The sequence below is a fragment of the Mytilus californianus genome, unplaced genomic scaffold, assembly GCF_021869535.1.
Source record: "Mytilus californianus isolate M0D057914Y unplaced genomic scaffold, xbMytCali1.0.p SCAF_6, whole genome shotgun sequence".
Lineage (NCBI taxonomy): Eukaryota > Metazoa > Mollusca > Bivalvia > Mytilida > Mytilidae > Mytilus > Mytilus californianus.
This window is the reverse complement of record NW_026262712.1, coordinates 109,356,256-109,420,733: the sequence shown is the minus strand read 5'-3', so window position 1 is coordinate 109,420,733 and position 64,478 is coordinate 109,356,256. Positions and strand designations below refer to the sequence as shown.

General features: G+C 33.0%; 2 protein-coding genes and 1 long non-coding RNA gene across 3 annotated transcripts; 2 read left to right on the top strand and 1 right to left on the bottom strand.

The window, feature by feature from the left end:
- The first annotated feature begins 9,498 nt into the window (after window positions 1-9,498).
- Window positions 9,499-28,854, top strand: LOC127706720 (reticulocyte-binding protein homolog 2a-like). The gene is made up of 12 exons (XM_052211378.1): window positions 9,499-9,711; window positions 11,568-11,819; window positions 17,028-17,146; window positions 19,280-19,421; window positions 20,335-20,445; window positions 21,087-21,234; window positions 22,398-22,520; window positions 23,232-23,318; window positions 23,672-23,760; window positions 25,392-25,478; window positions 27,813-27,870; window positions 28,841-28,854. Exons 1-12 carry the CDS (start codon window positions 9,541-9,543, stop codon window positions 28,852-28,854), a joined length of 1,401 nt encoding a protein of 466 aa, XP_052067338.1. The 5' UTR covers window positions 9,499-9,540.
- Window positions 28,855-42,303: 13,449 nt separating this feature from the next.
- LOC127704319 (uncharacterized) lies at window positions 42,304-45,641 on the top strand. Its single transcript, XR_007983223.1, has 3 exons — window positions 42,304-42,444; window positions 43,738-44,349; window positions 45,148-45,641. It is a non-coding gene; the product is annotated as an uncharacterized LOC127704319 (long non-coding RNA).
- Window positions 45,642-46,965: 1,324 nt separating this feature from the next.
- Window positions 46,966-61,097, bottom strand: LOC127704298 (uncharacterized). The gene is made up of 8 exons (XM_052208307.1): window positions 60,565-61,097; window positions 60,067-60,136; window positions 55,040-55,211; window positions 52,208-52,308; window positions 50,967-51,089; window positions 50,041-50,206; window positions 48,151-48,251; window positions 46,966-47,832 (listed from the first exon to the last, which is right to left on the bottom strand). The coding sequence occupies exons 1-8, from the start codon at window positions 60,565-60,567 to the stop codon at window positions 47,705-47,707; spliced, it is 864 nt and encodes a 287-aa protein (XP_052064267.1). The 5' UTR covers window positions 60,568-61,097; the 3' UTR covers window positions 46,966-47,704.
- Between the last annotated feature and the right edge of the window lie 3,381 nt (window positions 61,098-64,478).

Here is a 64,478-nt window from a genome sequence, read left to right as displayed (position 1 = left end):
CACTACTATAATAGGCAGACATATATATATATATATATATATACAAGTCTAAATTGAAAACAACGTCCAAACCTATGTCAGATTGCGTTGGATAGCTAAAAACCGCAATTTTTATACGTGTGCATGCAAAACAAATACCGACTGCTATTGGCGATTACCAAATAAACGGATCCGTTTATTTGGTAATCGCCAATGGCAGTCAGCAGTGTTTAAGAACATCAGTTGTTCGACCTGCTAGTCAAATGCGTTTTGTTAAAATATACTTTTCACCCATTTGGTCATGTTGTTTATATATATATATATATATAATTCTTATATGATTTGCATATAAGGGAATACGTTTATATGATTGGTCGAGAGGATTTCTGGTAGTGGGTCTTGAAGTTATTCATTTTTTGATAGACGACGTTGACGGAACTAATTTTTGTTACAAATGTAAACAAGATAGCGGCGATGATAACACAAACCAGTTCGTCGTTATAAATATTTGTTTTCACTTCGCGTTCGTTAAATTAAGTAATAAACACAAAACATTCGTTTGAATGATAATAAGATATTTCTGTAGTTTATTTTTTTTTTTTATCAGAAAGCAAATTTAATTAAGTAAATGTTTTTGCGTTAACCAAAAAATATATTCATGCGCCAGTCCAATTCAATTACACACATATACAATTTACGTGTAATAGCACTGTGCTTAAACGGCTGTAGGTAACTTAAGTTACCCACAGCCCAAGATGGAGCCGCCTGGCTTCGGTAAGAAACTTCTCTCCTATATAATAACAATACAATGAAAACAACACAAATGTTCAGTAATTAAAAAGTTGTATCAATCTTTTAGGGAAACACCTACACATAAAAGATGATTAAATACTGCAAAATAAACGATCACATTACGATTTTCGAAAACACTTAGGATGTCCGTAACTTGAAAACAACTTGTCCGTAACTTTTTCATTATACCAATAGGGATGTCCGTAACTTTAACGGGATGTCCGTAACTTTAACATGATGTCCTTAGCCTGGGACATAATATATTATAGTATAATAGTCCCAGCTGTAACTTTCAAAGAATCGATATTCTTGCATGGATGTAATAATTAAACATATTATAGAAATTACATCGAATATATAATCAGAAATAAAGAAGATTTCTAGTATGATATAATTCTTTTGTGAATACCATGATTTCTGGTATTGTACCCAGCTAATAAACTCGATTTTTTTTTAAATTACATGTGTTAGTTTATCTAGTGACATAGATACCATGTTTATCACTCAATCAGCCAACACAATGGAACTTCAAAATTTAGCATAAGGAAACTAGTTTTGGACGAAAAATCAGGACATGCAGCTTATAAATCCCACCACTTCCCACTGCAGATATCACAAATTTCTGATCAAATTACTCAATAGATATAAGAAGATGTGGAATAAGTGCCAATGTGACAACCCTCCATCCAAGTCAAAATTTATAAAAGTAAACCATTATAGGTCAAAGTACGGTCTTCAACACGGAGCCTTGGCTCACACCGAACAGCAAGCTATAAAGGGTCCCAAAAATTACTAGTGTAAAACCATTCAAACGGGAAAACCAACGGTCTAATCTATATAAAAAACGAGAAACACTTATGAACCACATCAACAAACGACAACTACTGAACATCAGATTCCTGACTTAGGACAGGTGCAAACAATTGCAGCGGGTTTAAACGTTTTAATGGTACCAAACCTTCACCCTTATCCGAAACAATAGTGTAACATCACAACATAGAAAAACACACTATAAAATATCAATTGAAATGACTTAACTCAATCAAAAGACATATTAACACCGGTGAACATACACTGAACAAATAAATTTGATTTATGATACAATGCAAATACAAAATAAATAAACTAAGGGAAGAATAATTAAAGTAACATGTTATACCGCTGTGAAATGTTTAACAATTTAAGAAAAACAATATACTTGAACAAAAATATCAGCCATTTGCAATTATACTTTAAACACAGATAAAGAAAAATAATTTTGTTGTTAGGTATACTTGTACAGTTCAGATAGAGAAATGAAATATTTTTACAAAATAAATAATTTTGATATTCATAGTACGAAGAAGTGAAAATTTATAGTAATACCAAACACTTATCAAAGCTGGTATATAAAACAGAAAAACCCTGAATAACATTAAATTACAAAAAAGCATTACAATTAGTATCAACAGGTCATAAACAAGAAAGTACGATTTGAGAGTACTCGCAGTTACTGGCAGCTAGTTAAAAGCCAAAAACAATTAATAATAAAAAATCATGCATCAGAGACCAAAATCAACTAAAACACATCCCAGGGATTTAGTATTTTAACGTCATGGACAGTCAAAGAAGACAGGACTTGTGCAATGCCAAAAATAAATGTATCGACAGGCAGTAGGCTAGTTAGGAGTTAACCTCTTTATAGATCAAAATGAACGTGGGTGTGTCTTTATACATCCCGTTTGAAAAGAACACAAATTTAGTTATGTTTTAATTTGCTGATGACAAAATCGATATTAGTGCCAATGTAAACTATATTCAAAGATCTAATTACAACATTGGTAAGAAAACCTTTACTAATAAGTTTGTTTAAAGGTTCGATGAGTTTACACGGAGCACATAGTGATTTCCGCGCTTTAAGTACAATATTACCGTAAAATTTAGGATGTGAAATACCATTTTTAATCAGTTTTCTACAGGTACAGCCAAATTTACTAATCAAATCTTTGTATCTATGAAAGAATTTAGTAAAAGTTTTACGTAATTTATGGTAACGAAATCCCTGACTTAATAATTTACCAGTGATGCATTGATTACGTTCGTTAAAATCTATGGCATCACTACACACACGGGCACAACGAACGAGTTGGGATATATAAACACCGTATGATGGAGCCAAAGGAACATCGCCGTCTAAAAAAGGAAAATTAACAATAGGGAATGAAAAGTCGTCTCTTTTGTCGTAAATTTTAGTATGGAGTTTTCCTTTAGAGATAGAAATGTCTAAATCTAGAAAAGGACAACTACTGCTGTTTATGTTAAATTTAGTTAAAGTAAGTTCTTTTGGGTAAATTTCGGTAGTATATTTAGAGAACTCTGGATTATTTAACGAAAATATATCATTTAGATAACGGAAGGTATTGTTGAATGTATCAACCAAATGTAACAATGTCTTACTGAGTTTGGTCATAAACTGAGATTCATAGCAATACAGAAATAGATCTGCTATTAAAGGGGCGCAGTTAGTGCCCATAGGAATGCCTACTACTTGTCGATACACTTTATCGCCGAAAAGTACATATATGTTGTCCAGGAGAAAATTTAAAGCTTCAATCATATCTTCACATTTCCAGTAAGTGTATCTAGCATACTTTCCTTTTTCGTTACAGAAAAAGGCATTAAACGAGTAACAGCAAATAAATTTGTAATGAGATTTTTCAAAAGACCATTTGATTAAATATGAAAACTTTTTCTTGATAAGATTGTGTCAAGGCTTTAAACCATACATTAAAAGTGAACATACGAAAATCACCTTTAAGAGAACAAGTTCAGATGTCAGTCCTGAGCGGAAATACATAGACGGAGCTGTCCAGACCCCTGAAAAAGATATTTACGCTTTGATACCAAGTGTTATTGAATCCCTGAGGTCAATGAAACGTTTAGAAGATTTTAAATCTACCTTAATTGCTGTTATAAACGGACACCTGTTCAACAATATAGCTTTCCATTTACTTAAAGGTGTTGGCATTTTTTTTCATAACACTAGGTATAGTGGAGACCATACTTTTTTGGCTAACAATTCGGAAATTATTTAAAGGAAAAGGTATCAATTTTGCCCGCGGCTAAAGGGCCAAGGACTCAACAGTGAACAATCTATAAAGCCAGAAGAATGTAAGATAAATTTCGCCGTACCATCAGATCTTGTTTTATGTAAACACTCTGCAAAGTATACTTTGGATGCTGCTAACCAGGTTTACTGGATTAATCTATCAACATATTATCCGAAAATCGGGAATAAATTGAAAAAAACAACGGTAAATCCGTAAAACTCGGGTCTGATTTTTTACAGCTATGTTCTCTTTTCTCTTGGTTATTTTGACGCATATCGTAATAGTATAAAACTAGGTAATAAATACGGAATTTGATAGTGTTTATTGTCCTTTAATTGTTGAAATTATCAATCTTACAATTTTGAAAACAAAAGTTACCCACATTCGAAAATAAAGTTACGGACAGTCTGATTAGTTTTGACCATAAAGTTACGGACATCTTATGCATTTTTTAAAGTTGGCCTTGCGCTAAAATTAACTCAAAATTAACAAATTTATGGTAATGGTAAGTGATTTATTTATTCAAGAATCCTATAAATATTTACATAGTGCATGAAAAACGTCGCAAAAAGTAGATTTTGTATCAATCATATATCAACGAGTTTAGAGACCGCCATCTTGGGCTGTGGGTAACTTAAGTTACCCACAGCCGTTTAAGCACAGTGAATAGAGGTTATGGGTTGGGAAATTAAATTACTTATCTCCAATTTGAAAGAATAATAAGGATTAAACGCCTTTTTAGAGGAATTTATTGGTGTATAAACTTGACCAAGTCACTCACAAACATACCATAAAGGTCCTTCTGACTTTTATTTGTTTGTGAGTGACTTGGTCCTGTTTATACACCAATAAATTCCTTTAGAAAGGCGTTTAATCCTTTTATATACTGCAGTTAGAGATGAATTTATTGTGATGCTGTCGGAGTAGGTGGTTGGGCTCCATTATCGTTAATTTCGATAAATATTTCTTAAATCATCGGGGATTTATTTTTCTCATCCACATTTGGTTATTTTGAAAATATATGATTGTTTAAGGGAGTGTGTTTCTTTTTTTTTATGTTGTCGCTACATTTCATAAATATTAAAATATGTTACTTTTCCATAAAAACTAGAATTGCAATATCTTCAGTTTTTCATGTGGTCTACACTTTATAGTTGTTTTAGTTCTATTTCTTAACCATAATTATGTTTGCATGTAATATTTCGTAGTCTGTTTCTAGAAATGATGCAAGAAATATCTGCCACTGAAAGTAATACAACCATAAAACGAACCAATATGATATAATACTTTATAAAACGATAAAAAAAAAACAACAGTGTGGAAATTGGAGGGAGATTGTGATCCATAACAAGATTTTACTTTAATTTTCACCATGCGTAGGGGGAATACAAAGGGGGATCAGACTAATGATTGTTATATTTTACGGTTTTTGTTGAAAAAAAACGTATGGATGGATGGATTGATTAGTGTTTGACGTCCAGTGGAAAATATCATATAAGTGCATTGACGAAAATATGTAAGTTTAATATGAATATGAACCCCGCTTTGTACTAGAACGACACCCCGGTCCGACAAGTCATTTCTCTTTCTCCTCAATGGAGCCAGCTTAGTGGAGGAGCAGCAAATATCAATTTTTAAGTTATAAGATTATTTCATTTCATCCCGGCTGGGAATCGAGCACACTATCGTTAGACCACATACTGGTTTATGCTGTACAATGTATAAACAAATAGAGTTTTAAATTAAACCCATTACAATCATCCAAAGGAAACTTGTCATTCGTAATAACGAATCAATTTGTTTATTTGGTAGATATATAGTTTCATGAGGATATATTACTCTGTTTCATTTCCCGTTCTACAAAAGCATTCAAGATATTATATTATAACTATTTGAATTGTGCATCCGCTATTTGTAGTCAAGATTGTCATTGGCTGGTGGCCCGGAATATAATCACAAATTAAAATCTTTTTGTTTTGTTTTCAAAATGACAGGAGAAGCGCTTAACACTCCTATAAGGAATCAATTAATGATTTCAGTCATTTTTATAGATCTTGTTTTGAAGATTGGAATTAAAGGGCAATAAATCCCAAAAGCTTGATGGTTTCAGTCATATTGGGATTTTTGTAGATCCTACAGTATTGATCTTTTTCGCTGCTTACAGTTTCTGTCTATCTTTTTTCAAAATAAAAGGCAAAACTTTCAATTTTGAAAAAAAACCAATCCTCATTTAACGGCACATACTCTCATCAGAAGTTGTTTGACAAATTTAAAAGACAAACACATTATTAATGGATTTTTACATTTGAGCTATGGTATGATCATGATGCTTTTAATTTTTCTCTTTGACAGACATTTCATCTATAGAATATTATTATGATACATTAAATTTTTTTTAGCTTTTATGTTAAGTTACCGAACATACATAATTAATTAAGTTTCTACAAACGACACCACAACTTAATTTTAAACTCACCTGAGACTGCTGTGATCTGCGCTAGTATTAATCAAAGTACTGAAGTACTGAACATCGGATGACCGCAGGTTCTTGTGGATGGTCAAAAGCACATGTCACAGAAACAGATCACATCTCTATACCTGAAACTGAGGTTAATTTACAGAGATTTTTTATCTTTTACAAGTTCGTGCTTGGATGATGAATAAATGACAGGAAATTCAACCTCACCGTAATAACTATTATATTGTAGTGATACAAATCAGTATACCTTAGACTATTATACTAATATAATAATAGTTCCAGAGAATACATTGGTTTGTTGTTATATATTATATTAATATTACGGTTGCATGTATATATAATTTTCATCTATTTGTATATCATACTATTCTACTATTATTATAGTGTAATGCAAGTGCATGGTGGACACTCTTCTGTAAAAAAAAATCAAAGTCTTAAAGGCTGTAAAAGCAATTGCTGCCATGTTAATGTTTTGTGGACTTTTATTTTTCATCCATATATATAAGAATTAAACCTGACAGGACAGGAGTGTTGACTAGTGAGAAGCAAGACGGTTTTAACTTTATATCAATATAAGACTTTAGCAGGAAATCATTTTAAATATGTTTTATATTTTACAAGGAGACAACAAGTTTACCAGGCTAAAGTTGGGGTTAATTATACATGTGCTGAAACATATAACTGAAAAAAAAATCATTATGGATTATCCCCTGGTAGTGTTTGTAACTGGGCAATAATTTCCTTTATTGATTTAATTTTAACCATTTTCATAATTAATTTAAATTAACCATTCAGTTAAAACATTTCAACTTTCCAGACGCAAATGTTGAAAAACGGGACAGAAATAAAATATCTTACAAGACATAAACATGTAAAAAATAAATATATATTTCAGATTACTAAAAATATTTTCATAATGTTACTTTGACATCATTTCTTAAAACTAAGTCCCAAACATAATTGCTCAGTTGACATGTGTCATCCTCATGCGATACGAGATAACTATAATTCTGATGCAATCCCGAAAAGGGGGGTCATCACAAACAAACATGACATTAAATTGTCATTATACGAACTAGAACAAACAGCTCTATGTTGCTTTGATATTTATCAATTTTCAGGAAACATGTGAAATAAATTTCAGGTCCATTTCATTATAGTGCCTAACAAGATTGTGTGAGGTAGACGAAATTGACCTTAAAACGATCGTATTGTCTTTTGATGTCCAAAAATAGGCAGATCGGACATATAAGGACTTTATCTAATGACTACATAAATTTGGGATTTATTATTATTATAATGTTCTAATGAAACTGAAAATTGTATTTTTTTTTAGGATAAACAACAATTTTACCTGGCGTAGCCGTTCATAAATGTTTTTCTGCATTTATCTTCGAAAAATGGCGTATTTAATGGAATAGAACGTTAATACAGTAAACTTTCTCTTTTTTCTCCGCAATAGGCTATCAAAAATAATTTATCTAATGTGTATGTGGAAAATTATGTGAAAAGATAAAAAGTGGCAATTGTTACCTTTCATACCTTAAGTTTCGTTCATCTGATTCTGACCAATGCTTATATACTAAATATCTATTTATATGCCGCTATTATTGTTGTTGTTACCAATTATGTAAATCAATTGTATCTGATGTTATGCCCTTTATGGGCCCTGTAATTTGGGAAATAAAAAAAAAATCTATTCATCAGTGATAAAACGTAATATGGACTGGTCCTGTGTCCAGTTTGCAGGTCATTTAATTTTCTGTACACATTCATGCACGCTCTGATTTAATCAATATACTCGTACGAAAAAGCATGAACAGTTTGAAGGTAATCTAATAATAACTTAATCCAATCAAATTGCATAAGATTCAATAACAATGTCAAGTCCACATCATAATGAGTAATAGAGGTAAACTGGTAGGGAGAAAATGACAGATATTTCAAGTTAATATTTATGCAATAACGAATTAAAATTTGTCAACCAAAAGTTTTGCTACAATTTCAAAAACATGTCGTTCTGTATGGGTATAGTTTTCGGATCTTTCATTAGCGTATTTAAGGCTAGAAAAAGTTTGGGCTTCAAAAGTTCACACAATTATTGACTTTATACAGAAAATTCGTCCTTGTAAAACATTTAATAGTTCACAAATGATACGCCATTTTAAAGTAAAATTATTTCTTAAAACACTGCAAAAAATTTCATTCATATTGATAAAGTGGTATAGTCATAAAGTGCGTTGAAATGAACAGTGGTATAGCAAACATCGAATTCCCTCACAAAATGTTATCACACACTACAGCAGAGACATATAATACTTTTATATGTCTCTGACTACAGTAAGGGGAGTCAGTTAAGTTTGTCTATTTTTAGATACTATACAGGTAATCTTTTGACACGTATACAACCTGTGTGACCTGTGTAGTGATTTTGATTTTACGATAAATTCATGAATGAACGATAATTTTATGAATGAACATGAGCACCTGACCTCTTTCTTAAACACCTATTAAACATATAAAACCGTATTTAATAAGGAGATAATTCAGTCAAATTTTCAGTACTAAATCAACAACTGAAATGATTCCATTTTTTGATGAAACATCGTACGAACGGAGAACGGAATCGCAGGTATAAAAATGCACTTTTTTCCCTTGTAATGACCGCGGATCTATAATTTTTATAGATCGGTTGAAATCCCAAAACTAATTTGCATAATGTCAATTTAGGCGATAGCAATACATCGGAGTGACCTCAAGGTCATCCTCTGTAAAAATGAAAAAGCGGTGTATCCAGAACTACTCAACAGAACACTGTAAGATAAGTAACACTTACTTTGCCTATTTTTTCACAAGTCAATTATTTCCTAGTTGACCACCTTCTTCCGTCTTTTAGATTCAATACTTTTGAAACTAGCTAGAGCTAATGGAGTTAAAAATATTAATCTAGGTATAGGGGGAACTGCTTCATGCATTTCTTAATTGTTTTATTACCTCTTCCGTGAAAATAGTTTAAAATAGAATAGATATGTAAATCATTTTATTGAGAAGATTATTAAATTGAAATATGCGTTAGGAAGACGTTTTGTTTATCACGTCATAGATACAATTGAAACGTCAAACGTTCATGCGTAGCGACAGATCAGCCAAAACAAATAAATATGGCTGGCGGCTGCTTTTCTGCGAACTCAAGGTAACAAAATGGAACGTTTAACATTGCAACCGCGCCCAAAAACAGCAGAGAAGGAAACATGCTTGCCGGCAGGTGATGGATTGCCTTTTTGGTCAGAGGTGCCACTGTTTGCAAAATTACCGGTATATCCAAATCCAAAAGGGTCTTACAAATTGTGTACGACTGGCTTATGTGAACCGGTTAGTATATTCTTTTTACTTTTGACATTACTTTCATTTAAACCGTTGTACAACATTCAGGTACCAAATATAAATTCACACAAAATATATTTTGATATATGTTTAGTCGAGTTTTCTTTTACTATATATATATATCATACAGGTATCATGATGTTAACGCTTATTCAATAACCATGTTAAATTTCAGTCATGGAATGGAACCGTTGGCGTAAAGATTGACCATTTGTGCGAATAGGAATGCGAGTTTTTTTTTATTCAAATGGTACATTGTCCGTTGGATACCCCAGCTTGCAAACAGGCGTTTTCGGTATTTTACAACATTATGTTGTAATAAAAAATCTGCAACCATAGTTACGGGAGGATTTTATCAGATCAGATTTTTGTGGACAACACTCAATTTTGAACAAGAAAAAAATCACCAATCCTCCTTTTCTTGTCAAAGTGTCCTTTTCTAACTGATGTCTTTTTGAAATATTTAAGAATTGTAAGGAGATATTATACATTTATTTCCCGTATCGGAGGGAGATATGAAGATTTGTTCACCCAAGAATATTCATATTTCACGAGGGCTCTGCCCAAGGGAAATATGATTTTTCGAGGGTGAGCAAATCTTCATATCTTCCGAGGCAAAGGGAAATGAATGTTTTATTCCACTGCCTATGCTTTGTTTACTATAAATACATTAAATATTATTTTGCATACATTTTTTTTTCTTATCCGCTTGTTTTTGTAAGTCAAACTAAACACGACATTCCCATTGATAAACAGTAAGGATCAAAATTTAATTATAAGTCTTTTTGTTTTATCGTCTGAAATAAATTTGAACATGAGAATGATTTTTGCTATCGCTATTTTAAGAAGAATAAGAAGTTCAAAACGTTATGTACATTAACCGCGCGTAACGTCGCACGAAGTAATCCCGACATTTCAGAGGGGAATATGATCCTCAGAATGGAATATGAAGATTTGTTCAATGACACGTGGGATAGTCTCAACCAATCAAATATTGATTAAACTATCAATATGTTTAAACAGTGGAATAAAATAGTTTATGTCATTTGTTGTGTGTAATCTTGGAGGACAAGATAAATATTTCCATTTTAATGTCTGCAAATTACATGTATATCGAACCCTTTTGAGGTTTAGAACATTCGTTTTCTACATATAGCTGGTAGTTAACATTTAGCTTTGTTTCTATTCGCACTGATTAGGGAGCAACCATTTAACTTCAAGGGGGGGGGGGGGTATGGTTTTTTGTCTGAGTCAGTTTCAATCAAGTTATTTGTTTCAAAATTTAACACTATAAGGTATGGGGAAAACCTGGATTCAGAATATTTTTTTTTGTCATCTGCTTGACCACAAAATTTTTTCTCTCAAATTGAGGATCAGAATATTTAGGAAAAAATCATACCCCCCCCCCCCCCTTTTGAAGTTAAATGGTCGTTCCCTTACAATGAGAAAATTATTTCAAATTTCAGTCAGTCAGAAGACGTATAGGATTTTAGAATTATGCAAAAAGCAAGGTTCTTTTAGAGACCACATGAGGATATCTTTTTTCACAAATAGAGAATTTTTCAAGATCTATGAAATTTCAGCCAGTCAGTATACATTTAACTTCTAAAATTTTTGATTACAAATCAAGTGGGCTGGTGTTCTATTTGAGAATTCTGGTTAAGTTATGACAAAACTGGCGAGACAATAAGACACAACAGTGAAAGTCAAGTATAATTAATTGATTCGCTGAAAACTTAAGGTTCCATGCACCGCCTATGATAGTACATACAAATGTGATGGTTTGCGCGGAGCATTGTTCCATATGGACACATATTCTAGTTTTATCACCTTTTTTTCTACAGAAGCATACAACGGCACAAATAGACTTCGACCTCACTGACCCTTACGGTTATGTTGCATTCAGTCAATATGAACCTTTACACGATCCACATCTACGCAACCATTTCAATATTCCGCAGACGAGGCGACATTTGGTGAGGAATGGATATATACACGACGGAAAAGTGGTGTGTGACCTTAAAGAATTTAACAAATATAGACAATACCTTCGAAAAATTTGTCTTCTTGAATTGGAATACGAGAAACAGAAAAAGGTAATATTACAATTTTTATAAACTACATGTAATATTTGATGAAATTTTATGAAAAGAGATGAATTTTCTTTGACGAATGAATAGATGTTTTATATAACTATATTCTTACAAGATGTGATAACATAGTAGTAGAAATTTGCATTGTTCTTTTAAAGAACATGAAGATGTAAATTGTAGATTTTACCTTCGTAAATTCTGGTTTTTTCAGATACACGTTTAAACAAAACACAGAAAAGGATATATATATAGGCGATAGCAACATTCGCTAAATTGAGTTATGAAACTACGAAATCAAATGCAATACGATCATTTCTAATCTTTACAACAACAAAAAATAATTAAATAATCTATAACTTTTGGGCTAGCAATTTTTAATTTTATGGGTACAATTTTTTAAAAACTCAACGCACAACTATTAAATGCATGAATACAACTGACATTAAATCAGTATTTTTTTTTCAAAATTACGCACAGATGATTTAAAGTTCTCTGCACAAGTTGAAGTTGTTGATAAAACTTCATCATGTTATAAATAATACACAAAAACAAAATGACAACAGAAAGATAATAATTAGATTTATTATACTTCACGTTAAAATGCCATATTTTGATTGACTAATACGAGGGTGTAAATTTACTCTATCACATGGTTGAGCGGGTGACCATTTTTTTGAATGTCACCCTCTCGTCCAGGGATAATTTAAAGGACAATGAATTGAATTTACATCAAGTTATTTAAGACAATGCTTAAGTTCTACGTTTTGGCTCAGATTCTATTATTTGAAATAAAACACCTTGCTTCACTTCTGTTGATTTTTCTAATACCCGTAACGTTGTTATGTACGTGACGCCATAGAAAATACTTTTAAATAAAATTCTGTAAAAGACAATAATGATAGGACATTCAGTATAATAAATTAAAATTCACATTGCTGAGAGGGTGATAGAGCAGATTGGTACACCTCGAAAAAGCATTGTCAACCTTGGCTTCGCCGCGGTTGACAATGTTTTCTCGGGGTAACAATCTGCTCTATCACCCTCTCAGCTATGTCTTATTTATGTAATAATAAATCAGAGACAAACAAAAATTAAAGACTAGGTTTGGGCAGGACGTAGGGTTGTGATCGACTACATTTATGATATTAGTTGAAGAACGCTTTTTTGACTCGCCTACAACGACGTATCGGACGTGAGACTGGGGCGTTCTTTTTCCGTCGTCTGTGGCGATTACAGCCGCGTCAAGAGTTGTTTAAGATTGTTGTCAGGTCATTTAAGGTAACAATTAAGTAAATGGACAAACTCATTGTATATTTAATCATATTTTATATCAATAAAACGGAAATTTCAGTAGCAATAACATCATTTTTAAAGAAAATTCGTAGGACAAATATTTAAAGATTGATTTAGTCGAAGTCAAAAATGCTGAACTTTTTTACGATATCTACGTGTATTCTATACATTTGTGCTTCTATTTTCCTGGCGGATGCTTAATTTGCCTTATCTAAGAAAGTTTCAAAGGGGCATTAACTACGAGATATAAAAAAATAAAATATAATATTTTTTTTTGTTCAATTAATAATGAAATTGGAATAGTGAAATAATAATTCGGGTTGAGCAGTTAGGTTCAATTTTGTCAAATTAAGCTAAGAAACATTGCTGATGAATTATTCACTTACAAGTGAATAATTTGACCTCATTGAATACGTATTCATGTGACCTTCAATTTAACCCCTCCGGTGGAGATGGGTTACGCATGTATTCAGCTATTAAAAGGAAAAGAGTGTTATTTATAACATTGAAAGTAAAACCAGGATGAACCATTTGGTTGACTGGTTCGATCCACAAAAATATTATTCTCATACATTAACCCATTTCTCTGACGTCAGTCTATTGTTCTGGCTGTAGATTATTTTTCAAGAATCCACTGACCATAGTATTAACTTAAGAGAACTTATATTATAACTTTAACCTTTTAACTTACGATCTTTTATCCTCTCAAAAACGAGTGGCATGTGTAGGATTCGAACCCGCGCGTATTTTCTTCGTATCAATACAGTCTTCAGTCTATGCATGATACCACTAGACCACGATGGCTGACATCAAATAATATATAAATAGTACTCTTAAAGCGCTTACTTGTCAATACATGTCATTTAACTGTATTTCTGTCTCATTGATAACTCGCTTTTGTAATCTAATGAAATATATATATCTTGGTTTGTTCATGTTTATTGAATTTGTTTTATTTTGGGTGTTATTTTTTTTTTAAGAAACGGGTTAAAACTACTTCTTTGACAATAAAAACAGAACAAAATCATTGCCATTATATGAAAATGAAATATATGATACTTCTACATGTTCTAGGATTAAAACAATATTTTGGTCCAGAAAAAAAAATTACAATGAAAAAAATTCATTCCGCGTACAAGGTTCGAACTTTGCACTGTTAATATCACCGTTATGACATTCGTTATCAACGACTAGACGATCACGGCTATGAACATCTTGATGGTAAGTTTATGACATCAACATAATTATTCATTGTACATCCGTAGCAAGAGCAATTCTGATGTGGATTCAGAATGCGTACCACATAAAAAACTATTTTACTGACCGGTGAACGATATTACCAAATGTAATAACGCTAAAATAATCTTAACTTAAATGAAACGGAAACAGTTTAAACAAAATTTAAATATAATTGTTCAATTTAAATCGTAAGCACATAATTTTAATACTTTAAACAGCAATATGAATTATGAAATGGCAGATTTATGGCATATACGCTAATAATATTTAATTGACTAGGAACGACATAATGGTGTTACGATTTCAATATACCAAGTCACGTTGCTAAATATTATGTATATAAATTTTGAAGATTCTAAATTTTGGTAATTAAAATTTTTTAACTTTTCAAAACAAGATAAATAAATTCTGTATATCAATATATGTCTTTTTGAATAAATTAAATATACCAAAATCTATTTAATTTAAATAATTTGTAATGATTAAAGATTAAATGAAATATGTATATACAAAAATAAAATCTGGTATTAAAAAGGGGAGCTAACACCCCCTTTAAGTTATATTAAACTTATGTTAACTTGTCAAATGTCTAAATATAGATGCGAACCGTGTGGATATATTCATTTCCAGCTATTATAGAATAAAAAAGACAAAATACCAAACTTTTTTTATGAAATATTGTTGATTCATTGTCAAAACCTAAAACAGACAGTCGTTTTACTAGAAATGGGTTAAGCTAGAGAATTGATAAGAAGTAGTGGATTCGGAAACGATAATCAACTTGCGACTAAAGTCGCTCGTTGATTATCGTTTACGAATCCACTACTTCTTATCAATTCTCTACTACGGAAAAAACGACGATAAACATACTTTTTAGCCTACAATATGAAACCAAACAGACATAGAAAATCCAATTGCACGTGGTCGCTTTACATTTATGTTTATATCGGGTTTTAAGATCATCGGCAGTCTTCGGAGGTCATTTTGGTGGTTAATTAGATGACGTCTATACAAAAATACCCACTAAATGCTGATACATATTATCGAGTCCATGCATTGTTAATTGCTTATTTTCGATTTTTTGTAATTTGGATATACATTTTAGTATGTTTTAAATCAAATATGAGAATTTGAGTCAAATCGGTAAACATGAATTTGACAGCTAATGCCCCTTTAAAGTTATATATATATATTCATTATTTTGTCGATGTTCATGTGCAGTTCCTCATGGTCTAGTTTCATGCAATATTTCAATTTGACTATGAAACTTGCGCATAAGGCAAAAAAAAACCACTAATAGGAAGTCAAAGATATGTGCATTGGCACATCTCATTATGATGAAGATCATTTGTCATGGTCCATTGACTGTAAAACTTTTGCATATTTTACACGTGACAGTTTTATGATTAGGTTAGTTAAAGCTAACCACTGTATATTTGATGTTGTAGTTGTATTAGCATTGACATATCTCATTTCTATAGAGATTATTTGGCCTTGCCCTCTCAGTTCGAGTTCATTTACGTTGAAAATTTTGCCGCGTTAGTGGTAACCACTGCTATTTGAATATCATTATTTGCATCATCGATTACACACAGGCGACAAGTTATTTACGGAAATATTTTTTTCTGTCTATGAAGAAAAAACATAAAAAATGTGGTGCACACTGAATAACCCGTCATTCCTTATAATTTGATTCTAAATTCCATATTTTAGGAATAAATCATGAAAAAACGTTGATGACGTCACGGTCACATTACAAAATTATGTCTATGAGCTGATAGACAAAAAACTTTCAGCCAATCAGAAGACGCGTTACATCCAAAATTAAGTTATTAGTAAATATAGTAATTCATATTTGAATATAACTGCGCGTTGCGCTTCACTTATTTTGTCTACTCCAAATAACAGAGTGTATATGCTTAAACTCTATAGCTGTGTCAGGAGTTACAGATCTTTCTCTTTGGTACTAATCGGTGTGCGATTCATAATAAAAGACCAGAAATGATGAATATTTTTTCATTTTCAATGATGTTATGAAGCTATCCAATCGGATTGATTGTTGTTTCTAAATACGTCCAGTGGCAACTATTGCATGCCCGTCCAGGACGAGAACATATTAATAATCAATACAATAGGTAGGTCTTGTAATATGGATAGACCGTGATGAAGGGTAGATATTTTGAAATGCCACCGGAAAATTACGGTACATAGGGATAGGGTCAGAAAGTTAGCCTTGCATCAGGTCACATACGGACCTCTCACAGAGTTGTTGCCAGGCTTCTTCTTTTACGTGTAGAGAACATGGCATTCTCTTCACACGAGCTGTCCAATCAAAATAAACATGGTAATCCTTGCATTGATTTTTTATATACCACTTGTTCAATTATACTACAAGCAAATGATGGCATGACTTTCTTTTGTGTTTCTTTCTTTTCATCTGTCTGCAAGTGAATAGATAACAAGTCAGGTATAGACGAGATGTGATCGCATTATTAGTAATTTGTGTATTGTCTTCTGAAAAAGCAAATGTTTTGCTAATACTAAAAAGAAAATTGAGAAAATTAGCGATTGATAACGATTTTAAAAAGAAATGGGTGGACGGAACTTGATTAAAAATCAGTTTGTTAGATACAAGAATGACAATGTATATAAATGATATGAATTTTGATATTTCCCAAGCAATGTATGGCGGATTCAAGAAGAAGTGATTCGAACGATCTTCAAGAGAGCTATACAAAGAAAAGATTAGAGATGGTGCAAAAACGCATGGAAGAATTAAACAAATTGCGACGTCAAAAGTAAGTATATTGCTATTATATTATAAATAAGTCTAAATTGAAAACAACGTTCAAACCTGTTATATTATATTTACAACTTATATATATATTATGGTTGCCAAAGGAACAGTTCTTTCCTCAAGTCATCGTTCAAGTCTCCAAACTTGATATGTTTTTTTAATGGTGACCTATAATAGTTGTTTGCAACAAATATACAATAAAAAGAATGTATTATCGTTTTATCAAAGTACTAATCGTACGTTAAATTTTTTCGAGAAAGTCTCCTGAGGACGTTGCTAAACGTTTATCATCGACTCCAACTTGAGTACAAATGTAGGAAAAACATTCTATTTTATGATGATGTATCATTTCTAATGTAGATTTCTATATGGGTTAAATATCTGTAGCGAAAGTTAATTGAAATAGCTAACGGAACTCTTGGCCCAATGTTTAACGATCAGTTTCCCGTTGATATAAAACATATCAAGATCATGCCTTGACATTCAAACTATTTGTGGGAATTCGTTCCTATTATCAATCAAGGGCATAACTGTGGAACGACAAATATAAAATATTAAGTGCATGTATGCAAAATTAGAATTCGACCTATGTATAGTTGTCTCCGACAATATTATGAATATATCCAGATAATGGTCAAACTATTAAACGGAAACCAATTTTATAACAGACTTTCGTTCGAACGCTCAGGGCCAAACTTTGTCCGACTGTTAAAACATAAGGATTGTGTGTTTGGTCAAGCTACTGGTGAATCGGACTTTTTGCTGTTAGTCTAAAAAGGAACAACACCGAGAGCTGATATTGCTTTACTAATCTAATAATGACCGTCTCATATGGCTTCCATCAATATGTTCAATTATGCGTCAAGACATTAGCAATGATAGGGGATGAAAAAAATATCAAATTTCATAAAATGACATCTTACTCCTTCATTCTTATGTCGCTACACATCAAATCCAATCAACTTGTTGCTTTAACAAAAAACAAAAAACAAAAACAAAAGAAAACTTTCGTTGTCGTTGTCATTGTAAGTGGTCAAAGGTCAAGCACACATTGTGTCAGCCAGTTACCGAAGTCAATCAAAGTACTGAAGTACTGAACATCGGATGACTGTAAGTTCTTGTGGATGGTCACAAGCACTTGTCTCAGAAAAAAAAAATTACATCTCTATACCTGAAAGTGAGGTTAATGTACAGGTAATTTTTTTTCTTAGACAAGTTCGTGCGTGGATGACAAATAAATGACAGGGAATTCAACCTCACCGTAATAAATATGATATTGAAGTGATACAAATCAGTATACTCTGGTTTGTTGTTATATATTATATCAATATTTGTATATTACAGTTACATGTCTATATAATTTTTATCCATTTGTATATCATTCTATTCTACTATATCAATAATAGTGCAGTGCAAGTGCATGGTGGACACTCTTCTGTAATAATTCGATTTTTCTAATAGATTGGATTTCAGTAGGCATTCATATTTTTCCGCCAAACTTTCAATCTCCCATGCAGAGTTATCGGTCCTTGAGAGAGAGCGAGGACCGATAACTCTGCATGGGAGATTGCAAACGTTCTTGAGATATTCTTCCGCATGCGTTAACACACATTTTTTGTACGTGTGCATAGATATTAAAGATTTTTTACTTATATATATATTTTTAACGACAAAGCATTTTCATATTATTAATTTATGTTAAGAGTATCCATTGAAAAAATGAATTTATAACAAGCGATAAGGAATGTTATTTTGCACTCGATAATGTCCGCGTATTTATCATGTTTATAGATCGGTTACAATCCCAACACGAAAGTTACGTAATGGAAATCTAGGCGACAGCAATACACCGGAATGCCCTCAGTCATCCGATGTAAAAATCAGATTAAGATTAATGTTCAAAGTATGAAACTCCTTTTAGAAAAGTTCATATTTTTGCAAGTAATGTCACCTATATCATAATTTTCATGTTTAAATGAAGGATTTCGTATGATGATACATCTATAATTAGGAAAGGCTATTCAGGCAATGGATATTGCTGAATATTGTGAGGGACTGCTCCGCTTTGCAGTGCCCTAACTTACTTAGTATACGCTGAATCCACCTTATTCTTATCATTTGTTTTACGATATAGATATAAAAGAGAGTGTCAAAGTAAAACAGCGAGACAAAGGAAAAGGCTGGATGAACTAGACGGGGAAAAGTCAATAAGAGACGCTAGAAATAAACAGCGCGAGAGGAAAAGGAAACACACACTTCAACAACACAAGGAGATGGTTTGTCATCAAATAAAGTCATATATCATTAGGGAATGTCGCAAAGTAGATATATATAGATTAATCTTCCAAGGATGTAGTCATATTGAGATGTGATATGAAGTACTATCATTAAAAGTACACACGCACGCACACACCATCGCCACTAACAAAACACATACACACACACCGGCGCTACCAACACACATAACACACATGCCAAGATACTCAACAGACGAGACGATTACCATTATGAACTACTACAATGAATACTTTTTTTTCAAAAGTGTATGACTATAAGACAGTACAATCAAAACATGACGAAGATAGCATGCAGAGTTAAGTAGAACAAAGTGCTGCAACCAGCGATAAAGGATCACAAATCTCTACCATTATATCGGGTTACTGAAAGGTGTTTTGTTGGCAATTAATCCTTCAACAGTAAGACACCTGTGTCCGAGACCACTCTCAGATGAACCCTGTGTTACAAACTGTTCTTTTTATACAATGTAATGATTTTCTCTCTTTTTATACAATGTTATAATGTTCTTTCCTTGTTTACTCTCTTTCTCTCTTTGTACAATGTAATAAGCTCATATCCCCTTTTAATACATAATAATGATCTTTTCTTTTTTTATACTATGTAATAATTTTCTTTCTTTTGTTTACAATGTAACGACTCTCTCTCTCTCTCTCTCTCTCTCTCTCTCTCTCTCTCTCTCTCTCTCTCTCTCTCTCTCTCTCTCTCTCTCTCTCTCTCTCTCATGAAATAAGCTCATACCCCCTTTTTATACATAATAATGATCTTTTCTCTTTTATACAATGGCATAAATGTTCCCCCTTTTTATACAATGTAATTATATTATCTCTTTTTTATACAATGTAAGGATTTTCTCTCTTTTTATACGATGTACTTATTGTCTCTCTCTCATAGATTGAAAAAAGAAACAAACTGTTGATGAGACGCTGGAAAACGCAGGAGCGAGAGCGTCAGCAACGACTTCAAAACGCCAAACACAAACAACTGATGGAACAGAGGCAAAAGGTAGTTTACTCCAAAAATAAAGTGTCTCTACCCTGTATACTACACTTTCATGCAATCTTATTAAAAAGAAGTGTTCTTATTGAATTTGAAATTTTTATGAATATTGGTGTTTCATGTATCATATCTCCCTTTTCAGTAATAAAACTTACAATATACAGAAATTAGATATGCATACTATGGAATGATTTAAACCGTCACTTTTGCATGTCACTGTCCCAGATCAGGAAGTCATAAATCATATCTTAATGGTTTTCGTTATTTGGAGAATTGGATGTTAATGGCAGAGATTGGGGTCGATTTAGAGCTTGACATATTATATGGACACCTATCTGCTGTTGCTGACGGCATGCTGCCCTCTATATGTCTTTGAGTTATTGCTGTCTAATTGACGTTTACTCCACATCTCCTTTTATTCATGTAAAATGGAACATAGCCCTATGTATATTCGATTACGATTTTCACACATAGACATGGCATTTGTCAGCCACCATTTAATTGCAGGTCTTTTAAAAAAATATGGAATTAGATTGTACTTACAGACACATTCTTTTAGAAACTGAAATAATTATGAAATAAATGCACAGTTGAAAGAATATTTCTCCTGAATCAAAAGCACACTTTTACAATATTTTCTTGGTTAGATACAAGATTCATGGGAGTCGAGAAAGAGAAGTCAGGAAGAGAAACTATCTAGAGATGCCGAGGCATTAGTTCGCATTCAGGAACATAAAGACAAAAGTATTGCTGAAAGGGAAAGGCGCACGACTGTCCAAAGACAAAAGCTTCAGGGTCTGTATATGAAGTACATATGTCTTTAGCACGACCATGCTCATTTTTATTTTGTGAAGTTAAAATTTCTATTTGGTAATAAGCATATTATTTAAAAAATTGAATCTATACTGAAATCCAGTTGTATATTTTACTTCATTGATATTTTCTCCTCTTGTGTTGTTTGAAAGGGAAGAAATTATGAACAGATATATCATGTTAAGGAGGGGTATTTGCGAAAAATACCAGTCGAGAGAATGTTAAATTTCGCGAGCCGTAAGGCGAGGAAAATTCATTCTCAAGACTGGTATTTTTCGCAAATACCCCTCAAGAACATGCTATATCTGTTTAATTACACCGAATGTTAACGTTCAAAAACGCATTGATGATCGTGACGTTACAAGCGTCCAGTCGGATAGAGTATTTTTTGGCAAATACCACGGCAGAGAGGGTAAAAAAGGCATATCCTTTTTGTATATATCCCGGCGGCGTTAAGAAATGAACGATATTCATTTGATAACAGTAAATTGGTGAAAAATACACTGGCTATCAACCAATCAAAACCCAGGATTCTTACATAAGGTGTAATTATGTTTATTGAACTATGTTAATATGTCTTTTGATTGAGTTAATATGTCTTTTGATTGAGTTAATTTCAATTGATATTTTACAGTGTATCTTTCTATGTTGTGATGTTACACTATTGCTTCAGATAATGGTGAAGGTTTGGTACCATTAAAACGTTTAAACCCGCTGCAATTGTTTGCACCTGTCCTAAGTCAGGAATCTAATGTTCAGTAGTTGTCGCTTGTTGATGTTGTTCATAAGTGTTTCTCGTTTTTTATATAGATTAGACCGTTGGTTTTCCCGTTTGAATGGTTTTACACTAGTAATTTTTGGGGCCCTTTGTAGCTTGCTGTTCGGTGTGATCCAAGGCTCCGTGTTGAAGATCGTACTTTGACCTATATTGGTTTACTTTTTTTAAATTTTGACTTGGATGGAGAGTTGTCTCATTGGCACTCATACCACATCTTCTTATATCTACAAACAGAGTTTTAACAATTGGTCCGAATGATTAGCAATCATCATCAAAATAAGTCAAACTTCAAAATATTAAAACCTTGAAACATCGAACATCTAGAAAACACGCTGACGACATTTTTTGCAACGATTATATTTTACAGATAGTTTAGAGAAAATCAGACAGAAAATGAAACAGGAACAAGAGGCCATTGAAAGAAAACACGCACGGCGTCTTGCAGAAAGATTAGCTCTCGCAGATATCAAAAATATGGCACGGCGTAATGGTTAGTCTTTCATCTCTAAAATTATCTACTGGTAAAAGACTATGGGTAATTTCATTATTTGCATCCAAAAAGGAAAACGACGATGCGTCATTGGTTGAACATCCTTAACATGGTAAATCGATGTCAAAGGGCAGTCCATCTCCAATAGACTTCCATTTCTCACTAAATAATTTTAAATGTCACATTTTCTAAGTTTTTTCAACTGGAATTAAGATCACCATCTGTTTTAGTCGTTCATTCATGGACAATTTCTTGTTCCGTTTGGTTTCTCTAACTCGTTGGAAATTAAAAGTTGGGTGTTAGATTCAAAAGTTCGTGTGTCACTTTGCACCATAAAATAGAGTTTAGAACGTAAAAGCTATTCTACTTTTTTTTTGTCAATCCAACTTTTCAACTACAGTTATTTCGATTTGACCTTGCACTTCACATGTTGAACATGGGTCAAATTTAGTTTTGACCGACCGGTGAACTGCTTAGCAACAATATACGTTAGTATTCCGAAAGATCATTTGTGCTTGCTGCACTTTGTTTGGATATTTGTGATATAAATTTTAAGGAAATCACTATCTCTGACTGTAATTCAATATCGGAATTTTGATATAAACAAAATGAGTCAAAACCTAGCCTTCATGATTTCTATACCGTAATTGTTGGTGAAAGATAATGCATACAAGTTCTTTTATAACAAGAGTACTTGTTTCATGATTTCAGCGAAGAGACGAAGTCGAAAACCACAGTTCCTCAGCATGTGGGGTATTGTATCAAGTCTTAGAAGAATGGAATTATCTAACTTGAAAGGTAAGGACAGTAAAGATGAAACTGATAACAGAGAAATGTAAAAAAATAAAAACTTTAGAGACAAGTTCTTTTTTTACTTTCTGTGCCTATCGAAAGTTAGTGATTTACTTTAATCAAACAACGTAATGTGAACAAAAGTTGAATGCTAAACATCAAGTTCAAATCCGCTACATTTCGTGCGTGCACATGTTTTCATTTGAACATACAGATTATGGCGATGTTTGTAGGGTTGTCTCGGTATCGTTTCGTTTTGTAAATTTTAAACATTTCAGAAACGTAATGTTAATGTCCTAAGCTTCCCACCAATGACTAACTAATGACATACGCTCACATGTTAAAACTTTTTTTTTCAGAGAAGAGATCAGAAAGATTTTTACTAATGCTGACTGATGCATACGATGAAATATCAATTTTCATTGATGAGACAACATCTGGAGACGAGGTATGTTGTGTATGTTGTTAACAAACAATTTACTATGTAATCAGGGGGCGTGATCAATATACCGTTATTTATACACCAGACCTAACTGGTTACCGGAACTTTTGATACACCAAACCAGGTACTTTATATCTGAGAAACAGACAATATGTGCCCTCAATTTTAGAATTCCTTCATACATTTTTGTATTATTCAAAATTATCAGTCAATATGTTTTCTACAAGGATCACCAGTCCTTTCATTTGATACCTCAATAACTAAAATATATTCTTCATAGTTTTTTATATTTACACCTATGACTAGGAACTATTTTTTTTTAAATGTACTACTTTACAGTATGTTCTATTTTGACCGGGCCCGAATTGGTGGTAATATATCATACAAAGTCTATCCGAATCATTTGCCTGATCTGGAAAGTATTCCGCTCAAACTAGTGCTAGGGGCCGACTTAAACGTGCAGTGAGGTGAGAGTTTTTTTTTCATCCTTGCTGAAGGCCTCATTGTGACTGAGATTAAGAACAGCAATAAAAGCGCTGTTCCTTTGTTTTTTATGGTTTTTTTTTGCTGTGGATGTACCGATTTTGCATGGATACCTCATATCCTTTGTTTTCTTTTATACTGAGTATTTATCAAAATGTCAGTATATTTTTTTTAAATAAATATATCGTTGTTCTTATATAAAGATATGTATTTCTGACTGAAAAAAAATTAAATGCAACTAGCAAAGCCCTTAAATCAAGGGCCTAAAAATTCTAACGTGGTACTGTTTTGAAGCACTGATGTCAAATAATGTATGAAACTCTCTCCGGTTAGGGCCATCATATGTCCTTTCTGTACCGATATGGTATTGTGACGTCCATTGTGATTGTAGTATATTCGAGAAAAATCATTGTCATAAAATATAAAATGTTTCTGTACAAGGCTTAGAAACAGTTTGTATACAAGGCTGTGCCAAGCATTTCTTTCTTGTTTCGAGCCGAATACAAACAAAATGTTTGTTTTGAGACAATAAATGGTTGTTCTCTTTATATTGCAACTGTTGAAGTTGTTCCAAATATATATTTTGGATAAAATCGACAAATTAGAATTTGAAGCGGGCGACGTCAAAATTCCGCGAACCTGTATTCTTTCATGCCGTCATAGTTAGAACTCTATGGAAACACATTATCAACGTCACAAACAATGTTTTATTTTTGCCCGTCTCTGTAAGGACTTTTTTGAATGAACGTAATCTGTCTATGCATAAATAACTGGAAAATTACCAAGTATAGAATTTCGTTTCTACAAATTACTTAAATTTTTAAATAAACTATTTCATAGAAAGAAATATTTGGTCAGGAAATTCGGCCATAGATGTAGAATTCGTGCTGCAAATGGGATATCACATCTTAATTTTTACGTTGATGTTGTTTATAGAGCCCGTAAATATAGATATGATCCATTTAAACTCATTGATTCTTTTTAAAAAAATCATTCTCAAAGGTTATCAAATTTTACACCTTAGTGTGATCTTACTTATCGGTACTTAAATTGATACTTTAATAATAGGGTTTGGAGGTTCACTGACCATGGATATGTGATAGTGTGAATGGGGCACGTTGATCAATGGTAATATATTCTTGTTTTTTTTAAAGTTTGAAGACACTTCCGCCAACGAGGAAGAACTGTTCCAGCTAAAGGCAAGAGAAATTGTAATGGATGTATACAATACTGTTAAACAAGTAAGATGCATATTTACTCGAAAATTATGGGGGAAAACCACATTGATAACCGAACAGTGTAGTATATTTCACGAATTCAAATTTCACATAATATACCTCTAATATTAGTTACCAAAACCAAGTAGTGATGTTGGTGTCCAATACGAATGTCTGTCCACCGATGACTTTTGGATTTCGGCCTTGAAAACAGATGAGGAGCGAAGAAATGATCAAAAGAGTAGACACACAGTTTGGTTATTACTGTCGTTATTTCCTAACCTTTTTTGAAAAAAAATGATACAGTACAGTGTAAAAGAAGTTGTCGTACTGTGCTTATTCAGCTGACCTGTTTTAAGCTTACTTAAGATAAACAACACAAAACAAGACAAAAGAGGCGGCCATTAAATAGTAAACCTGATTCTGCATTCATTATAGAAATAAACAAAATGAGGCTAAATAAAGAGACCAACAACTCTTTAAATGTAAATTCTAATCTTTGTAACATTGATATTTTGCCATATATCGCTTTCAGATATTTCTGTACATTAACACACACAACAAAAAAAGAATGGCTTCTACGGTAGATCTAATTGACAACTGCAGTGCCATGTTTCTCAGTTTAATGAAAACACTGACTACTTATGAAATTACAAATTTGCTCATTTGGAGTGTATAGACTCTTACCACAGACTGTGGAGTGAATACAATTCAGAAAAGACACAATGAAACTTGATGTATACCCCACTATGTTAAATAATCGATTTGAATCATATTGGTCAGGCTAAAACTAGAAGTAATTAGTTTTTAAGCTTGTTCGGACCGGAGGTGACATCTAAATCACACAGGTAACACATGGTAGCAAGTATGAATTTTTTAAGGTATCATCCATTTATTTGCCTTATCTCAAGGAAACATTGTATAAATAGTACATAGCTGAGAGGGTGATAGAGCAGATTGTTATCCCGAAGAAACTTCGCCTCGGTTGACAATATTTTTTCGAGGGGTAAAATCTGCTTTATCACCCTATCAGCTATGTGTTATTCAATTAATTATACTGAATGTTCTGTATTACTGTCTGTTAAGGGCATACGATACAGTTACAGGGGAGGTAATGACGTTGCTAACGTAAATTGTTATTTTCGCGACGTCAAACTGTGACTCATCGGGAAAAGGTGCAGTTTTCGACTGGTTTTTATCATTCAAACTGATTTAACTTGAAAACAAGTTCATGGACCCCGCTTTTTTAATATGACATTTGGTTGCATTACGTATGAAGATTATGTGTACCAATTTTCATGAAAAAGTCAATAGTGCGATTTTTTTAAATTTGATAAATAAACAGCATAAAATAACGTTTTTTTGCTACATTCATGAACATTTGATAAATATGAGTTATTTGTAAAAACAAAATGTACAAATTTATAGAACATTTATATAAAACAGAAATTACAAATAATTTAACAAAAAACAGCTTGTGTTTATCTTTTAAAACAAAATAGTTATGTATTTCTGTCGGAAGAAAAAATACGTCCACAAATCCGAATTTCGAGGAAATATCTGAAATTTCAACCTCAATTTACTCAAAAAGTAGCACATGATGGTATATTTTTTATTACATATTTGATTTAATCAGGTAAAAAATAGCCTATATGCAAATTTTCATCAACATTTCATTATGGGATCAAAACTGTATCGTATGCCCTTAAATTTCAAATTCAAAGTAAGAAACAGTGACGTCATGTACACAACAACCATCCGTATTTAATAAATGCTTCTCCGTAAAGGTAATAGAGTACTTAGCCATGGGATAGAGTAAATTATCTCCTTCGTATTAGCCAATCAAATCTAGCATTTTAACATGAAGGAGAATAAGATTATTTATTCAACCAAGAACATTTTTATTTCCCAATGAACGTTGTTAAACAGTACCGATCCAATGTTGATTATTTATTCTATAACAATTTGTTTTTCTGTTTTGTTCTTTAATACGTCTGAAATAATTTTGAACACGATTCATAATGACTGTACCATCGCTATTTGAAGAAAAAAAAACGCTAAAAACGTTATGCACATTATCTGCGCGTAACGATGCACCAGCTAGTCCTGATATTCAGAGTGGATTATAAAGTTAGTGTTCAATTTCACGTGGTCTAGTCTGAACCAATTAAATGTTGTATTTGCTATCAATAATTACTTACAGTGGAATAATAGGTTTTTGTCGAAATTTATTCCGAAGGCATGTGCTGTGTTTACGGGGACCATATCATTGTTTTTATATACCGTATGTTTTAAATAATAACTAGTATTCTAGTTTAGTATTGTTCCTCTCAAAAATCAGAATATTTTGTATTTCAGGAATACTACAGTGAAATGTTACCACTTCCAGATGACGAAGATTACGATGGTAGTGAAGGTATGTTTAATCTAAGAATTACATTGTAAGATTGATACTGTTAAAACTCAACTCAAAGTAAAATAAAATCAAACTAATTCCATCTGGATCTAATATACATGCATGTATACTAGTATACGAACAAACTTTACGTATCCTCAATTTTTTAATACGTCATAATTGTGTTATTGTGCTATGGACATTTTTGTATTCTTGTCTTTCATTTTTGCTTAATATATATGTACTTGGTCTATAGAGTGTCTATATGCCATTTTGTTTTTCTTTGTTGAAATAGTTATTTGTTTTTATAGTGATTTAGATATTAATACAATGTTGACGGGTGTACCCCAAGTTTTGACATTTTTACCTATCATGTCCGTTTGTTTTGCTCACACATTGTTGTCAATATAATGAATTTCTATGCGACTGTCATAAAAGTAAGAGGTTGTGCTAGCTAATAAAATCAGGGTTAATCCACCATTTTCTACTCAAGGAAATGCCTGTACCAAGTCAGGAATTTGACAGTTGTTTTCCGTTTGTTTGATATGTTTGAGCTTTTGATTTTGCCATTTGATAAAGGACTTTCCATTTTGAAATTTCCTTAGAGTTCGGTATTTTTGTTGTTTTACTTTTTATCTGCATATATACCACTAGACTGTTTTCATTGAATATTCAGAAAATTTAGTAACAAATTGGAATTATTTTATATCTTTAATAGGATAAAGAACCTTACTTCCCAACTTCAAGATTAAGTTTTACTTCATCTTGGCTGAAGGTTTCAACCTCATATTATAAAGTATTAATGCACAAAAAAAAACAACATGTATTGATAATTTTGTATGACCATGAAAAAACCTCGAATACTAGTATTCAAGAAATCTGTAAGAAAATATTAAATGTTTCCTTGGACGATCATGGATATTTGCAAGTTTAAGAAAAAACAATATGTGTTTACCACATATTTATAGTGGTAATTGTATTTATCTTACAGCTATAAAAGTGTAAAACCAAACTATTTTAGGCAAAAGTACATGTGTTGTATGCCACCGAATTTCTTTTCAAGAAAAAGGATTCAATGTTATAAACTGTTCTCTCCTCTCTGTGATCCAAAAGGTAGTCACAATTAAATATTTCCGATACTGTTCTATTATTAGTTCATTCATGATCATCATACTTCAGGAAAATGAATTAAAAAATGATGTGTTGATTTTTTTCTCCCTTCAGTGGATGGGTATGTTATTAAGGACATACGATATTGAAACAGATACAAGTAATAACGCATTTTAACTGAAAATTTATGCTCTGGACGTTGTTTGATAATTAGCATAACTTCTGAGAAAAATACACTGAAGTCATCCCATTGATTGCACAGGAAAATGGGAATTTTGTGTATGGAAGTAAATGAAATGTACTGATTAGCATGAAACTTGTACCAAATGAAAAACGGGTTACTTTTCTATCATCAATAAGTTCCAGCATTGGAACAAAGGATTTTACTAACAAAAAAAGAAAAAAATCCCTTTTGTATAATCTCACCGCGATGAGGGGTATATAGTGATGCACATAACTTTTTTTCAGAAGTATAGTTTCCGGATGATATTATTAAAGCAGCATTTGATCAGATATTTTGTAAACTTAATTACACAATGTCATGGACAAAAAATACAGGTCGGATCATAATGATTATTACGCTTGACCAAATCTTTTGAAACTTATACACATTTTTATGACATAAAAACAGGTTCAAGTTGGATTTTGATGGTTTTTCCATTTACTGCTTCTCTGCTAAGCACACGTCATTAAGAAGTTAGAACAAAAATCCAACTCGGCGTGTCTGTCCAGGAAAAAGCATGGTCCATATCATTTTGCATTCACATGTTGTGGTCCTAAATATACATTTAACCATCCACCTTCTCAAGAGTTATGCCCCTTAATTACCTTAAAATATTTTGATTTATGGATGATAATCAAAGTATCACTTGACCCAAACTTTTGAAATTTAAACACGATGTCATTGACCATGAAAGTTAAATTTTAGGATTTTATAATTTACGTTCAAGAGTTATTCCTTGGTTACCTTAGAACTCTCTTTTTTTTGGTTTCAGGGTGGTAAAGAAAGTAACATTTAAGAAAGTCTTATGTTTTAGCACAATGCTATAGAACCTAAAATACAGGTCGAATTCAAATTGAATTTTGGTTTTGGCATTTACCATTTAAGAATTTATCTGAAGTCGGGGTCTTTTTTATCGTTAGATCACGTAATTCTGGTTTTGTTTTGCAATAGAAAGCGTTCTACTTCATAAATGTCATGTCAAAATAGTAAGATAACATCAACGGCATTGTTTTTATTCTGTATGCATTTATAAACATAAGAAAGTTGGTTACGGGTTTCTATCACTGATTTTTGCATAACTTACATTTTTTCATCTCGTTTTTAACCTTCAACTTTTTAAATATCTAAGATAAAAGTCCATAAACTTGAGAAACACTTAACAGAAATTCGGGTAAAAATATTTCTTTTTGTTTGAAAGCTGTGTTGTTTTGGTTTTTTTTTTCTTTCTTCAGAAAACTGTCAATTTAATTGTGTGTACCGTGAATTCACTAATATTACTCTAAAATATCTCATCGAGTGAGTCAAATTAAAGCAACGGAAGTTGACCGATGTTCCCATATCACAAATCGATTAGGAAAGTACGAATCAAGGTAACAAACAAACACTGAAGGAATCGCATGACCTCTAAAAGAGTCGAAACCGAATGCGTCGACAGGGTAAACGTCTCCTGCTATGCATGCATAACCCTCCATGTAAATACACACAATTTCTCATTCGAGAATAGGACACAATAGGTATCATTGAAGATCAGACGACTATTCTGGTATCTAAAGATCGAAGAATGCGAAATCATGTCGCTAGTAAGTTGAGACACAGACATCATTTCAGTCAGTGTCGATTTCCGTCGTTCCTACTCGTTACTATTTTTTACAGACAAAGTTGACTTTAGATGAATTTGGGTATTTGTTATGTACTTGTTGGTCATATAGCTGTTCAACTGTTTCGGTTTTTATATATTACTGCTTTTAAATATTCGGCTTGAGCGTTCCTGATGAAGGCAAATCCAGAAAAGCGCTTTGGACGAATGAAATTAATATAACGTGTTGTTTTCTTTTTTTTTATAGCACTGGGTAGATACCTCTGCTGATAAACTGTAAGTCCCTGAGGGTATCATCAGCTCAGTAGGCAGTACTTGGTACTGACATGGTTTATAACAAACCTTTATAAAACTGTCCATTTATAGATTTTGAAAATAATCTATATCAGCAGATTGAATTAAGCACTTTGAGCTTGCTTTCAGTAAATGTGAACATTCTTTGATATTAATTGTCATCAATAAGTCCAATATTTTAATGGATAGATTTTTTGTTCTTCCTCACTTTGGGTCGCGTAAGGGATATTGACCCATATAACGTAGTCAGTTCTTTTAGCTTAATTAATACCTCTTCTGGATTTTTTTTCAGAGGGTCAGATCTCCTTTAGAGGAAGGTTATCTGCGATTCCACGCACGAGTGACGAAAACTTAACAAAAAGTTTTTTTAAATCTGCTGGTGATCATGAGGTAACACCTGTTCCATCAATTTACAAAATGGAAAAAATTAAATTAGAAGAAGCGAAGGAGGCAGAACGAAGAAGACAAGAAGATATGAAAATGGCTGAGAGTCTTTTGTTAAAACTTCTAGACGATTTAAGCCAAGATAAACTTAAAAGAGATGATATTTTACAACTGACAACATATTGTATGGAAATGGTTGAGAAACGTGATTATGAAATTGCAGTTCAGCAAAATCTTGATGTCAACGATTTGAACGAGTATCAAGTTTCCGGTCTCGCAGATAATTTAGTTAAGTTTACCTTAGAGAATTTACTAGATGATTTGAAAAGAGGCCAACTTAGCAAAGAAGACCTGACTAAGTTGACGCTGTCTATTATTGGTAGTCGTGAAGGTGTTGATACGGAAGAGCTCATGGACAAAGAAATCGATCAATTTGTGGAAGATACCTTACAAGACATTGTTCAAGATGAGGATCTACTTGTAGAATCTCCTACCAATGATTTAATGCTGGACGATTTTATCGTTAGAACACTACAAACACTGGCAGATGATGTTGAAAATGGTCGTCTATCCAAAGAGATGATTGAAGACATGCTTAATTTAATGAACGCTGAGGTCAGCTGCAATGTCACACATGAGACTACAGATACAAATTTCAAGTCTGTATTACAAAGGATAATAGAAGACCTTGAAAGCCAAAAAGGTGAATCACTATATCGCGTTGTACATGCTTTCGTTTCATCGTACATGTCGTTTAAGGAATCTTCGCAAGAATCTTTAAACGATCTTGTTAATATTGTTATTGATAGAATAAATACAGAACTGAGTGAAGACATTGAGGAATTGGAGTCACTTACACAACTAGCTAAAACAATTTCCACACAGTCTCTAACCACAGCACAGATGTCTAGCATAGCAAATAATGTTATTTCAACTTTGAATAAAGAAGGTAGATCTTTAACTGAAATATCCAGGTTGGTTGTGGAAGAAGCAATTGAACGGGCAAAAGCAAAGATAATTGGAGCCCATAGCAATGAACTAAAACTGATAGCTACGACACTCACATCGACAACAAACGACGTATTGAGAAAATCAAACACAAGCCATGAAGAAAAAGATATTCCATTTGCCCACAATGTCTCAATGTTTGTTACAGATGTATTGACGGTCGTTTACAAGAATTTGCAGAAGGGTTATTTTACTGATACAGAAGTAGCTGAAATGGTGACCAACGTGCAGAGGATTATCGATTCAAGAAAAGATAAGCACGCAATTTTGACCAACCATATAAGATATCTCCTAGCAGAGTTAGACGCCGGATTACTTGACTCGAAAGATTTAGAAGAGATCGGACAAGAATTAATCTGTTGTGGAAAGAAAATGACGGAAAGATCTTCAAGTATGGATAAATGGACACCTTCATTGACAAGCACAGCTATAGCAAATAATCTTGTCGGACATCTATTGCAATCTTTGCAGGTCGAGTTTGAAAAAGGAAATGTGGAGAAAGAGGCGTTGAAAGAATTAGCATTATGCATATTGCGGTCAACTTCATCATCCAGCTCTTTGGTAGCTTCCAATGACTCTAAGATAGCAGAAGATGTTGTACGATATGCACTGGGACAAATTATGGAGGAGATAGACGAAGGAAAGTTAAATAGAATGACATTAGTTTCCATGGCGAGTTCTGCTGTTTCGATATTTTCCGAAGATTTTGATAGACAGGAAACCTTAAACACAAATATGCGTAATATCATTTCAAGATTAAGAGAAGATAGGCTTTCACTGCCAGAAGTAAGAGCAATTTTTCGAGTAATTCTGCGTAAATATCAGTATGACCACGGTGTTATGTTCCCACGAGAGGTGCCAGCATCTGCCGATTCAGAACTTGCCGAATCCTTGATTAGAGAAACCATCATCAAAATTGATAGGGACTTAAGATCTGGTCACTTTAGTGAGGATGATTTACTGTTATTTGCAGAAGAAAGCAAACGATCACGTGGCAAGATAATTGGGGAAATGCCAGATGATATCATAAACTTGGTATCATCAATCATCAAACATTTACAGACCCAAGTAACAGAAAGTACCGATACTAGCGAAGTTATACGGTTTTTAAAAAAAGTTGACATAGAAAATTGTGACCTCATAAGAACAAACGATGAAGTAAACCAATCTCTTAATCGTATTCTTGAAGAAATAAACAGCAGCAGACACTCATCCAGTTACCTTAAGAGAATTCTTCGGCATTTTGTATCACACTACGGCACACACGATGACATTATGGCGGTTGGTGGTATTCTTCAGACTATGAATGTTGGTGTATTATCAAACTTCGTTAAAGTAACAGTAGCAGATGTTCTAAGTGATATTAGAAAAAATAGGATGAAGTCTGCAGGACTTACCATAGACATGTCTCATTCAGATACGGGAATGTTAATGAAAACAGCCTCGTCCATGGTAGCCAATAGACTGGTTCAACAGCTTTTAACTAGAGTTGAAAGAACTGTTTTGAGTGGTAAGCCACTAACTTCGGACACTGAGCTAGAATCGGAAGGTTCAGAAGATAAAGATCGACACCGAGGGCCTTCATTTGCAAGCTTTGAAAACGATCTTCTATGCAGAATATCCTCTAATGAGATTGGGTCTCACATTCTTGAAACCTTGAACAACATTATTTCTAACATGATATTAGATAGATCTGTTGATAGGATCTGTAATATAGCGGGAGAAGGATACGAAGACACACAGAGGAGGATATCTTCAGGCGTAATAGAAGATTTCGTCCTGGAAACTTTACAAGATATTGTTGAAAACATGCAGGACCAAATATCTTACACCGACATGAACGACATACAGAGAACACGAAAGGATGCTAGTCAAACTTCTATTTTTGTAATGGATGTTATCAACAATATACTAAAGGATATGGCAGAGGCAATTAGAGAAAAAGAAGAAGACAACAGAAAACTGGCCGTCACCAACTCAGGCCCCATAAAAGGTACATCGACTGTTTCACTAGAAGCTGAGGCAGTAGTAGTTGGAGCTCTCCATAACATAGTCAGAGATTTCGTTGGTGAAAATGATGCCGAACAAATCACATTGAATAATTTCAAGTTTAATGGCAAAGGTTCTAAGCAACATGTTATTGGTACTCTTCAAAATATAAAGAGAGATTTCGGTGATCCAAAAAACAAAAATGTGAGAAATGCAGTCACTGATATTATTCAGACCACTGTGGAGGACGCCGCCCGATCTGAGGAGTCGGATCATAATTTTGACAACTTCATAGAAAATACAATTGATATGATCATTGAAACATTAGAAAACAACAAGCTCAGAACAAATGACCCCGTCCGACGCGGTGTATCTCAGTCTTCTGTGGAATTGGAAGACGCACTTGATTTGATAGTCATACCAAGTGGAGTGAGCGAGTCAATGTTGCTGGATGGACGTACTATGAGTTTGCAAAAAATGGCCGAAATGACAACTCGCATGTTGAAAATGTATGATGAAAATGCTCAGAGAACTCGATGCTCGAGGCAAGAAATCGTTGGTCAAATACCTGGCGAAAAGGTCGTTGAGTTGTTGTCTGAAACAGTTGCAAAAACTCTGTCAAATGTAGAAAATGGTAAATTATCTGAAAAAGAGGTTCATGAGCTAGCAACCGCTCTGTCTGAACGATATCAAGTTGCAACTTTGGATGAACAAGACAGGTCATTAGTTATCTCTAAATCGTCGGCTAGTTTTGAAAAAACTGTTGAGGATTTTGTTGTGACCACTCTTGAAAAAGTTAAAGTAGAACTACAGTCTGGTGTGATAGATGAAGATAGGTTGAAAATGGTCGTGCAAAGTATGACCGATATGCACAATGGATCAAAGGAAACAAACGAGATTATTCAGCACTCTTCCGTTACATCCGTTCCTTCAGAGATTATTACAAAGCTGGTAAAAAATGTCTTATCAAACATTGCCAATTCATTCTCTGACAATGATATTGTCATACATGAGGAAAGTAGAAAGAAACAGGGTTCGATCAAATCTCTGTCTTCTGACGGTAGTAGCAAATCCAACAAATCAAAAGCCAGGAAAGCCAATATCAATCCGAATGCAGCCCAATGCCGTCTATCTGCACTGTCAAATGAAAAGGTGAATATGTCTTTGAAGACTTCACCAGTGCCTATATTGCATTCATATAGTGAAATAAGAGATAACACACTGGATGACAAAGAATATGGTATAGTGCAGTCCATTCCTAGTGCTAATTACACTTCTTTTCAAAACACAGGAAAAGCAAAACCAATGTGTATGGTAACACCACAGACATCTGCCAAGACAACTCATGTGGCTAAGATAAATAATAGACGAACACGTACTCATACAAACTTTACAAACATATCACCAAGTAACAGAAATGTTCTTTCCAATGCACGGACTAGTAGCGTTGTTCACAAGGATAGTCCATTTACTGGTCGTTCAATATTACCTCATCATGTACGAATACCTCAAGCAGGACCTGAACGGGCTGTTCTCAAAGAACGCGTGCCAAAGCAACTTAAAAATATTTCACGTGAACGTGTTGCAGTGCGGCAAGAAACCGCAGTTCGGCGCCCAATAAACGCTGGTATAACAGTTCAGTTTCCTAGTCGTGTAAAACATCTGCTATCTCCAAAGGTGCATAGAAGACAACAAGTGGAACAGAGATCTGTATCCGAACAAAGTCATCAAAACACTAGAATGCCACCAAAAGAGAGAAACAGATGCGTTTCTACAATGGAAACAGTTGAGAAGAAAGGCATACCAACGAACGCAAAAAGGGGTCAGAACATTGACAAGAAATCAGCAGCAAAGAAATCTTCGCCCGAGATTCGAATACCTTCAGCATCGTCTGTAGGAGATAAAATAGCAAGCAGTCCTATAATACCCCCAAATGATAAGGAGAAGTCGGTCGTAAAACCTGTTCATACAGAGACGTTGGAGGTCAAATCTCTTTGTGGATCTCACAAAACCAAGTTGTCTGTGCGTTCAACAAACGATGATGAAAACAAGTGCTGTAAACGCCTACCGTTTCATTAATTTCAGTAAGTATATTCAAAACGCCATTCACGAATGCAATTTGCATATAAGGTTATTTAAATGATTTTTGATTTAACGAAAGCAGTTTCATAATTGTTATATGATTGATTGATTGTTGGTGTTAAACGCCGCTTTCGACATTATTGACTATTCCATGGCGGTCAGTTTTCTCGACGAAGGAAAAAGGAGTGCTCTGAGAAAAACACCGACCTTCGGCAGGAAGACTGTCAATCCTAGTCAATTAAGTTTGGAGTCGAACTCGCAACCTGAGTGTTGACAGGCTAGTGATTGTTGTAGATGAACTACTCGGACCAATTACTCTTTATGTTTACATGTTGATCACTAGTACTGATATATAACAGTAACCTTATTGGTTTTATTCTTTATTCTATTTTAGGTTGAGAAGTCTGTATCAAAATACGAAGAAGATTACAGATCTAAGAAGAATTAAATTGTCAAAATATGAAAATAAAAAAAAAATGAAATTCAAAATTAACAAAAATATTTCTGGTGTCTTGTTTATTTTTTCGCGTGTTAAAGCTGTTCGAAAATGTTCATTATTTATTATCATTTTGGTTATGTCCTGTAACTCTGATTGGTGGGTGTCCTCAGGTACGAATCTTCATAAAACGTTAACGGACATACAACACAGTATGAAAGGCAGATAATAAAGCAGCCAACTGTAACGCGTTGTTTTCGCTAATAATCCAAAACTCTCGGAAAAATCACTTGCATCATCAAATCTGTTAAGGTCAAGTTACAGTAAATGGGCTATGTCACAGATTTTGGCTCGTTGAAATATAACTGAAAATCGAAAAAAGTAATGCATTCATCTCTTTTATTTTCTGAAATATTACCGATTGAATTCTGTCAAAATAGGTGAACATTTGTATAGAAAGCGTTTAAAATCGGCGGCATCGTTCTTTAGTTAAAATCATCAAATCTCCAATTTCTAGTATTTAGATTTTTCTTAAAAAATCATATGTTGCTGATACATAAATTTTCGTTTAATTGATGTAAAATAATAATAGGGCCACCGACTACGTTTTACGCTATGCACATCAAAGTGGTGTTCTAGGTGAACAAAATACCACAAAAAGTTGAAATAAGCGTAACGGTATCGCGTTATAAGCCGTAAAACGTCGATTTTTGACGTTTTTCACTACCAATTAGGTTACAGATTGGTCAAAATCGATGACCCTATCATTATTTTATATCATTAAAACGGAAATTTCGGCCACGTTGACTTACTAGTATTTGTTTATCTTTCCTTGTTGATTATTTTTGATTTTTTTAAAGTGTAACTATTTTATATAGTTTTCAAAATTAGATGTAGAACACTAAAAATGTGTAAATATCGTCATTAAAGGGCAATAAATCCAATAAGGAGTCCAATGACAATTTCAACCATTTGACTTAATTGTATATCTTGTTCTGTTGATCATTTGCTTTTTGAAATTTATCTCTCTCTCTTAAGTGCAATAACTCCTATAAGACGTCGTTTGACAATATTTATGCAACTAGACAATAGTTAGATCTCATCAATCTGAGCATTTCTACCCTGAAAATTTTCTCTATCTATATCGGTTTTCAAGATAGTAGACAAACTTTGCATTTTATCACTATGTTCTAATTCTAGCCATGTCGGCCTTGTTGGTTGGCAGGTGGGGTCATCGGACACATTTTTGAAACTGCTTACCCTTACGATGGTTGTGGCCAAGTTTGTTTGAATCTGCCGCACCAGTTCAGAAGAGAAGATTTTTGTAAAATTTAACGAGGACGACGGAGGCCAATGTGAGAAAACCACTTGGTCTATTGGCCCAGGTGAGCCAAAAAGGAATTGAAACATGTAAAACTTACTTCTGGGATCATTTTTATTTAATTCCATTGCAAGCAACATCGACACAAATGTCCATTTCGATCTCCGTTGCTGTTCAAAAGACGTAGCAATTTTGATTGTGATGTCACACACATGCACTCCATGTTCTACTGGAATTAGAACATAGATATAAGAAGATGTGGTATGAGTGCCAATGAGACAACTCTCCATCCAAGTCAAAATTTATAAAAGTAAAGCATTATAGGTCACAGTACGGTCTTCAACACGGAGCCTTGGCTCACACCGAACAGTAAGCTATAAAGGGCCCCAAAAAATTACTAGTGTGAAACCATTCAAACGAGAAAACCAACGGTCTAATCTATATAAAAAACGAGAAACGAGAAACACTTATGAACCACGTCAACAAACGACAACTACTGAACATCCGATTCCTGACTTAGGACAGGTGCAAACAAATGCAGCGGGTTTAAACGTTTTAATGGTACCAAACCTTCACCCTTTTTCTGAAACAATAGTGTAACATCACAACATAGAAAGACACACTATAAAATGGCTGATTTGCTTACAAAGCGAAAGAAGAGCGTCATATTAGAAACCGCATTAGAACACGATGAGATAGGAATACTTGAAATACATTTTAAATGATTACAAAAATTTAGATAACCATATCACATATTTTGATTGGTAGTACATGTACTACACATCCAGTCTATATGTTGATTATCGGGTATATTTCCAAAGAGTAAAAAGAAGTCATTATTGATTAACTGGACAATTACTTTTTTTACAGAAAGCTTTAGCTAGGTAGAAACATGTTTACACTATTCAAATGTATGGACATCGACAATCTGAGAATACATATTTAAGAATGCACAGGCCCATCCTTCTGATGAATATTGAACCCCCTCCCCTTAATTGACAGAAGAATCAGAGCATATGAACTTTGTGGAAAGGTACAAAATTAGATAACTGGCACACACAATTAGATCGATATCTATAAAAAAATTCAAGACTTCAAAATTCTGTGTTTTATACGCCCGTTTACTGGACGTATTATATTATACCGTTGTCATTATGTCTCTCCGTCCATCCGTTCGTCGTCAACACTTTGGACAATACCTCAAAAAAACGGCTTTCACCAATTTTCATGAAACTTTGGTGACTTGTTATTATCTATTGATGTAAGCTCCCTTTCAATTTTTATGAATTTTAGATTTTACGTTTCCGAGTTACGGGATTTTATTCATAAATAAATGGGGGATTTTCCAGTTTTCTGACTATAACTCAAAAATGCTTTGATTAATTTTCATGAAACTTTGGTGAATTGTTTATATCTATTGACGTAAGCTTCCTTTCGTTCGATTTTTATAAAAAATTTAGATTTTATGTTTCCGAGTATGGGGATTTTATTCATAAAAAATGGGGGATTTTCCAGTTTTCTGACTAAAACTCAAAAATGCTTTGAGTAATTTTCATGAATCTTTGGTGCATTGTTTATATATATTGACATAAGTTGACTTTCGATTTAAAAAAAATCCTGATTTTACGTTTTGGAGTATTAGGACTTTGTTCATAATAAAGGGGGAATTTTCCATTTTCGGCCAAAAACTCAAAAACGCTGGGAGCAATTTTCCTGAAACTTTGGTGACTTATTTATATCTATTGAAATAAACTAACTTTTGTTTTTGTTTTTTTAAATAAATTTCTGATATGACATTGCGGAGTTATGGAACTATATTCTTTGAAAAATCGTTGAAAACTGTTCATTTTTCACACTTTGGAGGGTTATAGAATTTTATTCGTTCAAAAATCGGAGCCACAATCTTAGTTCAATTTGAGGTCTTAATAGTGCCAAATTATTCATGATTTGTGTCAATGGGCATCACTGTGTGTGCATGTCTTTTTTTCTTTTTCTTTTGGAAAAGAGGGGAGGGGTCTATTTGAGCATTGCTCACAGTATTTCTAATTGATCATATAAATTCATTTAAAGCTTAAAGACGAGCTTAAAGGCCGACGGTCGTATCATGCGATCATGGTGCAGCTCTTTATCAATAGTGTCTCATTGATATTAACATGAAATCCCCGTTTTCATATGTTTAAAAGTGACCACGATTGTGAAAGATAGATACATGTATAACGTTGAAATAAAGATGTGGTAGTGTATACTGAAAAAGGTTAAAGAGTCTCTGGGTACATCATGTGAATGTATATATTGTTTGTACGCGATATAACTAAACATGGAGTACCCAAACAACTTCACATTGATACGTAACTAATAAACATGCCTGCTGATAACGGACATCTTCATCAGATCACTTGTACTGACAGGGACAATGAATAAATTCGTGATTTTAATTATTACATCTTTTGTTTCAAGGTATGTTAAATATAGTTAACTATAATAACTGTTATTAATTGTTCTCAATTAAAGAGCCTGATTGCATTGTAATTTATTGGAGCGATTGGTTTAGAAAAAATTTAAAGTTTATAGGATTTGCCGTTAGTATGAGATAATTCAACGCGTTGAATTCGAATCAAAGTACAAAAAAATACATCAAAAAGGAAAGGAAATTAAAATAACCTCAAATGCATAAACGGTAATAAAATACAAATTTGCGCATTAGGCAAATACGCTAATGACCATCATATTAGCTCATGTTATCAGAAACTTCTAAATAATTTTGATCACGCATTCCTTTATCACCCTTTATGCGTCTTACCGTCAAAATGTTCCATGAATGCCACCAAGGAATTGTGGTTGTTATTCAATCCAGTAGTAACTTAGGATTGGATTTAAAAGGGGGATATTGTTTGTGTTCCATATACCAGTTGCAGTATCGTCTATCCTTTACCATGAAAACTGTTTGTTTTTATTTGAAAAAAATGATGAGATTTTAAAAGCGCAATCAAAATCCAAAAGATTAAACAAAAAAACAAAAAAACAGACGACACTGTATAGTAAAAACAAAAAACCAACCCTGCACGTGCTCCACTTATGACACCGTCATGTTACTACCGTTAACAATAGTCTTTTAACACACCATACGAACACGGACTGGTAAATTTTTCTTGTCTAACCCGAAGACAACCAAGTTTATAAACTTTTGCTTCATGTAGATTCTCTGACCCTAAAACGTGACCAAATGTGACAGTATGTCACTATTCTGAAATTAAACATCTTTAATACAGTTGTCTTGAAGATAAAATGCATTCATACATTTTTTTAAAATTTTAGTATCACATGTTTATCATGTGACTGTGACTATCAACACAGAGACACTTATTGTGGACCAGTACCAACCTGTCCTACGACTAGCACTCTCGTTCTGGATCCATGTGGATGTTGCCAAATTTGTTCCAAGGTTTATACATTATTTTAGTTAATGCATTAACAAAGCATTTTTATAGAATGTATTAAATTATCTTAACCAAAGTGCTTCTGACTGTCTTACATGTAAATGTTAGTAATCTCGCGGTCTGGTATAACACAAATGTCCTCAGTTGTTCAGGTACTTAATTCAGCTTCTATTGTCAAGTTTTATTTTGATAGTGGTCAATTGGGTTACTTTCAGTCTTACAGCGTTATTGTCACATAATGTTGTGTTGTCATTCATAGGTGAAGAAACGGGCGTTTAAGCTCCTTTCCAAAATCCTGAGCCGAAAATTTCAAAAGTTAGTAATAAATCTCAGTATACTCCTTAATAGCCAATAGAATTTCACACTTAGCACACAAAAGTACCTTCCGCCACCATTGTGGCAATATTCGGAATTTTTAGCTATGTGAGTACGCAGCAATCTCAGTATTTGACTAGAAGGCCTTTCCGTTTTTATATATAAGTTTGTGAAGTATTGATTCTTGATAATCAATTCCATGAAAATTATGAACTGTGAGATTAAGAGTTCAGCACTTATTTTAGATTGAGGGAGAGGAATGTGGTGGACCTTGGCAGATATATGGAAAATGTACCTTTGGACTAAGTTGCCAGGCCTCAGTTCCCACTGATTATTTAGGTGCAGGTGGCAACTTCGGAAATCACCACGAACCAAAAGGAGTATGCAGAAAACCAGGCGGTATATTCATACGGTCTTATTATATTTCATAATGTATTATTTTTAACTGTTGCCCAGTCTTTTGTTTTCTATGTAGTGTTTTAAATACCGTCACGGGTTGTTTGTCTTTTCGTCGTTTTTTCCTTTTTTGCCATTGTGTTGTCGGTATCCCTTCAACCTTTGAACTTATGATTTTTTTTAAAATTAATGTTTAAATCATACTCAGCCTTAAAGTCTATGAAGTCGATCTACATGCTTCTCCAGTCATCAACTTATTCAATTAGGGGATATAGGCCTTATGTAACTGCAAAATTTTTCTCTCGTTTATTTTTTCTTATATTTTTACGATTGAAAGGGCAGGCGGACATCATCTGCCAAAGTCTTGTTGAAATTCACCGTTGCATTTTATATCTAAAGTATAATATTGAAAATGACCAGTTTTGTGGTACCTATAAAATGGTCTGAAACCCTAGTAGATATATATTATTTTTTGTTTTTTCTCATATTCTCAATAGGAATATCCATAACTGTCAGAATACGTAGTAGAAACGTAGTTTAATATAAGTCTGAAATATCATGGTAATTATGTATGATAGCCTGGATGTTAATTAATGGTTTAAAATTATTTGAGCAATTCGAAAATTCTTGGACTCACAGATTACTAATTCAATATTTGAAACTATACCAGAAAAAAATATCGTTCAATTCCTGCAAAAATATTGCTGAAACAATTTTTGTGTATTAACTTTGAAAATCTCATACTTTAATGGAATTTCACCGTTTGAAATTAACACAATGTTACGGACTTTTGGTAAAAATTTATATTTTTTCTTTGAAACCTACGACAGTCTCTCTTTGCATTATCTTTTTGTGCCTTAGTGGGAATTGTGTGGTCCCAATAATAAATGTAGACAAGTTTAAGGAAAATTATTAAAATATTCAGTATGGGACGATTACGTTAGAACTGAACGCGCGTCTGGTGTTGTGAAATTGTAAGCGAAGAATCTTTGATAACCTTTTTTAACACTGAAACGTGATTGAACATATTTGTATTTACCGAAACATCAGAACACAAATAAAAATTAACCAATGTTAAAATTGATCAAAAGCACTGTTTATGCCTAAAATAAAAAGTGAACATTTTAGATCGATAAATATAACATCAGTGAATAACAAAAAGAAGACCAAAATATTTTAATAAAAAAAGTTTTGTACATAACATGATTATATTCATAAAACAGATATACAATGCGTTTTATATTTCATAAGAAATCTATTCTTATTTATTAAATCATATGATGATATCTTGAACAGAAGTTTTGCAAGGAAGTCGGCCATGTTTTGTTGCTCTCAAGAAGTACCAAACTGAAATACATCTCAGAGGCAAACGACAAGCGAAGAGAGCGGTTACAAACGGACAGTCATTGACCACTTTAAAACAAATGATCTTGGTACATGCAACGAAACCAACCCATAATAACACAACGCCTTTACTGATCTCCCTTGCCAAAACAACGGCGAATAAATCCAGCAATGGTGGATCCTCACCAAATTCCACAACATTAATGACATTTTTATCACAAATTACAACAGATTCACCATTGAATATAACAACTGCATCATTAAAAATGACACAAAATGACACTATTACTACACCACAATCTGGAACTTCAGATCAAATTACCGATGATCAATCAACAGTTACTACCTCGTATACTTCAACTGAACCAATCACTACAGGAGACACTTCTTTCACCAGTGAATCGTCATCCGAGACCACAACCTTTACTGCGGTATCAACAACAGACACCGATTTTACAAGTGAGGCATTAACCACGACGCCTGATACATCTACAGAGGTATTAACGACGCCGACAGTCCCGACGACAACTCCGTGTCCAATCAAGCCAAGGTGTACACCAGAAGGTAAATTAATACTTTATCCTTACTGCAATTTTCTTCTAAATAGTTAAGGTTTTTGTGTTGTTTTGTACTGTATATGGTTTTTGTATACTCAAGATTATTCAGGATCGATCAATGAGTTTTTTAAATTGAGGTTGTCTTGTGTTTGCTTAATTTTTTTGTGATTTTTCAATGTCTGTATTGTTTCTATTTGTCACAATTTTTCTAATCTCTGTCTTGAAAACTATTCAAATTTTTATTCCAAACGTTCACATTTTTCAATTATTTAGAGTATAATCATGGACTATAGCTTACCGGATTTTAACATGAGCAACATGATGGTGTCATAAATGGAACAGAAACTGAGTTCACTTTCTGTATTTGTTTAGGGGGTGTTAGTGGGGTTCGTGTTGCTCAATCTTACCTTTCTGTGTACGGTTTTGTTGATAGTTTTTATTCTATTTATAATACATGGCAGGGTCTTTCTTCGTCCAATGATGTGAAACTAACCCTTGGTATCCTGTCCCCTTTTATTGTAATGAAGAGTCAAATAGAAAAAGAGAAGTACCACATAGATGGTCTCTGTGCAGTCTATGTTTTGTACGCACGTTAACAGTCTTTACTTTCAGACGTCATAAAAAAGCATCGAGTAAGAAGGAAAAAAAAATAACAATCTCGCCCCTACCCTGCTAACGACTCGCGGTCAGAAGAATTTCTTCCCGTCGACAAGCTTGATATTCGATTTCACTTCTGAATGTTTTTGTATTACAATTCTTATATCTATAACATTTTAATATAAACATTGTAATTTTTGTGTTTCAGGTTGGTTTGCTCCTACACAATGTGACCCTTGCGTTGGGGAATGTTGGTGTGTTTATTATTCAAATGGGCAAGAGGTTCCAAACACACGAAAACAAGGACGAGTGAGGTGCACCTAGTCGCTCCCTAGCTTTTTAGATTTAAACAATGAAATGCTATATCAATCATTACTAGGACTGTGGTACTTGATATGAATAACATGGCCCGAGAACAGTTATTTCGTAGTGCATTTCTTTTAGACAATAAATTCAAACTAAAAAAATCGCACCTGCTCTATCTCAAAAAGATTTTTACAGTGTAGTGTACTACTATTGGGACAAGTAATATCAAAATTATAGAAAAGTCTAACAGCTCTAACTCAAAATATTGACAATTCTATGTTAAGGGGGTCTAAAATTCAGTTTGACAGCTTCAGACATACTAGTTTTTTACCTTTTTTAACTGGACCAAATCACTACTTAACATAAAGATTTAGCACCCAAATTTTTTAAACATGTAATTTTATCCCCTTACTTAATATTTCATGTATAAAATATAAAGAAATAAATTTGGAAAGTGTATGAAAAAAATTTTCAAGTTATACACTGTCCACACTAGGGACCTTCAAAATAACTGCTCACTTAAAAAACTTAATTTCCGTGACTTTTCTATCAGAAGAACTCTTCCAGGCATGACATCTTATAGCAGATGGCTATCTTATTAGTACTACTTAAAATGAGAAAATTACAATGGCAAAATCGATACTATCTTTTCACAATGTAGTCCCCCTTTCTTCACTCTAAATTTCCATGTGCTCGTTAAGGGCGCATTACATTTGCGCGCATTTGGGGATTAAAGTTTTATACGTTTGCGCGAAGCTTTTAATTACATTTGCGCGCATTCATTTTACAGATAACACAGGTAAAATAAAGATAATTCATTATGAATTCTAAAAAAAATACAGCTTAAGACATACATGCAACTTAATTGCGTCAAGGTACATACGTGGAGTTTAGTTTTTCAGAAACGAATCAGGGGAAAATCATTAGTGTACAATAGATTTACTGTCAGTATCGACAGAACACTTAAGTCGGGGATATTGCATGGCGATGCACCATAAATAATTGCAAGAAATTATATTCAGCACATCCATGTATTTTTGTGAACGTTCCGACATGTAAAATCAGTACTTTTAATCTTTAGATTAAGTTTTACATTTTCATCTGTATATGTGTCCAGGACTAAGTGTTTGTGCACAATAAATACGGTCTTATCCTGCTCGAAAATAATAGTTAAATAAATGAATAAGTATAATCGACCTGTATTTACCGGAGTTTCTCTGTAAAAGAATGCGCGCAAATGTAATCAAAAGCTGCGCGCAAACGTTATGATTTTTGCCCGCAAATGTAATGGTAATGTGCGCAAATGTAATGCACTGCTCGTTAAAGGGCAAGAAGAATGTAAATATCATTCGTCCAGCAGCATGCAAAAGATTGTTGTTGACACTAATCTCAGAGCTATGTGACATTCAGTCAAACCTGTCTTTACAGACATTCTGTTTAGCAAATTATTGTCAGAAGCCAGTGCATATGTCCCAATCTTGATTCTTACGTATAAATTCAACCTCTGTATGAGAGAAACCTGATTATAAAGGTCATATATTGTCTTCCCACTGGTACCCTTTTAAAAAGTTTTGACTGTGTATGCAATCAAACAATCAGAACAGCTTGTTCGTTTCTCTTAAAGGGACATGATTAGTAAATTCTGCATCCTACGAACATGAAAACTAATCAGCGGAACTGAATCATAGTTGATACATATAGGGAGAAAACATGAACAAAATAATGTTATCATAGGTTAATCAATTATGTATTATACAGTCAATTATCAAAACGCATTTTTACTACCCTCTATTTAAAAAAATCCAGCAAAACTTTGAAACATTTCAGTTTTTAAATGGTAGTATATAAAGTATCTTCAAGAATATGCAATAACATAAAACATCAAAACCTGCTTTATTAAATTTGTTTCCGAAAGTAATTTATTAAGGAAAACTAAATGACATTCGATTCCGTTTTTCAAATAATTAAAAGAAATCAATCGTAATACTTTAAAAATTGCTTATTCTTCTTTTCATCATGTAGTTGTTATAAATAGAGCTTAATGGTAGTGTAAAATTGAGAATGGAAACGGGGAATGTGTCAAAGAGACAACAACCCGATCAAAGAGCACAAAACAGCCCAAGGCACCAATGGGTCTTCAATACAGCGAGAAAATAACGCACCCGGGGGCGGGCTTCAGCTGCCCCCTAAACAATAATGTATACTAGTTCAGCGAAAATTGACGTCACACTAAACTCCGAAACATAAAAGAACCAAAATTAAAAAAAAAGTATACAAGACTAACAAAGGCCCGAGGTTAGCCAAAGACATGACTTTATAAGTAATGAAATTTTCAAGATAAATAGACACAAATATAAATAAAACACCAAAACAATTAGTCAGTAATAACAGAAACTACATCATTATGAATTTATGAATATACAGATATTCAGAATAAAACAGTTTTACACTTTTCAACATCATGCTTTAGGAAGAGTGTAAAGAAACTCCGAACGAGCAGGACTGTCTATCCAATCACAATCTTCGTGCATGTGAAATGGTTTGCCACGTGGTATTGTCATAATCATCCCCATTTCTGTACTTCCACCTACAATTTTACAAAATACAATAAAAAATCTGAGCTAAAAATATTAGCGTACATGGTCTTCGTATGAGCTTTTGATTTTGTCATTTGATAAGGGACTTTCCGTCTTTGAATTTTCAAGTTCGGTATTTTTGTTATTTTACTTGTTCCTTTCTTACTTTCTTAAAGCGTTATATCTAATATAGTGTTTGCTCTTGGTCTAAAGAAAAAATACGTTATTCATAGCAATATTTTAAAATGCTTGTGGGTTTCTATGGTGATATGTTTTCGTTTTTGTGTGCTCGTTGGAGTAACTTATTATGTGTTCTATCTTATACTTACTATTCATCCGGGCGATTTCAAAATCATAGAAAGGATCGTTACGTAATGATTTAATACGAAGGCACAATATTCCATCCTGACCTGATGTTATGGTAATAGCTCTGAAATGATTTAAGCCAACGATATCATGTTGAAATGAATTGATCCAATCACAATAAATTATAAAACACACCCGGAAGATTCGACATATACTGACTGACTAAAAACGCAACACTCATTTTGTTGCTTTTTTTTCCACATCATGATTGATTCTCATACAACTACTTTTAATGCTTACCATACTTCTTTCTCGTAAGAAAAAATCAACATCTGACTTACCTGTGGTTATTGAACATACCGGATATTTGAATTTCTTAAAGCGAAATATGGAACCCATAAAAATTTGTTTCAGTTTGTTTTGCTTCGTGAAACAGTTCTTTCAATCCTTGGCCACACTAATATCAGTTAAAAAATGTTGCATATCCATATTTCCAAGACTGAGGAATAAAAAACTGAATCAGCCCATAAGAATACTGCAAACAGGAAAACGTGAACGTGCTGCAACCACACAGTTTTACTTCAGAAACTCGTCTTACTGTCCTTCCGACAACGATACAGGTAGACGGGATTTGTTACTGACCATCAATGACCAGATCAACATGTAGTGACAATGCAACGTCAATAGAATTTAAATACGCAACGTCATTTGCGAGACATGTTTACGGTCGCAACGTCAACTGCATATCAAATTGCCGAATGCCATTGCGCACAGATTCATGCCATAAACGTTTCCCATAAACTGAACTGCCAAAGAATCGACTGAAGAAAAACATTTAAAGCCCTGAAGTTTCCACCGCATAATTGCCAAAACCCATTGTAATGGGTGGAACAAACGCATATTCAGAAGGTGTAAAACAGAACCCAAAACATGTGGAACAGAATTGGTTGATCTTTCTGACAATCATTTTGGCGTTTGTTATAGGCAGTCATTGCTTTTGACGATGCCACATTCATTCAAAAATTTAAAAAGAATAATCTAGTGTTGCGTTTCTAAAGTCGGTCAGTATACTAGTAGTACAAATATTTTTTCAGAGCAAATGACAAGAAATCGTGTACATACTTTTATTCGCGATAAAATAATATTAGACAAACATAACATTATAGTATCTATACGAATTTAATTGTACTTTTAATGTAAATTATTAAGTCAGGGATTTCGTTACCACAAATTGCTTAAAACCTTTACTAAATTCTTCCATAGATACAAAGATTTGGTTTGCCAGTTTGGCTGTACTTGTAGAAAAAATTTATTTCAAACGGAATAGCACACCCTAATTTTTACGGGAATGTTTAGATACGATCCGGGTAAACTTGTCAATTATTCTAAAAGGTTTCTAATTCAACACTGTAAAAAGATCTTTAAATATTGTTTTTTTTAATACAAATATTGATTTTGTTGTCAGTTAATTGAAATCAAACTAAATATTATTTTTATATAATACATTATGTACATGCATGGCTCTACAATCTGTCGATACCTGTATATTGGCATTGCACAAGGTCATGTTTTTCTCTGTCTGTTAATGAGATATTTATACTAAATCCATTGGATGTTGGATGTGTACTGATTAATATTTTAGTCTAAGATGCAGTATTTTTTTTTGTTAGTTGTTATTGGCTTTGAACTAGCTTCATTTGAACTTTGGTGGATAGTTGTCTCATTGGCAATCATACCATACTCCTTTTTTACAATTAACGGTTTACGACAGTGGTAGAAATCTAGGTATTGGTTTCAAAAGAGTTTCTCATTTTTTATATGTATACTTCTCATCTTGCTTCTTCGATCATCTATAGTACAAAAGAAAATTATGCGAATGATATGTTTGTATAAATCTTGACGATTGTACTTACCGCAGTTGAAAGATATGTTTATCTCTTTTCTCACATCTGAATAAAACATCTGTCCCATTCATTAATGTCAGAGTGAAATCAGATTTTGTAAAGGACACTCTCCATGCAATCTTAATAGAAGTACTCCAGGAATGACGAAGTACCTTCGGAAACTTACATCCCGGACCTAAACCAAAGAAAAAAAACCGGGGAGTTTGTATTTACAACTTATCACGTGACACGGAGAGATTTAGAGCTTGACATAATGTGTATAGAAATTGTTGAATATCAAAACCAGAAAATCGATAAAATCGTCCTTTGGGTTTGTGTACCGTTGTTTCATTAACGTATACCTAATTAACTTTTTATTCATTATCCAAAAACACTACAAAGGTGTAAATTGTACACGTCAAATTTCAAAAGAAATTCTGAGTGCAGACATTTATCGCGGTCTTCAACAACTGAAATCACTATTTTGAAAGTCTTTTCCTCGTCATCATGACATTTGATATTTACCGAATTCCGTTAGTCACTTTCATGTCATTCGTTTATCGCTTATCACCGACGGTATCTGATCATACGAGCACTGCTGATGTCAATAGTGCAAAAAGAATCGCTCATCCTTCCAAGGCGCTTGAATTGTCTTTACAAATTATGTCCGATCGCCCCCATTAGTATCAAGTATGCATATATTCATGTCATCATGATACAGAAAAAATACATCTTTTGACACTTATATTGTATCTTAAGTAATAATTCATTGTAAGCTCTGAAATATATTACAAGCTATCTGAAATGTGACAAGATAAATAATTAGAAACAGTCCATCTTTTAGAAATAATTTCATAGAAACGCAAAGAAGGATATTGCAAGCGAGAGTTTTGTATACGTAGTTTCGTACTTTTGTTCTTGCATATTAGCCGACACATACTTAAAAATCAACATACTTGTTCGCTGAAGATATGAATAGACAGGCACTGATGAACCAAGACACACATCATTCAATGACATAGGACCAAAATCTCCTCTGTACAATAAAGGTCCCATCAAGCTGTGACCAATAGACGGATCTGATTAAAAGAAAGAAATAACCAATTGTCTTATGAACTCAAACGATTCATGTTTACAGGTATTTGCTATTTTCTGACGTTTTGTATGTTATATTCGAAGAGGTATTGCTTCCCTTTGCTAACTTTTTAATGCAATCAATGTAGTCAAATATTATAACATTCATAAAATCATCTAATTCATTCAATCTTTACTTGTAAAATAAGTGATTGGAACGTTTATTTCGAAGTCAGAGACAGACTTCTCTTTAAAAAATTCATAGTAGAAGTACATCTAATTTTCCGTTACTTACATTAGGACCGCTCACCAAATCACACATGGTTTGGTTACATTCGATCGTATCTACCCTATGGTAACCGGTCCTAAAGTTTGCATAGTCCTAATACTACGAAATTTTCTACGGTTCGCATGATCTATGAATTTATATCCTTTATCGACTGAGTCTCAGCCTGTTTCTTTTAACCACTAGCTGTGGCTTAACACTGGGTATCTATATTTTGTAAATTGGACGAGTGTGTCATATTTGGCACCGTATAGACTGCCAAACTTTCCAAGTCACCCGTTATTTTCTGTGTCTCACCATTATTTAACTCATTTTTCTAACTTATCGTTCACAGAATTCAATACACAGATTTTGAATTGGAAGATATCTATTGGTCTTCATTCCGTATCTATATTCCTGACCAATGAGTGGTGCCATTCGTTTTCATTCTGTATCTATATTCCTGATCAATGAGTGGTGCCAGATGATTTATGTTCTGATATACACATAAAGGTGCATATTATTACAGTTCTTGTTTGATCTAAGTATCTGTGCGGATTTGTTATAAAATCACATTCTGATTACATCAAATTGAATTTTGATATTATCAATATACTCCTTTTTGATATTTTTACGTGTCTATTGTTTTGTTTTACTCCCCTTTCATTAATTTACTTGGTTCAATTATTAAAAGTCGACATATAAGAATTATACAGCAGAAAGTAAGTTTATTGCCGAGCGGATATACATTTAGAAGAATAACCAAAGTATTTTTTTTTCTTTAATATTTTTCGAATTGATGACGTATAAAACATTTTTTTCTTTTAATATATCATTATGCTTAAAATTATGACTTGCCATTTAGCCGAACGAGGCTGTATTCTGCACGTGCATGATATGCGATGTAAGCAAATCCGATACATAAGTAACCATGATAACCGGGCCTATAGTCTCGAATTCTGAAATTGAAAAGAAAATATGTGAATGAGAAGATATTCGTATAGATATGTGAAAACTTCGTGTAAATGATGCTCTCGAATAAAACACATTTTACATGATATCAAAGAAAATCCTGCTAGTACCAGCATTTTGTATTTTATAAACTCTAGATCATTAGTTAACTTTATCAACCTTATGCATCTTAATTATATACAATCTTTGGCTGAACCATTTTTTGTTAATAAATAACCTCGCACATGCAGCGAAACCGGCCAGACAAATGTAAAATGAGTAATTTAGTAATAAAACCTTTCTTGATCATTGAAAATAGACTCGAACCTAATTCCCAAATCATAACTATTTGTTCTATGTTTATTTAGCTCCATTAAATTCTGGTTGTTTTTGTTCTGAATTTGCATGTTTGTGTCTGGATTTATGCTTCATTTGACGTCGCTGTAGTTTTGGTTTTTTTTTAATATTCAAATTTGAAAATGTCTACTTTGATTAATAATTCATATTTTGTGAAAATTTAATTTACACTTGGAACTATGTCCCAGATTTACAAAGAACTTTAACGATAGCAGTAGAACTCTGACATCAGAAATAAAATTCGTTCTTTACATTTAAATTTGAAATTTGATAAAAAATGCTTTCATTGGAAACTCTCTTTACGATTATAAAGTAGCACTGCTGGCAGATTAGCAAAACATTGAGTAACAGAACAAAGGAAGAAACACGTGGTCATGCATAAATCTAGGTAATATAGTAGCAATCCAAAGTACATAACATTCACGTTAATGATGTACTGAACTAGAATTGGGAGTATTCAAAAGTATGTTCTCAAGCATGTTGAAAGGTTTTCCATTTAAAACGCTATTGCTTTTCTAATATATAAGTGATTATAACAAAGTTAGGGTAGAAACTACTTGACAAAAAAGAATTTCAAGTGCTAACTAGTTGCCTGAAAATTAATTACGAAGTGAATCTCCTATTATCCAATGCGTTTCAAGTCTGCACGAAATAATTACATGTAATTTCAATATAATAAAACCTATCCAGATGTTGTAAATTAATTATTTGAACAGGAAACAAAATGGCAAATGTAACAAATGTTATAGTCATTGCAAATTATCTTCTCAAAACTTAAGTCGGCTCTCCCGTGTTCAGGGAGCACCACGCTCTTTGCACGTTAAAGATCCTCCTCAACAAGCTCTTTTTGAGTGGTCCATAAGTGACCGGTTGTTTGGCAAAATTATTTCATACTGGTTTTGGCTTTGATATATTTTCTGTGGTTTATAATTTAACTATATTGTTATTTGGTTTTCATGATCTTACTTTTGCCTAAAATCTGTTAATATTCATACTTTGATGAGTTAAGCCTTTTTTCAATTAATGTTTTATAGTGTGTCCTTTTATGTCGTATTGTTACACCACTGTCTCAGGTTAGGGTGAAGATTGGCGCCAGATAAAACGTTCAAACCCACTGCATTTGTTTGCACCTATCCTAAGTCAGGAACCTGATGTTCAGTGGTTGTCGTTTGTTGATGTGGTTCATAAGTGTTTCTCGTTTCTCGTTTTTTATATAGATTAGACCGTTGGTTTTCCTGTTTGAATGGTTTTACACTAGTCATTTTTGGGGCCCTTTATAGCTTGCTGTTCGGTGTGTGCCAAGGCTCCGTGTTGAAGGCCTTACTTTGACCTATAATGGTTTACTTTTACAATTTGTGACTTGGATGGAGAGTTGTCTCTAGGCACTTATACCACATCTTCTTATATCTATATATCATGTATAAATAGTAACAATGTATTGGTTCAATACACGAAAAAAAAAACAAATAGTAGAGACATTAAACAAAAACAACCACTGAATAACAGGCTCCTGACTTGGGACAGACACATAAAGAATGTGGCGGGTTTAAACATGTTCGGCCTTACCTTGGACAGTAGTGCAACAGCACAACATAAGAACACAATATAAAAAATTGGTTTGATAGGGTTTGACTTGTCAGATAAGTACGACGCACAAATTGTAAAATAAATAATAAAACAAAACACAAAACACAAAACTACACAAATTATCGATCTAAGAGTACTTGTCGTGACTGAAAGCAAGTTCAAAATAAAAAATAATATAAAGGAGATGTACGCGGTATGGTTTGACAACAAGATAACTATCCGACAGAGCTCAATTAAAGCAGATTCCAACATTTATTGGTCGCAAAGTAAACTTCAACTAACAAATAAACCCTGTTTCGAAAGACTACAATATCAATTAGAACGTTCTTCGATGTACACTTCACAAATTTGTTGTCCGAAGTCAATATGAAAATTAAAAACATTCTTCGCCACATGTTAATGCGCAAGTTCCAAATCAGTATCAACTAATTACTTTTGTTCTATAAGGAATGTTGTGTTGATGACACATCTTTGGTAGCCTCTGTAAAATCTATTTTAAACTTGTCTAGACTTTGGTCAATTTTGAGATTGACATTTAGTATTAACCACTTTTATTCTGTTGATGATATAGTTTACCTTCAGATCACCGTTTAGTTGTTGTGATATTCAGTTGACCTTCAGATCACCGTTTAGTTGTTGTGATGTTCAGTTGACCTTCAGATCATCCTTTAGTTGTTGTGTTGTTTAGTTAACCTTCAGATCACCGTTTAGTTGTTGTGTTGTTCAGTTGCTTCTTTAATTTGTACTTAGATTATATCACAATTAAAAAAAAATGGAATGAAAGATATATCATACCTGAGAAGAAAAGTATTTCCTTTGCCTTCAGCACACTTATATCTCAATGTTTCTTTGCCAGGCTCTTTGAACACCACACTCTTTCTTCTGACCCTAAGTATTGTTCTTGGTTGATTGACTAAATACCAACGATCTCTGAGGTAGGGTGATATGGAACAGTTAAACTTGCACTCTAAAACATCAAGATTGGATGCATAGGTTGAAAGTTACAAAAAAAAACGTATGTTAGTGAATTATAATTACAGCAAATTAAGTTATTTTAGAGAGAAAAGGTATTTTATTCTGTGAAGAGTTAGAAATGTTTTACCATCAAGAACGACTGTAACAGGAAATAACTGGAACAATATCAACCAAGAGGAATCAACTTATTACAAATATTCATTCTTTAAACAGTTTTTGCCTCTCTGCGATTTCGGTTGTTTTTTTTTTTTAACTCGGAGCTTTTGTATTTGCATTTACTGATTATATATTTTAAATCAACAAAAATGACAACTGGATTGACACTATAAAACGGTTGTAGTTTGCTTTTGTTAAAAAAAACAAATATTTCGATGGTATAACTGATTTTCTTTATCAAAATCCTTGAGGAAAGTAATTACAAGCAATAATCTTATCATGACAATACCGTCACTACTTTGTGCAATTCTGCGGGAGTAATGAGTTGTTTATCAACATTGCCATTCAGATTAATGTTGTAAACTTTGGAATAGACATGACAGAAATGAATTTTTATTTTCTAAGCATTAACTTGTAAGATGCTATAGTTTTTGCATTCAAAGAAATAATGGAGGATGTGGGGAGAGAGGGTTCCGATAATCTATATCTATATTTAACACCTGCCATAATAATGTAAACCCTCGTCCCCTTTAACTCAGTTATCCTGTACCTTCGAAAATTCGGAAAATCACTTGTTTTTATCTTGAACTTATCGATCGTTGAAGCTGTTTATTATCATACATCTACTGATGGTGAAGTAGAGACAGATACCGAAGATAAAAAAAAACCCTATGTTGTACAACGTTGATTCATTCAATGTCGCCAGCAATTAAATCATTTAAGTTTGAGGGTACATTAACAAAGTAAGACAAAGCAAATAGTTGAGAAATTCAAAACGGACGAACAAATAAATATCCTTAAAGTTTGCAGACTTCAAATAAAAAATAATCTAAAGACGTGTAATTGTCTGTAATGACAAAACATAACTGTAAATGAAAATATCAATGACACACGCACGTCACAATTCAACTGCAAATACATGTCTGTCCTTGCAGTTCCCTATATATATATATATAGTGATCGATTTACTCAACCAGTCATGCGAATTATTCACGACTATTTTGTCATGTACTCGATCACATATATCGCCACTCTCGCTTATCGCCACCCCCGCTTTTCGCAAAAAAAGCCTTACAGGTCCAAAAAAGAATAGTACTTGCATTACTCTTATTTTGGTCATAGATAAAATTGACCATGGAAATGGGGAATGTGTCAAAGAGTCAACAACCCGAGCAAAGAGCAGAAAACAGCCGAAGGCCACCAATGGGTCTTCAACACAGCGAGAAAATCTCGCATCCGGAGGCGGGCTTCAGCTGGGCCCTAAACAAAAATGTGTACTAGTTCAATGAAAATGGACATCACACTAAACTCGAAAACATATAAATAAACTAAAAAACATGTTTAACCCCGCTGCATTTTTGCGCCTGTCCCAAGTCAGGAGCCTCTGGCCTTTGTTAGTCTTGTATCATTTCTAATTTTAGTTTCCTGTGTATAATTTGGAGTTTAGTATGACATCCATTATCACTGAACTAGTATACATATTTGTTTAGGGGCCAGCTGAGGGACGCCTCCGGGTGCGGGAGTTTCTCGCTGCATTGAAGACCCCTTCGGCTGTTGTCTGCTCTATTGTCGGGTTGTTGTCTCTTTGACACATTCCCCATTTCCATTTTCAATTATAAAATTAAATAAAAAAAACATACAAGACTAACAAAGGCCAGAGGCTCCTGACTTGGGACAGGTGCAAAAATGCGGCGGGGTTAAACATGTTTTGTGAGATCTCAACCCTCCCCCTATACCTCTAGCCAATGTAGAATAAACAAACACACAGCAATACGCACAGTAAAACTCACTTTAAAAGCAGTATATCTATTTTAAAAATGTCCTTAATACACGAGCTTTTTAACAAAAGTTTGATTGAGAGTATCTATTATTAAAATTCGGAAAATGATTAAAGCATGTCCACTATATTATGGGTAAACAAAACTTCAACCTCTTATTTATGTCGAAAAATAACATAGTATATTCTGATAGAAACCCATGATCAATTAAAATTTCAAATATGTAGAGAGCTTTATTTTGAAAACCAAAAATAGAATAATTCTTACTAGCACAAAGATTTCAGCATAACCGAATAACTTTGATGAAAAAAGTACTTTATACAACATATGTACCCCATGAAAAATGTATGACAGCTGCCGAAACACTATGAAAGACCGTTACAATGTTGAAACCATTATGTCTTTTTTGAGTCGTTGGAATGCTCTCTCTCTCTCTCTCACAAAAAGCAGTATAAAAAGATTACGACTTCGACGTAATAGAAACAAATACTTCTAAAGTTAATAACCTAAGCTTAATAATACAATTATTTTATTTCAGTTTATTTTTTAGTCTGAAGAAAATGTCAATAACTAGAATAATATGTCTACAGAAACTTGAGACAACTACAAAATAATATGTCGGACGTAGTTAGCTGCCCACCTGCCTTTTACAATATTTAATAAAATAGTTTCACCATTTACGTTTTCACGGTAGATAATTCTGTCTGTCCTTACGTCTATAACACATTTCTGCCGCATGTGTCTCAGCATCTACACATCGGAACTTCTTGATACGTGTTAAAAAGCTAAACTGTTTGGCAAATGTTCAGATATGTCAACTATCTACATAATTTTTGCCACATAGATGCTTGTTTTTAAATTAATGCACTTTATATCGATAAACTATACCATGTTACATTGTTTATAGATCCGTGACAGTCACTATGTATCTATTTATTGTTTGCCAATAAACTCCACCCCGTTGATTATGATAGTTTTACAATCGAGATATTTAAATTTTCATACTTAAAAAAAAAAAAATGAAAATTTAACTATTGAGAGATTGGATAAATATTGAAGTCAACGTGATAATAATACTACCACTATATCTGATATAGTGGAAGTATATGTTTATCTAATGATTTGATGGAATGAATGAGTGCAATGTTCTGAATGCATATGGTTGGATCTTACACGAGACAAATTTACTAACGTGTGGTGTTAAAAAATTTCTAAAACTGATCAGAACCGGTAAAGCATATAGAGTTAGAGAAATAAAGATCCAGACACTAACTTAAATATTGTTATCCTACGAGGCAGCTTATTTTCAAATTTAAACGCGTGGCTTGACGAGATATTTAGATATTTAAAAAGTCGAGAGCAGAGAAAAATCGTAGTGCACGAGATTTGGTGTTGGAATCTGTCTCTCTATAAATAAATTATTGTTTGACAAAATGATGGCAAGCTTTATCTTTCTTTATCAATGACTTGCACAAAGATGCGTCCATTCTTTGTGACATTATCAGGCATGGTCACCTTTTTCGTGACGTGATAATAGCAAAACCAGATGAGAGAAAGTAAATTTTACGTCATTATTGAATTTTGACCAATGTAAACTAAAACCAAACCAACCACTTGTTGGTTATAAAAAAAAATTAATCAACAGTCCAGTGAAAGAAGAAATCGGCTATATTAAGTATTTTTTGTTAGTGCATACTAAAGAAATGTTAATGGTTGATGCATTTTCTCAGCAACTAAAACTTCCTATTTTTCATATCAAGTTTAATAAAATTGGTAAATTAAGCCGTGTGTTAATCTACTTTCTTTTGTCTGCTTCTGCATTGTTTGGCGTATATATTTTTTCTCATTTATAAGCAAGGACAGGGGGTTTGAATTTGTGGGCTCACTCTAAATCTGTTTTTTAAATAAACTAAACGTTTTTGCTTTGATTGTTAAATAGTAAATACTTAAAGTATATGTTAGAGAATGCTGATACCTTTCTCCATGCATAAGTTCGGGCGTTAGCGAGTACGCGTGTATTTATCATGAAGAAAGGAATTTTCATTTTCTTACAAACTTAAAATATCGTAAAGTGCCCAATACTCATTTGACCTTTCTATTTTATTTTTATTTTTAATTGGTTTTAATCAAGAATTGATTTCTTAGAAGCATATGAAATTTGACCGATATCAAGTTACAGTTTCAAAAGTTGTTATACCTAATCAATACAAATTACAGTAACAAATTATTTCAACACTCTATATCAAGTCAATTTATATAAAATTCTATTGTAGTTTTATTCAAGGCTCAGAAATAATAAATGTAATGATTTCTAACAATCGAGAAAATTAATTCAAGTTTCTCACCTCTCGTGGGAAATTATGTTGTTGTGAAAACGCATTTCTTTACTTCCTTAAATACTAGAAGAAAATTGATTAGAAGTCGAGACGTCTCTTTGACAGATTTATTATATACAGAAAGAAAGAACTGCGATCTAGCTACTCTCAGTCTGATAGGCTGAAACAAAACTTAACTCTTTGTACTGAAATTTAATATTTTGATATTTAGACTCTCTCTCTCCTCTCTCCTCTCTCTCCTTCTCCCCTCTCTCTCTCTCTCTTGCTGCTTATGACTGGTTAGGGATTTTACAGATTATCTTAATTATATTAAAAAAAAAAAATTGTCGTACCAGTACAGAAGTATGTATTCAGTGATATTGAATAGGGATTAACCTATTACTTATTGTATACATGTATACAGATGGATTTATCCTGATATATTTTTTTGAAATTGGGACTAACTTATTACTTATTGTTTACATGTATACTGATGGGTATATCCTAATCTATTTTTAAAATTGGGACTAACCTATTACTTATAGTATACATTTATACAGATGGGTATATCCGATCTACTTTTAAAATTGGGACTTACCTATTATTGTAGACAGGTACAGAAGAATGTACATGTATGCTATGATAATGTTACATCTGAACCAGTATACCTGTTAAAACAGAGAATCATGTTGTATACCTTTTGATACATAAAATTAAGGACCCACAGTTCAATTATACAATATACTGACGTCTTTAAGTGTTGGGGGAATGCAAAATTTCAAACACTTCTGCATGTTGCATATATACGTTTTATTAGTGCTTTTTTGTAAAATAAATGAAATTACAAAAAGTTGCTTATATCAATCAAAGTTTTTGATGGTTTTCCATCAAATATGAAATCTTATATGACGAAACATCGCAATAAACTTTCTTTTGAGTATAATGGTAAACTGTGAGGGCTAATTTCTAAAGATTGCTCACTATGTTATGTCGCTTATTCCAGATTTACAAACTTTAAGATAAACATTATTATATTTGACAAATACAAAGTAATCTTTAAAGGATTTCAAATTTTCAGTGAATAATATAGACTTACCATTATTTATAAAAAGTTGTTTATTAATCCTACATTTTATATGTAAACTTCAGGTATCAAGCTTTCAATAAAACATTAGGCGAAATAATCACCATCGAAAAACGATAAATCCTACAACATTCTCTTATTCCATATAGTATAATAGATTTTACGATCTGTTTTATTGTTGAAAATGTAAGCATCTCAATTAGGCAGCCTGTATAAACGGTTCCATGGCTTTTAATTATGCATCAATATTTTTTTTGTTCTATAACAGAAAAAATCGTTGAACGACAGTGAAACAAAAGTGTTTAATTAATTCCAACATTCGCAATGTTAGTTTGAAATGCTAAGTACTTTTCCTAGTGTGTAGGAATACTCGATCTGACTAAATTAACAAGCGTTATTACAGGCATATTCTTTTAGATCTTGTTACTCTTACGTTATTGTCAAAGGTTTCAGTTCTTTTTTACAGAAGTTCTTCATAATCTTTGAGATCAAAGAATCTTATTCTTCAATTAGTTCGCTTCTTCAGAAATCTGTATCTTTTAATGAGATTTACCGCTCGGAATAAATATCTCTGGCATTCTAAGGACTTTATACATCATCTTCATAAACAGCTATTAGGCTTTAATTAATACGGTATGCCCTGGAATCTAATAATTTTCTATATTTTACAGCGATTGAAATGTGATTAACAAGAGTATCTCCTTTTATCAGTTCTTTGTATTTCTTCAGAAACCGTATTGTGACTTGACTGACATTCATATCAGGAAGACAATCGTCTGTACTCGAACTGAACAATATTTCATGGAGAAGATAAGTGATTCCGATCAAATTTAATTGATAAACGAAAGCTTTTTTGTCAGTTTGTCTTGTAGATTATTGAGTTGATAAACGGTTTCAAATTAAGATGGTAGAGATCATATAAGCTAGATGAAATTCATAAGTGTTTCTCGTTTCTCGTTTTTTATATAGATTAGACCGTTAGTTTTCCCGTTTGAATGGTATTACACTAGTAATTTTTGGGGCCCTTTATAGCTTGCTGTTCGGTGTGAGCCAAGGCTCAGTGTTGGAGACCGAAATTTTCACCTATAATGGTTTACTTTTATAAATTTTGACTTGGATGGAGAGTTGTCTCATTGGCACTCATACCACATCTTCTTATATCTATAGTCTCCTTTTGGTTAAGTATTAGTTCACCCAATGAGGCTATATATGCGAACTGAACCATTCTTAAATAAGATTTCAAATGAAGTTGTATTGCATTAATTGGGGCTCAAATGGTTCTTAAAACACATTAATCCATTTTATGAGATGAGCACTACCTACAATAGAAAGTACAAAAATTGTCAGAGTGTTCAAAAATGGCCTCATCATGATTTATGTTTTTGTTTAGTAGTAAACATATTATACGTTGAACTTCGTTAAAATCAAACATGCTACTATAAGCTCAAGAAAAAACGAAACAACAGAGAAATATAAGCTTCACAAGAGGGACACCAAACAACAGAGATATATAAACTTCACAAGAGGGACACGAAACAACAGAGAAATATAAACTTAACAAGAGGGACACGAAACAACAGAGAAATTTAAACTTCACAAGAGGGACACGAAACAACAGAGAAATATAAACTTCACAAGAGGGACACGAAACAACAGAGAAATATAAACTTCACAAGAGGGACACGAAACAACAGAGAAATATAAACTTCACAAGAGGGACACGAAACAACAGAGAAATATAAACTTCACAAGAGGGGCACATGGAACATCCACAATAAAGGAAAAACTTGGTCAGTTATCCAATATGTTAAATTTTATTCATAAAACTCTGATCTAGATACAAGTGCAACAAGGGACCAGGTTTATATTTGCATTAGACTAATAAAGAGTAATTCTATGGATTATTGTCGGTATATTTAGTAAAATCGTGATTCTTTTAAAATTATATATTTCATCCATTACATTGCTGGATCTTTATTATCAAGTTAAGTCATCAATTCGTAGTTTATTGAAGACTTACAACGAATATCATATATAGTACTCCAAATATAACAATATCAATATCAGTCATTACAATGATAACGAGATAATTATATATATATAACGACAGCAAGCATTAGAAAGTGTAATGGAACATTGACATGATACAAGTTGTTTATTTATTATTTGTTTCTGTAAATCAGGAAGCAAACCAACAGTTGGACCCCGTGATATGCTGGGTTGTGTCGTTGTATAGTAATGTTTATTTTAATATTGCATGGTAGTGATTTTGTCAAAACAACATCTTTGGGTGCTGGGGCTACAAAAAATATCCCCGAGACAATTCAATTCGATTTGACATGTCGAGCATGTTGAGAGATCCAAGTCTATTTTGAATAGTTGAAAACGGACTATCGTTCTGTCGTGGTTTTTGTCAGTATGGAGAAATCGTTAATGACTCCAAGACGCTCAAGAATACAAGTACAGATGACTTTGAAACATCTGTAAAGACTTTAAGACACTGAGAACATTACTAATGACATAAATGCACTAATAAATCGTAAATTATTTGAAGACACTGAATATAACCGTTAATGACTAGCTTTAACTGAAGACAAACCTTCTCTCTGGTAGATATTAGAAGAGGAACGAAATCTGCGTTCTTAATAAGAAACATTTATATATAATGTCGTTTTTAAGTTTTACAGTTTGTATGACCACAGACGAAATGATACGATTAGCGTGAAATCTTGCATGTTTTTATACAAGGTCCAAAATGTCTGGTGAGCTTTACTGATGTTAAAGCCTGGTCTCGGATGTTATTTTACTGCACTGTCTTTATAACTACTTTCCATTCTAGAAAAAAAACATTACTACGCGATGAGTAAATTGACTATAAAGACTGAAAAATGACCAAGAACGACTGGTAAATTAACTAGAAAAATTGATAAATTGATACGTGTACCAACTAGAATTTTCAGGTTACTAGATTAGCTTATAAATTCATTTGTATTTTATTTTCAGCGTAATAATATATATGTTGTTCTGCATGAAGAAGGTTAATTTTCTAAATACAGTCCCAAAGATATTGACTTTGAGATGAGACATAAGAAATGCTGGTGGAAAACCGTTAATATTACACAAAAATTGAAGGAAGTGTTAAGATAAGGATATACAATTATGTACAAAAATTGAGGTCCAAATAATATGAATTTAAAACTTAAAGCTTGACCATCCATCGACATGTATTCGTTACCAAACGTCACAACAGTCCTTCCCTCATACTACCCCACCTAACACAAAAGCCTCCTACTCCAAAGGTTTGTTCATTTATAGGAAGATGTGAAGAAATACATCCTGATTACTGCATTCGCAGTAAGTGTAAATTCAGTAAAAAAATTCCTGTTCATAGTAATGATTTTTTTTTGTATTTCCCAAACATAAGCACTTAATTCCTCTTTTTGAACCCGTGAACGGTTGTTCGTATGTTTACAAAATATATTATAAATATAATATCAATACAACCGTTTCAAAGTTTTCTTTTTTAAAATTATGTATGTCTTCTTACGGCATGTAGTTGCAACTGTACCACGTAATTTAATGTAGGTAGTCACTTGATTGTACTATCAGCAAATATACACCATTTATCCAAACAGTAAATTGTAAATATGTATAACAGGTAACAGAAAATTTTATGATTTTTTTTTATAAAAATAAAGCATTGCAAAGAGCGTACTTCTACTGAAAACCCTGGCTCCAACTAATAGAATAATTATACAAGTAATTTTTTAAGTAACAAAAATATCAGGTTACTAGAATAGCTTATAAATTCATTTGTATTCTTTCAGCGTAATAATATATATGTTGTTCTGCATGAAGATGGTTAATTTTCTAAATACAGTCCCAAAGATATTGACTTTGAGATGAGGAATAAGACATGCTCAAAA

Excerpts from the sequence above, each read along its gene's own strand:
- LOC127706720 (XM_052211378.1), top strand. The coding sequence starts at position 9,541 with ATGGAACGTTTAACATTGCAACCGCGCCCAAAAACAGCAGAGAAGGAA. Across the intron at positions 11,820-17,027 it reads AATACGAGAAACAGAAAAAG|CAATGTATGGCGGATTCAAG; the intron begins GTAATATTACAA and ends ATATTTCCCAAG. Across the intron at positions 21,235-22,397 it reads CCAAAGACAAAAGCTTCAGG|ATAGTTTAGAGAAAATCAGA; the intron begins GTCTGTATATGA and ends TATATTTTACAG.
- LOC127704298 (XM_052208307.1), bottom strand. Across the intron at positions 52,309-55,039 it reads GGAAATACTTTTCTTCTCAG|AATTCGAGACTATAGGCCCG; the intron begins GTATGATATATC and ends TTTCAATTTCAG. Across the intron at positions 48,252-50,040 it reads AAACATATCTTTCAACTGCG|AGCTATTACCATAACATCAG; the intron begins GTAAGTACAATC and ends AAATCATTTCAG.